General features: G+C 39.5%; 1 long non-coding RNA gene across 1 annotated transcript; it reads right to left on the bottom strand.

The window, feature by feature from the left end:
- Positions 1-31,021: 31,021 nt before the first annotated feature.
- On the bottom strand, positions 31,022-41,346 carry LOC125325696. Its single transcript, XR_007203492.1, has 3 exons — positions 41,282-41,346; positions 32,807-32,970; positions 31,022-31,139 (listed from the first exon to the last, which is right to left on the bottom strand). It is a non-coding gene; the product is annotated as an uncharacterized LOC125325696 (long non-coding RNA).
- Positions 41,347-72,089: the final 30,743 nt, after the last annotated feature.

Genomic DNA, 72,089 nt, shown 5'->3' with positions numbered 1-72,089 from the left:
AAGATTTACTGTTAGCTGAAGAAGGGTAAAAAAAGAATGGTCTGTTGATTACAGCAAGGAGTGACCCAGGATAAACGATTGTGTTTGAAGCACTGTGAAAGAAAGGATGGGTTTCTGGGACCATGCAGGGAAAGAACAGGTTGGGTTGGTTCACCTGTTGCTCTGTGTACAGAACCAGCATTTCCTACACTAAGATGGAACCTACAAATTCGCTATTCAAAGACAGAAAAGGACATTGATCTTGACATTCAGGCTACTTATAAATATGCAAATTTTGATGCCTAATTTTCTATGCTCCTTTAATTGTATGGGATAAGGTTATAGACAATGCTCCCATACTGAGACAGAGCTCTGACTGTAAGTAGGAATATGAAAACTCTTGGCTAAATGTTCAGGAAAAGTGGAAGGTAAACTGGGGGCACACAGGAATAGGATCTTTTCAGGGGCACTAAATCCAATGCAACAGCTATAGTTTACATGGTCCTGAATTTCCCATCTATCATTAATGCTGACAGTCTTTTAATAACAGAGCCAGGTACACTGTAGCTCTGTAAACAGGTAAAAGTGGTATGAAGAGCAGATACAGAGTACAGTCTACCATGTAATGCCCAGCAGGAACTAAATTGTGAGGGGGACAAGTTGAAAAACAATTATCTTCAAATACCATGCACAAACCCACTCTGTTGTCACTTATCAGCAACAAGTCCACTTAAATAACAACATCTCAAAGCACAAAAGTAAAGTAAAGCCTCATGAAAGTCTCTTTTAGGGCAGACTGCATCACCCCAATCCTTTTGCTTTGCCTGTTCAAGGAACTCTTTTTCCCTGATGTGGAGATGAAGAATTAATCATCCTGTTACATAAAATGCATACTCCACGGGGAAGATGTATAAAGCACGTGAGAGAAGGATGGATTTTTTTGTAGAGTAAGGTCACCCTCAGGGGGTGAGAGCACAGGGAAAAGTGCTCACTGAGTAATTACTATTTCAGGTTCCTCTGGAGAATTTCAGGCTTGATACCATCTGAAAGAGCCCATGATTTTCAATTAACTCTTTGCTCTTGTAGATCGGTAATTACCTTGGTATATGTTGGGGTGTTGGTTTGCACTAACCTCAGCAGGGAGCAGAGGAATTGGAAATGGTTTCGCTTGCCTGGTGGTCAATGTCTGCCACAGGTGTGAAGCCCAGGCAGGGCTCTCCTGAACTGGTTGTAAAGAGCAGGGGATTCTCAGATTTTGAGGAAGACCTCTACTGCAAGGTTGGGATGAGAGACAAATAGAAAGCAAGCTTCAAGCTTATTGTCTTATCTGTTTCTAGCTAGGTCTGAAAACACCTAGCAGTGTCCTGCTGACCAGGTGATGCTGGCAGGCTGAAATCAGTGCTGGATCGCACAGTGCACTGAGACTTAGGGGACAGAAGCAAATGTTATGTAAATTCAGTACATGCTGAGGCAGCAGGTACCATCAATGAAACTAAGATATGATGAGCAAGATAAAAGATGAGAAGATTTTTGAGTTAAAAAAGGAATGGAAAAGAGGATATTTTAAGGTGTATCAGGTTATAAAGGCTTCACTGTGTTTTAATTACTGCAAACTAAATCTTGCACATTCTATAGTTTTAATTGAGTAATTAGGAAGTTTGATGAAGAATAGAAGGATTTTAGAATTTAAAGTATTCTGGAGAGTGTATAGGCAGGGGACTCTTTTTTTCTCAGGTGTCTCCATATTATATAATGATTAACCTTGAGTCAAATGTTACAGGAAGAACTGAAAGCTTTTATTCATGAGCCACAAGCATAAAACCTGACCCAAAAGTTCTTTGAAAAAACTCTGCAAGGAGAGAACTTTGTCGTCATGAAGCCTGTAGCACTTAGGTCAAAATGTGCACTCAGGTATCAGGCAAGGTGTAGCAGAACAACATTTCTCTCTTAAAAGGACAGATTTAATGAGCAATATCCATAGAAATAAGAACTTCCGTCTTACAATGTGTTGTATTTAGGTTATGTGTGACATAAAGTTTCAGATTTCTCACTGAAAGGTCTTGAAAGACATGAAAATATAGTATGAGAAAATGAATACAGCTGTCCTCATAGCTGTCACTTCGCCCATCATTCACTGTGTAAACGTATGGCCTTCTGAGTATGTCATGAGATTTTCATAGAAAGGACAAATACAACCCTATGGGAAAGATATATCATGCTCACTTTCTCTTGAGACGGCAACTGGCTTTGTTATGGAGATGGGAAACCCAAGGTTTCCAGGTTAGCACCAGTGCAGAATGTGCCCCTAGAAGTCTTAAGTCTTAACATGAGAGCTGTTAACATCGTTCAGTTGGGAGAGTACTTCAGCTTTTTGAGGTATAAAGAGTAATTCCATCCTAAATAACATAAACTACCTAAAATCTCTTCAAAAGCGTATCTACTCAAACATATGAATACTGAATAACCAATAGAAACTCTGTGCTGGTAGCATGCATTTGGTAGCAATCAGGTTTGTTGTTAATGAATCAGTATATTTTGATCAGTGGGGCACAAAGACACATTTAATCTTGAAATATCATTAGTGTTGTGTTATTTTGTGGCACATTTCACCTCAAAGATTACTGCATTCACTTCATCTTGAGTAGAATGTCTAATCCATCAGTTAGTGCCATCTCATTACAGTTCCATCAGAGTCGCCTAATGACTATGGATACCTAATACGAGTTTGTAGGTGATTTCAAAATGTGGCTCAATGCACTTGGGAGGCAGCTCTCTTACATCTGAAAAAACTAAGAAAGGGAGAAAGAAAGAGAAGCTAAAAAAAAGGAAACAATTAGAAAGAATAACTCTATGGCTGCTGGAAATGAGTATTTTAAAATGACAACATAAGTAAATCCTTCCATAATTAAATACTTAGATATTCCTCTATGAATGAATGTATTTTTTTTGTTACAAGTATGACACTGCATAGCAATTATAATTATGTCTATTTATAGCTATCTCTATATTACTAATTTTATCTACAGATCCATGTTTATATACACTATATATACAAACACATGGATTTAAATGTGTGCATTCTTAGAATGTATAAATACATAAGAATTGCATTTTTTCATCACTAAATACAGCCAGTTCTATGCTGAAATTAATTTTCCATTACAGCTGCACAAAAAGTATTCAGAAAAAGAGGAATTGAGTGTTGAGTAAAGGAAAAGGCAGACTGTTATACTGAAATAAGATAGACTGCTGTGGTCCAAGTACTGCAGAAATGTCAATGCAGTTACAAATAGCCTGACACAGTCCAGTTTCTTACTTTCATTGGAGATTACAATTCTGTGAGAGTAAAATTTATCTCCGTAGTGCAGATTTTGCTCGTTGGTCTAGGCTGGATCTTAAATCAAAATAAAACAAGCAGAACTGCTGGGAGGGTAGCGATCACCTTTGTTTTGTACTTAGAAGTGATCCCCACTATCCAGCTGGTTTGTGGGGATGGGCTGGTTGGCTGTTTATTTATTCTTCCTGGTTGCAGTCTCCTGACAACATGAACCATCTAAGTGTCTCCATCTAAATTTAGGAAATGATTATCACTTCTCTATCACAGTATAAATATGTCTGACTTCTGCTACAAACTCTGTAATTTAAGACCAGAGTAAATTACCCAGAAAACCTATGGAGCCTCCATCTGTGGAAATTTGCAAGCTTGCTCAGCTAAGAAAGGGCACAACCAGCCTGCCCTCGGGGTGATAAGAGCCTGCTCAGAGCAGAAAAATGGTCTTGAGACACACAGAGGGGTCTCTTACAAGCACAGTTTCTATGACTCTATAAATATGTTTGACTTGTGCTACAAACACTCCAAGTACTGGGAAAAAAACACTCCAAACTTGTTAAAATATTATAATAATTTCAGCCGAGGAATTCTGAATGCTTTCAATTTCTTGTTAATTTATTCCTGAGCTCTGAAGTGTTTGAAAACCCTGAAAATAAATGTCTGACTCACAGAAGATATTTTCTATGAAAAACTACCAAATTTACAAATTATTTCTTTGGAACTAGGAATTTTAGACCAAAATGAAAGTAAAGGCTGTCATAATTTAGAATGAATGCCAGTACTATGCCAGATTGCACCACAAGTGAATAAACACGGGATGATGGCAACAGAGCAACAGTATAATTGACTCAGTTTAGCATTTGCTGGGTTTTGCATCAGTAGCTCTAGCAGGAAACAGACAGCTCCACTTTTTGGCCACATCAGTTATGCAACCAGCACTGAAGAGATCAGCAATAACCAGTGAGCTGAAAAAAGTAGTTTCCCATGCACACATCTGCTAACCTGAGGCAGACGGTATTTGGCTTCATACCTCTGGAGTTTGGTGTGAGGTCCTGGTAGCTTTCGGTGGAGAACAGCCTCCCTTCTCATCACCTTTGTTCTGCAGCATTAACCTGCAGCAATTGTTCAGAAAATGGATGTGAATATCTTAGTCTTGGGAAGAGCTAAAAGAACACTGATCTGAGGCTTTATTCAAGCCTTTGGATATGCAACACTTCTTCTCAGTAAGAATGTCCTGGAAACAGAGCTAAGGACATTTCCAAAGATTGCTTTTATATGATCCAAGCAATGACTTTGTTACAAACTCACGCACAGCCTAGAGCAGCAATGTTAATGTTTGAGGTTTTTCTTTAGCAAAGAAGCCTATTCTAAAACAGGTGGGAAAATAAATTTGTAAGTGGAATTTCAAACCGCTTTATTGCGTCCTGTAAGTGTTAGAATCTTTACTGTTTGGTAAATATATTTAAAAAAAAAAAAAGCACATTGAGGTTAATGGGATGTTTCCCCAAGTAGAAAGTCAGAATGGGTGATGCAGGACACCTGAGAGCTTTATCTCTAAAAGCGTTGGCGTAACTGAGGGTCCTCAGGATAGGATTTCAGATGCCTTAACTGACAAGATGTGTGGTAATACTCATGTGCTCTTCCACAAGAAATTTAGCTTTGTAACTATGACTACTTACTGCTAGAGAACTGGAGGAAGAAAGAATCCATTTGCATGCAAAAGTGGAAAAATGTGGTTTATTTTCATGAATTTGAAGTAACTAGAGAACTGACCCAGCTTGCCGTAGCCTCTGTAGTGTACCATGTTCATAATGCACTTTATCAGAGCAAATTAGCTCATAACTCAGTCAAATCTCAGCTCAGTATTACTTGTCTGACCACACTTCATTTGCAGCAAAATCCTTCTATTTGTTTTGGTGGGTTTTTTTAAGAAATGGAACTTTGAATGATGCTTTGTTGGCAGATATATTTTTCTCCCAGGGCCATGAGTTGCATGGGTGTAAGCAAGGGCAGAGCTCGGCTCTAAATGACTAAAATGTTATGCTCTCCTGGCTGTGAGATGCCGAGGCAGTATATAAAAATAACTCAGAGCATGAAAGCTTCATAAGTAGCAGAAAGAAGGGTCTGAGCGACCTAGTGTGCCTCCTGCTTCCCAGGGGCCTGCAGAAAGGGTTGTGTGCCTTCAGCTAGTGTTGCTGAGCTGGAGTACACAGAGGAGCTCCAAGGTGGGGGTGCAGGGCTGGGGAGGTGCCACACCCAGAAACCAGCAGCAGTGCCCTCGCTGACCAAACAGGCTGTGCTGACGCTTTGCATGGAAAAGGGTGGGATGGACCACGAGTGTGGGTGCAGGGCTGCTGGTGGTGGTGGGTCCCGGTCATTGCTCACCACCATTCCAGTGTTGTGTCCATGCTGACTGCAGTTTTCCTGCAATGTGACAAGCAAACGAACCTTCTACATTTTGAATGAGTTACAGCTTCTATGGCATATTGTCATAGTAGCAATGTGATAACCTGCCTGGACAGTTCAGTCTGTACAACCGTACACACTGTGTCATAGAGCATTTCTGCTTTCATTCATTATACCTATTGAATGTTTCAGAACGTGTGATTTTTAGGTAAACTGAAAATGGAAAAAAAGTACAAGTTAGGTTCAATAGAGAAGAGAGGCAGTTTAATGAGAGAGAAAAGCTAACACTGCAGTTCTTAAAGCACAGGGGAAATTTAAGCATAGAGTACCAGAAATGGGATTTCAGCCTTTGTTCTTAATACGTGTTGCATCTAACAACTCCATTTGTTCCACTGTTCTTCAGTGCCAGAACTAAGCAAATAGTTTGCAATAAATAATTTAGCCTTTGAATTTAACCTTCATTCCTGCTCATGGAGTCCCACTGTGCTGGTTGCAGTGTTTCAAACTTATTTGCAGTTCAAGATCATGCAACTTTTAGGGATGAAGGGAAGTTGGAGATATTTATTATTGTGATGTGCCGGTGTGATATGACACTCCCAATTGATCACAAGGTGCTGCTTGTCTTCCCTGATCTGATGGTTGCAGTGGGACAGTGAGGAGGGAAAGTGAAAGCTGTCATTTTGAGATGACAACATTTTGAGATGAAACATGAATTTCTCCTTTTGAAAAGATTAACATCTTGATACTTTTTGAGTGGGAAGGTTGACATGGAGTTACTACAAGAAACAGAAAAGACTATTTCTGACTGAGGGAGTAATTCTAGATACTCAGTCTAGGGTTGCATCTAAAGGGGACACTTTAAAACAGGGCACCCTAAAACCACTTCCAAAATAAATTTCACCTATTGCATTGCATTGTGAAATGGACTTCTATGTCAATGAGGAAAGTAAAGGATTCCTTGATGGTTCCACTACAAAACAGAGGCCAAAACCAGGTCACTTTGGGTCGTATTTTTTATCAGTCTTCCATTCCTAGCTCTGGTCAAACATATGGCTATGATTCCAACCTGAGAGATTGTTGGCTTTGCCTCAGACCGGGCCATTTTCTTACAATAAGGAGCTACAAAAATTCGGCTAGGAAAATGCCACAAAAGAGTTTCTCATACTGCAGCTCAAAGCATGCAGAATAAGCTGTGAGGATTACTGCCAGCTGCTTTTCCAATGAGAGAGAGGGAAGAGCAAGTTATACATATTTGACATCACAAAATACTTCTATGGCAACAACTCACTGTTTATCTGCTTAACATCCATTTTTAAGCAAAAAAAGGGTACAAATATGAGAAACCAAATTATATTTTATCTGCTGTTCTTTTGGTGGGTAATTTTATGTCTCAAATAAATATGCAAGTTTTCAGAATTAAAAGGGAAAGCTTCAGCATTGCCGAAGTATCAGTCTTTCTCTGAGTGATTACATTGCAAAAAATAAAGCCTTGCAAGTGACCTTGCTAGAAGACTACAAGGTTTTGAAAGATCTCAATAGTGGAGAGAAATCTCATGTATCTTCCTTTCAGTTTGGAGATGGGAATCAACAATATTTAGAATGGGTTTGGCACAGTTCATGAGAGAAAAAAAAATTAAATTCTATATGCAAATGAGAAAAAAGACTAGAGTAAAACTAATAAATTGGCATCAATCTGAAAAATGAGAGGGCTAACACAGAATTTAATTGATCTCTCAGTTTGTAAAAAACATGTAAGTTTTTTTTATAAATAAGCATTAATTGCTTAAGAATTCTGATAGGTTTCTTACAGGCATCCATAAGCAATTTCCCTTTAGCCTCAGTGACAGATAAGTATCACAATTTTCTGGACAGGGAGGATTGAAATCACATAAACAGGTCTTAATAGCCTTTTATTTTTAGAAATCTGAACTCAGCTGACAAGAAGTGTTAAAAATTCCACTGTTTTTAAAAAAGAGAGGAAGTACCTAGACCCTAAAAAAGGATTAAATACTTTTTTAAAGGTATGAAAATGCTACTTAAACAACAAAAATATTTTCCTGCTTTTCTATCTTTATGTCCTTTACTATTTTCCTTTTGAAAAGAGATGAGATCTCTTTTATTACTTGCTATCTTCAGTTTTCTCTCTTCCTTCATTTCCATCCTTGACAACAATATGCAATTCATTTTTTAGCAAAATTGGACAATAAGAAAAAGTAGAATGAAAAACATCCTCACATTTTAATGCAGAGATACTGGCATATGCAGAAGTAAATGCCAGGCGCTATGCACAATCCAAGGATAATCCTTTTGTGTACTACATGAACTTGTGAAATCATTATCCCAACAATTAACCAGCATGATTAATGAGACAGGGGAAAAAAAAGAATAATTGCTGCTGCTATTCAGTTGGTGCAGAATCTAAATGTCCCTTGACTTCATCTATTTTACTGTACCTCTTGCTGGAGTATCTTCAATCTTTTAGAAAGAGAGGCTGCCATGAGTCTTGGCCCAGCTATTTTTGACTGTAGCAAACATTACATTGATGCTGTCACACTGTCCCAGCTACCATTCTCTTTTTCTTTCCAATGAATGCACCAGGGTCTTATTAAATAAATCAAAATTAAAAAAAAAAAAAAGGGGGAGAAGGGAGGGAGAGCGAGCAAGGCACAAATCAAATGAAGCCGAGTGGGCTCTGTTTGCAGGCTGTGGCCTTGCTCCCACTGGGCCCACGCAGCACGTGCCCTTTTATCTTACTGCCTTTAAGCTATGGTGGTCTGTTCAACCTTCTGGGGCTACATATGTCTCTGCACCAGGATAATTGTTCTCAACAGCATGAGCTTAACTCTATCATCCCTCCTGCCTCTTGACTTACTGTAAATTAAACAGTGGCTCTATGAAAAAAATTGAAGCCGGGAAGTTTCAGCAGTTCTTTAAGACTACCTTTTTAAAAAGAGAACTTATTTTATGTGAACTGTGGAACATTTTTCTGGTTTCCATGTGATGACATGGAAATAATTTTAAATCTGTCCTTTGCTTTTTTCTGGCTTTTTTTTTTTTTTTTAAGACCTCTGAAGCAAAGAACAATCAGAAAGAAATTAGATTAATGGGGAAAGAAGACTAGACATGGACAGACAATATATGCATGGAAAACATGCAGGAAGCCAAATTCCCATTCAGAGTTTGCCAAATTACCCACAACTTCTCTTTCAAAGCCCTGCTAATAATGCTCCATTGTATGCAGAGCCTATAAGAATAGAGTTAATAACAGTGTATGAGTATCAATTACACATTATAGATGTAAATCTTACAAGCCCCCCTCTACTCAGTAGGGAAGGGGCTATCTTTGTGCCATGCAGAGTCGAGAACACTCTGTTAGCACTGAGCAAATAATAAAAAATAGTAATAACAGGCAGAAAGCCTCTTCAGTTCAAGTCACATTTTAACTCCTTAGGATAAAACTCAAGCAATGCAAAGTTTTCACAGATGTTGTCACCCTAATCTGTACTGAAAATGTTCTTTAACTCCTTAGAATCCCTTGGATGTCTTGTTCTTTTTACATGTATTTTTCTTTTCAAAAAGAACAATCAGGAAATTTTAAACTTCCTTTGTCTTCATCCTAATGCCCTTCCCAGCACCTGTTTCAATTTAAATGAAAAATTTTTAACAGAGACTTATGTTTAGTTAGATGACATTTTACCAGCACCTTTTATGTTGGCATCCTTATTCTTCTGTCTCTGGAAATACCTGCGTTGAATGACTGATTTTATTTTTGGAAAACACCAAAAGAAATTTATCTTTTTTTCAAAAGAATGCGAAGAATGGAAATCATTGAGTCATAATTTTTATGTTCTTTATTGGAATCTGTCCAAACTGGGATTTAAGTCAAAGCAGATAGCATCATGTGAGGATTTAACTCTGTCAGCTGCACAACTGCAATTTTCAGTGTATACATTAGTGTAAAGCTGTATGCAGGGGCAACAGTGTTGATACTGCTCAAGATTTTAGGTGTTCCTTGCAGAACAACCATGATCTCTCATAAAGACTTTGTGTCTTCTGTAATTCTAATAATTGTTTCCCTTAATCTGCAACAAAAAATTACTTAGTGTGAAGGAACACAAGTTTACTTCTTCTTCAGATGGTGTATTAAGATGCACAGTTATACTGCAGCATAGCAGGATTCTTCACTGAACTACTCTCCATGTGGAATTTAGACGATGTGTAAGTGGTGTCTCTGTGTGTTTCTTTGAACTCAGGACTGTCAGAAAGTCGTCGTGTCCCTTTCAGGCTTTTTACACCAGCGATTTGAGGTTAAGCTCCAAAGGGAGCTTTACCAACAAATCTTGAAGGCTGTATGAGATTCTTGCTCAGACTGAAAAGTCCTCAAGGCCAATTCACAATTTGAAACATTTTTATGCATCCAGGTTTTAAAAAGGGCTGTGTTGGCCTAAGTATCTTCCTTAAACAGGTCTTAAACAGTGTTGCATAAAACCTAAAATAGTTCCAGTCACAGAGTGAAAAGGTCTTCTGGAGATGAAGTTTCTAATTTTAAGCAGTGGTTACTGACGCTCTCAGTCAAGTTATAATTTCTTTACTAGCAAACAAAGACTAAAAGTTCATTATTAACTTTTCCACACCCTTGCTATGCTGGTGTCTGTAAAGACAGCATGTTTCATTACCTGGTTTGTAGCAGAGGCAGTAAAAACTCTGGTTCACTGATTCACAGCTATCATAATGGCATTCCCTTCTGCTGTAGATGTTTATGGAAACACGTATTTACTAGAAGTATATACATACATATATGTACGTGTGTAACAGTACATCCACACTTAGTGCAAAACAAACTCATGGTAAAATGTCCAAGCCTACAATGACTTCTGCACACCTACAAGCTGAACAAGTTGTGGACACCCATGATCCCAAAGCTGTGCAGACCTTCCTTTCCCAACACCTCAGCATTTGAAGCCCCACAATACATGTCTGAGAGTGACATGTATGACCCCTCTGTGAGACCTTCAAAAGTGGGTGGCAGGACATGCTCCTAAGGAATTTTTAGAGGAGCTGTTAAACCCTTCAGAAAAAACAGAAAAAGAAATGTCACATTCCTTTGGGCCTACAGCAGGAAGGTAAAACTGGACTTGGCCTCCCCGGTTGTCACAGTCATAGTTCAATGCTTGTACTATCTGTGTGCCTGGACATGCAGTCTGAGCTGGCAGATGCTCCTTGCTCCTCTTTATCACAACATCAGGGATCATTCAAGGCTAACAGGAAGGCACACAGTGTCTCACATGTTAGCTGAAAGACCAGTCTTTGGCCACTATCTTAACACTGTCTCGTTCCTAATCAGTGCAGATGAGCTCAGAGATCTGCAATTAGACAGCTGTAGGTTTCCTCTGCGCTAGTCAACCAAAATATTCATGCCTAGCATGTAAGACAGGCCAGATTTAAGCTACATATTTTATACAGATTTTTTTCTGAGAAAACATTTGGCCTCTTATATTTGCACATTGCTGTATGTGTGGAATTTGGCGATATCTCCTGCATGTAGCCTCTTTAGGTCCTCTCAGTTGGCTTTGTTTAAGTATCTGATTCATCGAACAGCTTTGTACAATTTGGGCCTGGTTCAAAGCCAGTTTAAGTCAATGCTAAAGCAAACCAGGTCTTTATATACTCTGCTACAGGCCTTCTTTTCCCATGTCTCAGTTTCTTGGTCCTTCAGACTTTTTTGAGGTACAAAGTTTCATGAAAAGGCTATCTGGTCCTATTCAGAGCCTAGTTTTCAAGGACTCCTTTATCACTTATTTTCCCAAGACAGAGGCAGACAAAATGCTGTGGTTGGTGCATTTGGACTATAAAGTTAAGTGGGCAGAGGTCACCTACAGAAGTGACCACCACAGCCTGTGAGCAACTGGAGGGAAAGAGAGCAACTCACAGCTTGATCTCTCCACAATGAAAGCAATCCCAGAAGACCACAGCAAGTTGATTTAAAGGTTTCAGAGTGTGCAGAGAGGGTCCAGCAGTCTGTTTTGTTCCCAGTGTCTGGGTGCACTGGGGGCTCCTTCTCCTTGCTTGACTACCAGCTCCTGTCACCCTGGCTCAGACTGAGCACCCTGCCCTGCAAGGGAGCCTGAAGGGCACTCAGGCAACAGAGGGGCCCAAAGCAGCAACAGCCTTCATGTGCTATGCAGAGACAGGTTTTTTCAATAATGCAAAACTCTTCAGGGTGCTCTGCAGATATACTTACACCTTGAGGGACTGTTTTATCTTTAGGCACTGCAATATGGCAAATATTTTTTAAAAAATCTGTTGTTCTACAAAGCATGGTACAGGAATAATGAATTTCTAAGGCTTGAAATGCTGTATTTGTGTTCTGTCACAGGTATTTGGTGTAAGTTGAGGCAACTCACTCTGGTGTAGTTCAAGGGAGTTTATATGCTTGCTCCTATGGACAAGACTGGATTGCAACCTTTGTCTTCAGGGGAAGTTTTCTTCCTCTGAATCAGTCTCTTTATGGGGAGGGGGGCTCAGTATGGATTTATTCATGATGTTTTAGGCATTAACATTAAACAGCTCTAGCCCAAATCCTTGTAAATAATAATAGTTGTTTAGAGTATAAATGAAGTAGTAAAACTTACCTTTTAAGAGCTACTTGGGATGTAGCCAAAGTACTAAATAAACAAACCTTACACATTTAACTGTTGACCATACTGAGCTTACTGGGAGGCTAAAAACAAAGGAAAACTTCCCCAACAAACAAAAATCCATGCTAGGCTAGACAGAGAAAAAGAGACTGCAAAGTTGCAACAGGGTGAAATAAAGTAGAGACTCAGAAGATAGTTAAAATGCTACTCTTGTCTCTAGCAAGAAACCTGACTACAGAGCAGTAAGAATGTCTTTTTATTTCCAGAGCTTGCTAAGCCTGTGATAGATGTATATCTGGAATATATTTCTTCTTGTGTGAACAGACTACATATCGCTATCATTAACCGTAACTCAGCATGTTTATCACAATGCATTTCAAGGAGGCAGGAAAACACACAGGTTACTGTTCTAATGCTGCAATAAGTCATGGAACTATCAACTTACTCATTGTTTTTAGTGTAAATTTCATATTTCACAAGGTTTTTTTCTCCTTAGAAATGGCTTATGCAAAACATAGTAGAAATATATTGGAATGCCATGCCTGAGTCTTGGTAGCATTTCTGCAGATCAGTTCAAAGCAAAGAGTATTTCTTCACTCGAATGTGTTGTGTTGACTGAATAATGTGTTAGTGCAGTCAAGAATACAGTATTTGTCATCCCTGACACTTTGAGAAGATATTTGCTCAAATAGAGTTCAGCCTAGTTCTGCAAAATATTTGTTGCTAGGCTCAGATTCACTATTTGTGGGTAAGGTTGGATGCTTCTATTCCTTTTAAATTTGTTCCCTCTAAGACACTGTTCAGGAGTCTCACTGTTTTCAGCATCCAGATTTCATATCAGTAAGAAGTAATTACCTCCCTGAGAAAATCCCCTTTCGTCCTGATTGAGGCCATGTCACTGCAGCAGAAATGTTATTCAGCAGCCACTGGGCATCCTTGGTGGTGACATCTGTTTGGTTGTCTGGTGAGGGATTGAGGTATAATCAGTCATATAGGTGTTGAATAGTATTGGCTTCCTGACAGACCATCAGAATGGCCATAGAAGCAGTTTTAAAATCAGCCTTTTTGTTTCTGCCACCCAGTGAAACACTGTGATGTCTGGAGAGCAGTTTTATGTACAGTATTGCACAAAACAGGACAAGAAATTACTTCCAAGACAGAAAAATAATACACTAACAGGGGAAAAAAGAAGAAATTGCTTTGCCTATCAGTTTTTTCTTCACTGATATGTGAATGACCAGCTGACTAACTCATCCATGGCATCAGAAACAAAGAGTTAAACCATCCATCTTCTCTAGAATTTCTAAATGAATTACGTATTATTGCCTAAGATTTAGATGAAGGTAAGGCAGAGCTTACAGTTCTATTGTTAACAGTTAGTGAATAAAAGATGAAGATTAGCATGATTAAAGAGAAGTGAAACAGGGGTTCAGCAGTATTAACTCAAGAGAGTAATTCTCCTGGACACTACTGGGACTGTGTCCATGACCGAGGACAGAAGAATTATGCTCTAAGGTAAGTAAAAAGCAGACCCTGTCTAACCAATCCCCTAGGGGAATGGGAATTATTACAGGGCATGCTGTTTTCTCTTGTTTTACGGGCATAGGCAGCCACCTGGAAAACATGTGAGGAAACCAAAGCAACTGGCATCAAATCTAATGTAACTGAGTCCAGACTAGCATGTGAAGATTATGGGTTATTTTTTGCAGAGCTAAGAGTGAAAGCAGGGACATAGCTGCTGAGGTTTTGTGTCTCAGAACAAGACTCACAGTAAAGAAGAGTTGATACACTTAATTTTCACTCAGGGAAGAGTATATGGATAAAGGAAACTGAAGTAGAGATTTGGTGGGTATAGCCGTGGCACGAAAGCAAGGAAGAGAAATTTGGGGGATTCATTTCACATAACTGTAGGCACTACACTACAGATAGCTATATTAGAGCAAGTCACCCACACTCCCTTTAAAGTCAGTAGAAATAAATAGTTGCTTTTAGAGTGTAATTCATTTTAACCTCAAGTAAACAACTAAAATGTCAGCGATTGTGCCCCAGAAGTGTCTTTCTCTGCTTTAACCATGCAGCATTGCTCAGATGAGACTGTGCACACCACAGATGGAGGTATGGATCATCCCATGAGGTTTCAGAGGGACAGCAGGAACAACAGACTGACAGGGTGCTGCACACAGAAGGGGGGTGCTCCCCCATTCAGCTCTCCACAGGCAGATGTGGAGGAAATCTGCAACTAACCCAATATTTCTCCACAAACTTTAATTTTCATCTTTGCTATCATTTGCCCAGTACCTCCACCTCTGCAAGCTGTACATAGAGGAAAACAAAACAATAGAAAAACATATCATTCTTTCTTGATTGTTATATAATTTAAAAGTATTAAAATATAAAGACAGCTTCTAAGTATAACAGCATTTCAGTACCCACCTTCCAAAGTTAACGGCATTTATTTACATGTAGACCTAGGTAAGCAACAGCCTTGGCTGTTATAAAAGAGACTGGATTCAAGCCACAACTCAGAAATAAATGCTTTTGCACTCAGTTCCAATGGTTTCATTGCAAGCTTTGCCTAATGAGTTCTCCAGACTTACTGCAGGCACCACACTCAGCTGGGTTGGTGTCCAGACTTTATAGCTGCTGGACTTGAAAAAGTGCAATAAGATCTTAAAGCAGGGAAACTCAACCTACATCAGATAGCTAGCAGGACATATTTATTGCACAAGTACTCTTAGGATCCATTAGGGCCTCCATTAAGACCAGTATATTGAAAAGACTAAAGAAATGGCAGAGAAACTGTTACTTACTTGATGTTATGAACAGCATAGGCAGTACCATAAACTTCCAGAAATAGAAACATAAATCATAAGAAAGTTATTGTTCTTTTGGTAACAGGAAGCTAAGAAAATGTTTTTCTCACACTTTTTCTGAAGGTATTTCTGGCTATGCAACTATAAAAACCAAGATATTACAAGGTCCTTGAAGTAAAACTACCTGATGATACCATTAAGGAAGATATTTCTTTGCTGACCTTTTCTCTGGCACTGGAGTTTGGATTTAGCTGCTGTATAATACCAGAACATTTTGAGCTATACAATTCAGATGTGTTTTCTGTGACTGATACAAAGCTTCTGTGAGTTATAAAAAACTGGTGAAGCTACATGAGAAGAAAGAAAACTCTTACGTGATATTTTCAGAAAGCTGTACTTCAATGAACTGTGAATGTTACTTTTCCTTCAGTGTTTGTTTAAAAAAACTAAGGAAGCTGTGATTCTTTGGGCCTTGTTTCATTAGATATTTAGCAAGAACTTAAGAACCAAAAGGACCATTCACTCCTCTGTTCTGCAAGAGGCAGTAATGTAAGACAATTTCAGCCTGAAACAGTGCTAAAGAACCAGATACTTAGTTTTTCTGACTTAAAAGGAACAAGAATATTTTAATATTCATTCTTTTCAGAAAGAGAAAGAAAATGCATCATAATGCTTTTTATTGTGCACATGCCAGAAAGGAAAATATCACCTCTGAATATTCCAGTCTTAAAAGTCATACTAGAAATGATCCTCTCCAGCCTTGCCTTCCTGCTTCCCAGCAGTCAGCTGAGGCCTTAGAGCTCACACTCATACTGCTACATGTAAAAGCCAGTCTAATCCCTCACCAATTTATATTTTCAGCTTTCAGAACTTCCTGTGGCCATGAGTTTTACAATTTATGTGCTGTTTGAAAAAGCATTTCCTTTTGTTAAGTTTAAGTCTAGTGCCTAATAACATTTTGTATGACCTGTTGTCAATGTGTTGCCTGTGCAACTTCAGACTGGCAAAACCTGATTTTATAGACTATTATATTTTCCCTTACTCATTGCTTGAAGAGTCATACTTTATTTAGTCTCTCTTCCCACAAAAAGCCATTCAATAATCTGATTTTTATTGCCCTTTTCTGTACTTTTCCATCTCTACTCTATAATTTTTGTAATAGTGGGACCAAAAATGCACATAGAATCCAAGAAATGAGTGTGCCATTGATTTCTACAGTGACATAGTAATTTCTATTCTGCTTTGCTCTTTATCTTATTCTGACAATACAGATGATGCTTTTTGCTCTTGTAACTATCAGTAGGCACTGAGCTGACATTTTCCAAGAGCATTCACAATGAGTCTAAAATCTCTTTCCTGAGGCTTATTAGGTAATTTAGAAGCTCTTGAAGTATACATCCAGTTAAAATTGTTTTTCTCACATGCACTGAACTTAGCAGCACTGAATTTAATCTAATGTTTAACCACTTGGATGGTTGATATTGTGAGATGTAGCTGCAACTTCTCACAATCCACTTAGGGCTGACTTTGCCATCTCACTATCCACCTCACTTTTTACTGCCCCATCTGTAAAACCTATCAAACTCTGTCTAATTTACCAGCACAGTTAATTTTTTTATTAGCATGGCTTATCTGAAGTCTTGGCACAAATTGCTTCAGGGATTCCTTTAATGTACCTTGTTTTATATTGTAACTTTTTCATCATTGTGTATGCTTAGTCTTCTGAGACAAGAAGACCTGTTTGAACATTTTTTTTGTTCTGTAATTTTTCTTCCTTTTTATTTTTCTTTTCTTTGCCCTCTTTTATTTTAAAACTTGAGTTTCTATTTTATGAGATAGCACCATGAAATATAAAATAATAATATGGGTCTAAAATCCATTAATTTGTGACAGGGATTCAGCATTTAATAAAGAGGAAAGTGAATTAAATAACAATAGACTGCCTGTCAGAAAGCAACTAAAAGATGACACCAGAGTGTATTCCACATAATACTTCTTCTACCAAAGCTGTAGAAGTGAAAATAGGCTGCAGCCTACCTCCTAGAAACAATCTCCACTCACTCCAGAAAAAAATTACTCAGAAGCTGTGCCACTGTACAGCTTGCATTCTCTTCATTCTTCACAAGCACAAATGGCTGCTTGAATTATGACTTTAAAATTTTAAATATGTCCAAATTCTCTAGGAATATGATATTTCGAGTCAAAAACCTTCCTGATGCACTAGGACTTATCTGGAGCCTGCATTTCATTACAAATCAAAATTTGCAGGAGTTTTTCAAAATTGAAATGTTCCTTGTTTGCTGTTCTCACTGTTCTTCTCTCCTTGTCAGCTCTGGAGAAATTTTGAAAACTTCTATCTCCTTGATTCTGATGTAGATTATAGAGTGGGAGGTTTTGGTACTACAAAAACAAAGTCATTCGTTGCCTACACTATAATGAAAGCTACTGCATGAAACATGACTATCATAAGTGATGATGGCATTATCTAAAGCATTTGGGTTTATATTTGATTTTAGTGATTGTGCTGATTATAAAATAAAGAGTTCAATTCTAATGATATGTATGGATTCACTGGGGAAAAAGCTTTATTCACTGCCACTGCTCCTTTCTGCACTGACATTTCTGAATCAAATAATAGCTATGAATTGTTGGGCCTGATACTCGTCTGCCTGGGCAAATTAAGAAAATCTCCAGAAAAATCTATGAAACTGATATAATCATAATTTTTCTCTCTGTCTATTCATGCATATTCCCCTTTCTGTTGTTTTCTGCTTCCTTTCTCCTCACTACAGTTTGACTTGGGGCAATTCTGTACACCTATAACTAACAAAAATAAATTATCTCAAGTATTTCAAGGGAAAAAATATGTAACACTACATCAAGAAGAAAGAGCAGTCTCATATGGAGGTAAAGCAGATCTATGTTTCATTCTGGCCCAGACGGCCTTCCTCTACAAATGGCATCATCCAGTTGGGACTGAGCTTTTACACAACATAGATTCTATCCCATCTACCCCGTTCTGTAGTGAGTGACTATTTTTTTCAACATTGATGATAAAGTTTTTGCAGCTCCAGTTCCTGTGTTACATGGCTATAGGAAGATATCATCTCTGTGTAAATGAAAAACAAACAAAATTTTTTATCTGTCATACCTACAAAGAAGAGATGGAAACACAATGCAGGTGCATCTTAAAATATTACAACTCACAACTCTTTTTGAAAGTCAGCAGGTTTTGGAAACATAATTATAAAGCAAATTTCATAATTTCAAGAAGAGGGCGAAGATAGTGAAAGAGGTCCTTGGACCTGATTATAAACTTACCAACCGCACTGTCAACCATCAAGTGTTTTACTTCCTTCCCTAAAGGGAGTCTAATGCCAAACCTGCTGGTTTCTAAGCAGGGATGAGTACAGGGTAATTCTGAGCTTTAACCCATAATTTTATTACAAGATTCTAAATGTTAAGCTTCCTAATGGAGCTCTCACAGTACTGTATGATGTGCTCTTTTTTTTGTTTTATCCTTCTACTTTAGAGCACAAAAACTTTTTTTTTAGAAGACAAGAAACACAGAGGACATTTTTCATCAGATCAAAAGGACTGAAATACTTTCTGCTGTCACTTCTCTGTCTGTTGAAGTTTGTCTGTGGCACTTCAGAGTCTTTTATAGGGGCTTTTTCTTTATTCTGTCATGGGATAGCTTCCCAAAATGTCCTTCCAGTTTTCCATTTAAGAGATGTGAGGGATGAGTAGATTTCGTAGCTGCTAAAGCTATTTATTGTTTTCCTGGATGTGGATTATATTTTGTTGCCTATAAGAAGGCAGTCATGGAAAGAGATAATATCATCACTTAATATTTATGAATGGATAGTTTTATTTTAATGGTGAAATCGATACTTGTCCCTAGAACAGTTTGTTTATTTCTAGAACAGAACAATGAGCAGGATCATCAGATAGCTTTTAAGATTCCATAAATGAAAAATATCTGCTTATTAGCTCTTTTTTTTTTATCTAGCTTTTTGGATCTTGTTCTTGAGCCAGTCACAGAGTGTTCAAGAGAGATTATTCCATAAGCCTCTAGTTTTATCATATTCTCCTCGGTTGTGCAATTCATTTAAAGAGCTATTCCATATTTCACTGAAGGTTATACACATAGATGTGGTTATGGATATGTGCATCTGTGTGTGTTTATTTATGGAATTGTCAGCCTGCAGAGAATTGCCTGTGACGTACACAGATTTATTTATCTGGTTATTTGGAGCATAGTTTCAAAATAATTGCCAGGTGAGATTGAGATTTTATTGCTTAGTCCTCTCTATTTCACAGCTTTGCTGAAGTGGTTTAATTATCAGCTATTAGAGGTGATAATTCATGCACCAAATCTGAAGGGAGCTTTAAAAAAAACCAACAAAACCCTCAGTGTGCCTTCAATGCTAGAGAGAAGAGTTCTGCTTGCTATTTATACCCCTCAAACTTGCTTTTGCCATAGCAAATAAGCCATGGTGTAGTGCTGCCTCTTTGGGATTTTTTTTTTTTTTTTTTTGTCATTTTGTCATTTTGTCCTTCAAGCTGTGCTCGTTGGCTGGGATTTTGTCAAGGGGCTGGTGGGCTGTGTGACACCACAAATGGTGCTGCAGTGGAGACACAGGCTCACTGCTGATGTCTCACACTCCCCCAGCCATCTGGCCTCGGGGCAGAGCTTGCTGCTGCTGGTACCTAGCAGAACACCGGCCGTGCCCTACTAAGGGGGTACACAGGGGATGCCTCCTGATGCTTGGGCTCAGGACTGATGAATACATACAAAGTGCTGACCCTCAAACTCTCCTTCAAAGATAAAGTACTTGAGCAAGGCGTTTAGCTGAAGCTGTTGGATATGGGGATAAAACAGGGGAAATGGCACCCCCATAGCAAAACTGCCATGAGGAATATATGAAAGAGCAGAAATATATCTGTACTTTGAACTATTCTAAAATCATGATACCAGTATCTATGCATCCTCCTTGGAACCATGTTACTCTGATGTTTATGAAGTTAATGCCATAATCTTACAGACATCATCTGTGTCTGATGTGAGGTTTTGGTAACATCTAGTACACTGATAGGGTAATACGTGTGAATAACTGCATTTTTTTTTTCCTTTTTTGGTTTTTTTTTCCCAAAGCAAGCTGAATGTCTTTGAATCCAAGGCTCCTCCAGCCAGGGTGTCTCAGGCATCTTGGTTTTCTTTTGTTTGTTTTATAAAGCTGTATGTACCCTGAAGATGCACTCTCTTCTTTCCTCTCTTATTTCTGTCTTGTATTCTTTCTCAGCTTTTCTGTATTTACAAAACAAATAGAAAATCTGTTTTGAGACCTAAGGAGCAGGGTGAAGGTCTTTGTAGATTACAATTACTTCAATTAAAATTCTTTCTGTGTTAAAATAGTAATGCTTTGCATTAGAAAGTGTCTTATCTGGAGAAAAGTTGGCATTCTTTTTTCTGTCATAAGCATTTTGATGTAACCTTATACAAGCATATGAAGTAATAAAATTATCCCCATGGTTAATATCTTAAAATTCCTAATTAATTTTAAATGAAATGCCTTCCATTCTAAGCTTCCATTAGAAAAAAATTAAATCTCAGACATCATTCCCTTGTTTTTGTTGAAGTTTGAAACATCCAAAAAAATGTACTGAATTAAGAGAGAAAGAACACTAAAACAAGACCAAGAAGTAGAAAATCAGAAGTCGTTTATACTTATAGAATAAAATATTTTAATTAGTAAAAAAAAGATAAAAACTAAAATAGAAGGAATAGAATAAAAAAAGATACATAAAAATGAATATAAGCTAAATGTATTATTTATGAAAAAAAGGAAAGTAATTAAAATAAGAAAGCCAGGAAAGTCACATGACTTCAGTTTTAAATTTATTGATATTACATGTCAAGAAGGTTTTTTTTAATTATACATATTTCAAAATCTCAATTTCCTCCTGGTTTTCTTTGCTTTTTTCCATCCTAAAATGAAATGACATCTCCCCAGTCAATCTTTTCTTCTATTATATTTCAAACTATGGTTTAAAATAATATTCCCTATTTCTCAGTTTTTGCAGTCACAGTCAGTGGAATTGTGTGCTACCATTTATTTGTTCTTCTGACTAGCATTTGAGAGAAAGAGGCTGCACTGAAAGCCCTAATACAGCTTCAGTGACACCAAGGACTCCATCATCCTGAAGTGGCCATTGAGGGATCTATTGACAGACCAGAAGAAAAAAAACACAACTGACACATTTCTTCAGTATTATTGAAGACAAAGGGCAAATTATGCCCTTGACATGAAACATAAATTATGCGCTCTGGATTTTGTTCATATGGATTTGGCTAAAAACCTTGTCCATATTGGATGATACTAGCCTGAGTGTGTTTTAAAGAGGTAGGGAAAAGGGAAGCAGAGGAAAACTGGAGAATTTTTGGGGTTCTTCTACAGATAAAAATACATTTTTATTGACTCATTTTACCTCAGATGAATATGTTGGGAGGATTTTTAGTTTAGCTTCTTACTGCAGCAGATGGGGATCCCAGCTGCTTGTTTCTTTCCATCCTGACAATCTGGTTATATCAGTTTTTCTAGCAGCTTGCATGTCGAAGGCTTAATCACAAAGAAAGAGGCTAGAAATATCCTTTCTTTAGAAAACAGAACTGAAGCTAGAAATCAATTTCCACCTTTTCTTCTGACTGAGTCACTGGTAGTGGTGATACCCACTAAGGACATAGGTTAGATTTGTTAATAGAAGGGTGACCAGGGTATGCCATGGACACCTCGCTTCTCCTTAAGCAGCCTACAGTCCCCTTCTCCTACAAAATATAGGTGACATCAGTCCAAGAGCTTTCTCATCAGACTGGGACAGGGCAGTCTTTGCACCTCTAAGCTGAACCTTGAAAACTTGCTGTTTTATAAAATTTGAGGATTTTATTTAATACCAAGTTAAGGTAATTGGACAATATGAATTGTATGGCTCAGCCTCTTAACCCTAAAGCTGTAATGACAATTTATTTAAAGGGAGACCTGATATTAAATTGCAGCACTGATGGCTGTGACTCCCTAACCAGTTGTCTTGAGAGACTTTAGTTTTGCTCTTAAATGAAGAGGGATTGTTCCTAACCTAATGTGGCAGAGTCTAGATGGTATTGAATCAGGGAGAAAGACAACATGAATTATTGAAGGATTTTGAAGAGTGAAAGAAGAAAGGGACAATGAAAAATTTTGAAAAGCTAGATAGTCGCATTGAGAGTATCTTCTCTGTCTGGAAAAGGAGACACATAAGAAGAAAAAAACCCAGACAACTGCAAGACTATTTTCATGAAGATTTGTAGAGCAGAATTTCAAAGTATTATAGGTAAGGTCTTGAACCCTTCTTCAGCTTCACATTTAAAATATCGTGAATAGTCTAAGGACTGAAATCTAAAAAGTTTGTTTAATGAAATGTTTTCCATAGGGCCTTTGCAGAAATGGGAGGAAAAAAAGCATCAACTATAGTAAGAGGAAAGATTTGCAATTAAGTCATTTATCTAATAATACAAAGAAATCTCTGTCTCTCTCTTCCATTACATTCTCTTTTCATGCTAAGCAAGACATTCAAACCAAACCTTTTACAGCAGCTCATGAATTTAAAAAAAATTTTTTTTTCCCCTTTTTGAAACAATTAGCTAGGATAAAGCATTTGAGGTCTGCTTTTTGAAAGTCCTGTGGATTCATTGTCACGAGTTAAATTGACAAAATTTGTTTCTTTTATGTGGAAAATTCTATATAGCAATGCGTCTTCTGAAAATATCAGGTGATAGCTATCTTAGAATGGGCACTCAAGACTAGTGGAGATTTTGACCTTTATACCTCTGTGCTGCTGCTGCAGTGTGTTCAGCTCCCCAGTACTGAGCACTGGCTGGAACCGCAGGCAGAAAGGAGCAGTCCTCTCTCCAGAAAGTGTTTGAATAGTGTGGAGCATGGGGCCACATATTAAACAACTCTCCATCTCCGTAACACTCTGCTTCATCTTCTCTGAGAGGTATATTGGGCTTTAACTGGATGAATGTTGCTGCTACGAGTGCAGAGCGAGTGCTAATTCCTGAGGGGGCTGTTGGTAGCCTCTTTAGAGCTGTAGTAAATAATGACTAAGTCCATGAATTACACAGAGTTAATGCACTGAGGCTTGTGTTCTCTATATGCTTTGTCTTGCATTGTAGCTGGTCTGCTATTTACTGTACTACTCTGCAGTTTCAAAAACTGTTTAGGCAATCTTTGACCATGAAGAATCTCACAAGTGTTCTGCTCTGTTTGCTGAACCCCAAAGTGTGGACTGTTGCCCAAAATTTGACGGAACTATTCAACATCCTTTACTTTTTCAGCCTGGGAAAAAACCCCACGGGAGCTGCTTTGCAGCAGAGCCAAGGTTGATTTTCTTGTTCTATTTCACCACTTCCAGTTCTAACCTGAAGTGGAAAACATGTTGGTGCATGAAAATTTGAAGATGATTTCCAAACACTTTCTCACTAGCAAAAAGGTGCAGTCTGAGCTCAGATTAGATTCCAATTGCTCTACTTATTTGTCTCAGTGAAAGATTTGTCTCTTCTTCTAGTGTGATAAATCCCAACGAAGGCCAGCATAGTCTCCAAAACCAGAATATACCTACTTGTGGAGTGGGAATCACCTTACCTAACTTTATCAGTTATCTTCTCCAAGTTGTCTATGTTCCATCTGCAGGCAAAGGAGAGAGAAGAGCATTTCGAAAAGCTGATTCATCCCATCCTGACCGATTAATGCAGGCTAGTAAATTGCCATCTGGATGTGCCTGCCACTTGCTTTTTCTCCCTGCACAAGCTCAAGAGGGAACCTAGGTAATCAGTTTAGACCAGACAATTTTTAGATGAATGAAGATAAGTGTGATGACTCCTATCCTCAGGTGTGCATCTGTGTGAGAGAAAAAGCATGGGTGGTGGGAGAGATAAAAGATGGGCACAGTTTAAACACAGTGTGAGAGTTATCTTACAGTGTTTCTGTATGTGTTTGCTTATCTAGTGTCTGTGTGTGGTTTTGTTTGTGTGATTTTCTTTTGCTCCAGGATAACGACAAAAGGGGGTTGCAGAGCAAATGATTTTTCCGATCAGCAACAGGTAACCCTGCCAGCCGTTGGATGCTGCTGAATATCCACCCAGAGGATCACCAGCATCTTGGAAGTCTCATGAGCAATACTTCAAAGCACAGACTGGCATTATGTTGCATGGCACCTTAAGGGTTCCAATGGTTTGCAAGTGAAATTGCTTTTCTGGTTTCTGTGATTTGCATGTGAAATTGATTTTATTGGATTTATTTGATCAGGAGGCACAAGCGTTTCCCAGAGGAGTATAAATAGACATGTTACTAGAAACTGAGTAGATGTGATGAACCATAAATTTGGGAAGCAGTGGCTGAATGTTAGCAAATTTTACATAACTGCAGTTATTTTACAAGATTTTGATTTCCTGTATCAATTCATGCTAGAGAAAGACAAAACACTCTGAAAAGACAAATTGAATGAAACTCTGGTGGATGCCAAACCCCATCATTTTCAGAAGTACATTCCTGGCTTTGAAATCTATTAATATTTTGTGCTTGAAACCTAGAGACATTGCTTCCTCTGACTGATTAATAATTTTCTTTGAAATGTTAACATATATTATTTATCACTGATCCCTATTTAAAAGCCCATTTTTCTCCTTCAGTTATGACAGTGGAAAGCTCAAATCTATTACAGAGAAGCCTGTAGTCCTCAGTAGCTTTAATTGCTTGGTTGTGGCCTGCAACCCCCCTTGCAATGCAGTGTCTCTGTACAGACAAAATGAAGCAGTACGAGCTTCTGATGCACCATTTTTGAAAGAGTAGACTACTTGTCTGCTGGAAATGGTTGTGAAGAACAGGGTCCATGATTCTGCTTTTTCACACTCCTGTGACTATCTGCCTAAAGCCATGTGGTCTTTCATCTTAAACTTCATTTCTAAGCTTTTGAGGGTCTTTGCCATATCCATCACAAAAAGTTCTGATCCCTGACTAGAATTTTGAGACACCATGGATGTGAATAATAAATGTCCTTTATCTTTACAGAAAGTGACTAATCTTATGGTGGTCTTTGCTCGCCTTCATTGCCTCATCCATCAAACTCTTACCTACCCTCATGTTTAAAAGCAAAACCCACAGAAAACGAATCATCAGCAAAACTCTCTCTGAGAAACAGAATTACATGAGCCTCAGAGAGCCATTGGAAAACAAGCCTGTTGCATTTGCTGAGTTTCATCTATACTTAGCATTTTTGCCATGACTAATCCATTCTTTCACTCTAAATTTGCCATGGCAAAACGACACGCCTGGATCTTTATACTGAACACCAAGCACAGCTAAACCCTTCACACATGCTATCAGGGAGCTGCTTGCTTTCACCACCAGAAAGGTCATGCCAGAATGGTCAGAATACAGAACAGCCTGGGATAGAAGGAAGTGACATATTGTTATGCAGAAATCACCCTTTTCACTTGTGTTTGAAATTACAATGTCTATATGCATCACTCTCTAAAATAAGACCAAACCATATGGAGAGATTTTAACCTCCATCCCTTAGCAAAATTGCATTATACCATTGCAATTCTCACCTTCTTTTAACTCTTGCAGTTACTGCAGTTATGTGCACAAACACTCTGCGGTGTTTTTTTTCCTATTGCTTAGCTGAGTTTTCAGTCTCACACACAACTCTATGAGAATAATATCACATCAAACTCCTTAAAGTTGAACCAGCAAACAACAGAAGGAAGATAATGCTTAACCTCTTACACACCCATGATAGAAAATCAGAAAAAATGAATATATGTGGTTATTTGGCCTTCCATCTGTTCTGTTTTTCCAGAAAAATGAAAACCATGATCCTGGACACTGCTGTGGTTGCTTGATTTGACATATGTTCCAAGTTTTTGTGAGAGAAGGGAAAATACAAATGAAGTTCATTAGACTCTCTCCTTTGAACAGTCCATTTCTGCTCAGACTATGGAGAAAAGAAGCTCTATTCCTAATATGTAGCAGAATACCCAAGCCAGATTTTTGAAATGAGTAGAAGTTTGGACTTTCTTTATGACCTTGCTCTTGATTAAGCTTCTGTGATGATAATGAGAGAATAAATCACCTCTGTTAATTATGAAGTACGAGCTCAAGTGCTTAGTTCATACAACAGAACAGAACAAGAGCACAGCCTAATGTTTCCTGTGCATTGGAGATACTGTCAGCTTCCACCAGGACTGTGTGTCTTGGCAACAAACCCCTAGGGGATGTGCTGTGCTCCTACTCGAGGAGCCCGCCTTTCCCTACTTGCTGCTGGGGGTTGCACTCATATCTTGCGATAGCTTGGAAAATGTACAGCACCTTCAATATGTGCTGTCACAGATGGTTCATTGGACAAGTCTCATGCCCTGGCTCACAAGCAGAGGAGAAATTTATGTTTCCTACATTTTTCCTATAGCTGCTCAGCAGAGGTTAGGACAGAGCCCCAGGCATATTCTAAAGCTTCACTAATGTTTTCCATATCTGCAGAAATAGGGCCAAGTCCGAGTCCCTTAGCAGTCTATGGTGAAACTCACTTTGAAAATTGGGACAGATACTTGGCCTATGTTCCTTAGTTTGTGTTATTTTATCTGGTAGTCCCTTGTGCTTGAGGAATAAACCATTAAGGCTGGATTTATATATCCCATAAGAAAGATTGAGAAGTAACTCAGAAAACAGAGAAAAAAGAGGGAAAAAGAAACCAAGCTCCAAAACACTTTATCATGGTACTGACATCCTACAGAGGAGAGAAATGAGGTAGCTGTGCTGTGCTCTCAGTCCTGGAGGAGCTGGTGAGGGAATCTGAGCATAAGGCTTGGCAGGGCTGCTCTGCATTGCTTCGAGGCAGGGTGGATCATCCTGCACTGGGTCACACGGTGAGCAGGACAAACTTGTAAACTCTTCCTCCTTCAGAACATACCAAACCAGTGAAAGCATGCATAGCCTTAAGCTCAACTGTACATGGCAGTGAGATACTGTCTGTGACGGCTTGCTTTGCTTTCTTCACTTTTATTTCCTTTCCTGATGGTAAGTTTCAACTTAACAAAAATTATTACCTTTATTTAGATTGCATAATATGCAATTTTATCAATCTTCCTTCTCAAGGGTGTAGGAGAATTGATAAGGTCCAACTTAACTGGCCTGCTGCTGTAAGATATTGAAACTGGGGTCATTCTTGTGGGACTAGGAGGGACTTTGAGGCTGCCAGGTGTCCCCCTCCCTATTGTCTTCCCTGAAAGCTACAAAGTGTGGTCACTATTTTCCATAAAGGACCCTACATTCCTTGACATCTTGATTAAAGTACTGCACATTGGGGTAAGGGGTATCTGTGGGGTTGTGGTTTAGCTTTTGTTTTTTGCTTGCATAGATCTATCTTCTGCTTGGAGCTGCATGAGCTCACTCAGAGCAAATCCTATTCTAAAAGGCGGTTGCCAGCAATACAGTACAGGATACCTGTTACTCCTAGAATTGTTACCTTCATTTGCCCACCTAGTCAATCCTATCATCCAAGTCAATGATGATGCAGAGGAAACTAGGAAAATAATTTTTAGGAGTTTTAGAATGTGATCAAGCTATCATAAGCCTCAAGACAACTGGTTCCTCCAAAAGCACCATTTTTTGGCCTTGACTTGTAGCTCTGTCCTGGCTCAGGAACGGAAGTCTGTCCAATGCATCAGGGCTTCTCAGGGCAGAAGTTATCTCCAGCCACCTGGGAAGGTGTCCAAGGGTGCCAGTTGTGTAACCATGGGTACATGGAGCACTGCTCCACCCTGAACTGCAACTCCGCCGTATTCCCTAAGTTTCTATCACCATTACTGTCAGACCATCCAAGTATTTCAGTTAGATCTATGTGGGCTGAAAAGTATGTGATTCTTTTTTTTCCCCTCTTTCTTTAAGTGTGCATGTTATTTTGTGTTCCTGTTAGAGAAGGCAGATGGAAAGATTTACGCCTTGCACTTGAAGCTGAATGTGTTGACGTTTACTGTAGAGCTTAGAGACTTTATGTGTCTTGACTGTCTCAGACTAAGCTTCCAGGAAGTCCTTGCCCAGACAATCTTTGTCTCCTCAGAGAAAGTTCCGCTCCATTAGAACAATGGAGCTGGTGCCAGATTGGAGTTGTCTTTTTCTCTGAAGTTTGTACCAAGCAAACACCACAAATGAAGTCAGTATGCCCAGAATCAACCCTGCATATCCCATTTAACAGAATCATAGAAACATAAATTTGTTTGGGTTGGAAGGAACCTTAAAGATCATCTGGTTTCAACACCCTTCCATGGACAACATTCAATAGAACAGGTTGCTCAAAGCTCCATCTATCCTGGCCTTGAACACTTCCAGGGATGGAGCAACAAAATGTCTCTGTTCCAGTGTTTCATCACCCTCACAGTAATTTTTTTTTTTTTTTATATCTAATGTAAACCTACCCTTGTTCAATTTAAAGTCATTCCTCCTCGTCCTATCACTGCATACGCTTGTATAAAGTCCCTCTCCAGTTCTCTTATACTCTCCTTTTAGGTATTGGAAGCTGCTATATGGTCTCCCTGGAGCCCTCTCTTCTCCAGACTGAACAGCCCAGGTCTCTCAGCCTGCCCTCATTGGAGAGGTGTTCCAGTGATCATCTTCATGGCCCTCCTCTGGACTCACTCCAACAGGTCAGTGTACCTCCTGTACTGAAGACTTCAGACCTGGATGCAGCACTCCAGGCTGGGTCTCAGCAGAGCAGAGTAGAGGGGCAGAATCATCTCCCCCAACCTGCTGGTCACTCTGATGCAGCCCAGGATATGGCTGGCTTTCTGGGCCAAGAGTGCACATCGCTGAGTCATGTCCAACCCCTCATCCACCCATATCTACCCCATATCTCAGAGCTTCCCTCAATCCATTCTCTCCCCAGCCTGATTTTGGGTTTGGGATTACCCTGACCCAGGTGCAGCATCTTGCACTTGGTATCGTTGAGCTTCATGAGGTTCACATGGGGCTGCTTACTGGGAGGCTGGTAATAGAGATTCATTCTCTCTCTGCTGGTGTGCGGCATCCCAGCAATGTCATTTTTACTGTGGTTGGTATTTGCATGAAACCAGCAGATTTCATTGAACTAGGTACCTCTGCTATGAGTTGAAAGCAGGCAGGGGTATCAGTTGTGAAGATTTTCCTATCACATTTGTGATTTTATTTTGCAATATATGTTTCTCCAAACAAGCAGAGAGATTAATTTTAATATGTGAAACGATTTACTACCTGCAATATTGTATTGAAGTAGTAATATTTTTTGACCACTCTTGGAGTGAAATGTTTTAGTTCATATTTTTAAAGACTGTGAGAAAGTCAGAAATCATGGCAATAAAATAAAGCTGTTTGTTAGTCAGAGCAGAATGTTATTAATAGGAATACATTACATATAAGGGTATACTTCAGCCACTGTACTAACTAAATATGCCTCTGTCAAGGGCAGGACTAAGGTGAGGTATTTTTTTTTTATTTCATGTTGGTTGTGAACCTGTACATAACAATGTTGAAACAGGAGTGTATTGCCTGTGAAGACAGACATGGAAACAGACACAGGGATGAGAATTGATATCACGTTATGCAGCCATGCTGCAGGCTTTTCAAGAAGGGCTGCTTTTATAGTATTAAATAAAGTCAGCCACAGCTTATCCTCTGCTCCTTATGGCAAAGAGCTTGACATAGTTTGTCTGCATGGTTGGCACTTTGGCCATCACAAAATATGGTGGCCACTGAGTACCTTTCCTGGGCCTCAGGTTTCCCAGTGGCCTCCCCTTGTCTCCGGAATTGACTGGGCCAAATCCTAGGTCAGTGTAGCACCGGCCCCAGAGAGCCATGGGCAGCTTGTGGCAACCTCATGCCTGGACCCTTGGCCCTCTTCCCTGTGCTGATATAATTATTTTTGAACTTTCCATAGTAGTGGATATTGATTTCTGCATTTGTTTGCTATTTTTTTAAAAAAAAGGCCACTGAATATGTGCTTCATTTGCATCCTCTTCTGCATCATTGGTGTCAATCTATATATTTTATCTTGACATTCAACATGTAGATTCTTATGTAATGTAGGTTAATTTATGTACTGGAATTTCCTTTCAGCCACAGATCTATGATATGTACTTACAAGAGGCACTTTTCTAAGTTTAAGTGTCTTCCTGTAATGTGTACAGTGAAAGGGAGACGGACACAAAGAGTCCTTAGGGATAAGTAAAAATAAGAAAAACTGGGATTTCGCTCTAGAATAATGGTCTGGATGAGCTTATCCTTCCCTATCAACATAACAGAGAGTATAGGAAGATTGACCTGGTTAGCTGAGGTTAACCACACGTGTCCTGGGATGCTGAACATCCCTTATTGTTGCTTTCTGTGAGATGAGATTCACAGTTAGAATAATTGCTGTTAGTCACATTCTATGTATCATATTTCACATTACTGTTATTTTGCACTTATTGGGTCACATTGCCAAAATTAATAAACCACAGTTCACAGCCTGTAATCTCATGTGCAGCTTCAGCTGGACTGCTCTCTTCTGACACTTGCCTTTGGAATGTGTAGTGTCCCAGTGTAAACAAATGAAGTTACTTATGTGAAAAAAATGTTCCCCAAAGGGAAGAAAAGGTACACAGTCAGACTTTTAGTTTATTGTACATGTTAAGATCTGATTATTAGAGATACTTCTACCCAAATTAAGGTGCAAATGAGACCATATGCTGAAGTCAATAGAATGGATTTTATTTAACAGTAATGTGAGATAGAGATAGAAAGAAATAGAAAAGAGGAGAGACGGGGGGAAAAGAGAGTGAGACAGATTAAGTAGAAAATAGTCACTGCCGCAAGGATCCAGACAGAGTACCATTGGTCCTCTTCGCCCTGGCTTCTTGGGGTCCTGCAAAACAGAGTCCAATGGGTTAATATACCCTCAGGTACAGTGGGAACACCAAAGCACCTCCCCTGGAGGGGAGAGGTTTACACTGTCTTTTGCAACACTGTGGATCTTGCACAGTCCTCTGGTGGAAGGCCTCAGAAATCAGTCTGGGGAAACTTTGGGGGTCTTTGATGGTTTGTGACACCTTCTAAGACATGACATGTCAGTGTAGTTGAGCCAGTTATGCCCCATCAGGAGGGCGGAATACCCTCAAGCCTACCTGTTAATGTCCCTTGTGAATTTAGCCTTCTGGGATGGCGGGAATGAGAGGAGGAGTTTTACAACTGAGACAGTTGTATGAGGGGAGACTACTGCCATAATTGGCATGGTAAAAAGCACCATCCTGCCTCTGCAGGCTTTGCTTCTTATCTGGCTCAAAACCCAGCTTGTAACTTCTGGGAGTTGGATATGTGGACCAGAGACTTCACCACCATGCACTCAAAAACTCTCCTCCTTCCTCTCAGATGGGCAGGGGGAGAGTGTGCAAACCTGGCCTTCTCAAATGGCTGATTGTTTTGATTCATTAACCATTAACATTTCAGTCTCTCATAGTCCAAATTCCTGGAATCCAGCAGGCAGATTTTGGGGGGGTGTGGGCCTTGGTGGTTGTCACTGAGCAGTTAGTTGATCCTTTGCACAGTTTGCTTTGCAGGCAAAGTCCTTTGGTGATCTTAACAGTGTTTGAGGCAATTGTGATCTTTAAGTCTCTAACAACATGCTTGGAGCTAAGTACATCACTGAAGAGAAAGCATCTTTTTTTCTTTTCCTGTAAAGTTTCTAATTGTAAGATGTTTAATTTTATAGCCTTTAGGCCATTTATGCATGCAGCAAAATTATTTAGGAAAAATTTGTAAATCTGAATGACCCATAAAGCAAAACAATAACAGTGATTCTGACAGCAGGAAAAGTATTTCAAAAGGTGTTTCACACACTTCATACAATGAATGCTCTTTTAACTACATTTGATTAGCTGGATTAGATCTCCTCTTTCACTAAGAAGAGAGGCGTGACATGATACATAGGGGGGACACAGTTCCTTCAACATGACAGCTCAGCCCATAGGTGAGGGAGAGGATATCGTTCAAGTCAACGTTAGATATGAAGCTGCATCGCTAAACTGCATCGCTAAAATTTCCCATGGTGGTATCACAGAGAAGATAACCAGCTTAATAAGACTGCATAACCTTCTCAATCATATCACCTTTGACCTTACTGGCATAACTGGATGTCAGCCACAGAGTTGATTCTTTAAGTTTCTCTGCATACATGCACATGGGATTCTTGTGTCTTTTTTTACTGAATGCTACTAGCATTCTGAGTCTTATGAAATCCTGTGGCTTCCAAAGTACTGCAGCTAATAGGATTAATAAAGACTGCCACGAAATTGACATTTTTTACTGACTCAAAACCAGTTTTATAGATTTCCACTTTATTTTTATGTCTGACACTTTCCACGGAATGATGGATTATGTTACAGTGACAGTAAATAGAGTTGACAGTAGAAAGACTCCTCATGGAAGCAAGATTTTTTGTTAATGGCTCATCTGTTGAATATCTCTGCAGGACTGACTCCAGGTTGTAAACATTTTCATGCTGTAACCAGAGGGTCATGTGGACTGTGATTTTACCTTGCAGGTTTAGCCAACACAGAATCACAAGGCTTGTGCAAAAGTGATGTTTATTGCTGTCCTCTGAAGAATTTTCACTACATTCTGACTTTGTGGGGCTTTTGACTTCAAACCTGCTTTCCAACAGTTATCCGTAATGGTTGCAGGTGTTTCATTTGAGTCAGCTGCAAACCAAAAAAAGAAGTCATCTGCAGAGAATAAAGAGATTCTGATATTGAGCCATAAAATAATAATAAAAACCGAATCATATGGTAGAGGCTGCCCAACTTAATTGATTTTACAGAAAGACTTTGCAATAACCAGCCACATTATAATGTATTGTCTGTATCCAGGTGTTCGGGCACCACAGGAATGAATGCGAAAACGCAGAAAATTCATATTAATTAGCAGTACAAATAGATGATTGGAAAAAACTCTCAAGAACATCTTTTCAGTAATCCCATTCCTTCTGAGCTGCTGTGGGGCTGCCTGGACCAGTCTATATGGGAGATTGTAACTGCCACTACCATGGAGAACTAAGGCTTAAAATTTGCAGAATGATAAAATAGAATAAATATTAATAGATTAAAATTTGCAGAATGATAGATTGCAGATAAACTTGAGAAAGTGCTTATTTGTTCCTTATGGAATGATGGCTTAGCCAAAATGTCCTGGGAATAAATGTCTATACTCCTCTTTTTTACAGCTGATTTTGTCTCAGCAGACGGTGCCACCTGATGTTATCCCAAGGCTTGTATGAAAACAGTCAAGGGAAACTCAGTGTATTCATATGCAAAAATGATTAGCCAACAGTATGATGAGTCACCACACTGGATCTGCTGTGTTTTACAAAGTTCAGCTTGTGACCTTTTCAATGTAAATATGATGTTGTGGAAATGTGCAAGACATCTACATTAAACCTTGGATTCAGTCATTTTACCTTCAGCTGGAGGTTTGATGAATTTTATGAAAATTGCAGTGCTCAAGAAACATGCACATGGCTTGACAGTGCTGTGCTCCTCATGAAGGTACAGATTGCCAAAGTGTTCCCTTTCCTAAGATCCCAGCAGAGCTTCTAGGATCCACATCTTGGTGCAAATCCCCAAATGAGCTTGAAATACTACAAACTGGCTTTTCAGAGGCATTCTTTTTGCATAAATTCATACTTTTCTTTACCTGGCTACAAATAACCATACTTACTAGAGTTAATGTAAAACAAAGACCAAAGAGGTGTGAATGTAGAAACCCAGGCAGGTAACGAGGTGAATATATTCCTTTTCTCAGGGGGAATTTCTTTGTGATTTTCTCTAACCTGCACACCTGCTTAAATAATTAATCTTAAAAGTTTTTCTGGGTTTATTTGTTCTTTTCATTGGCACTTCTACTTATTGCCAAATAATATTTGGCATTTGAGAAGGACTTCAATTTAATGAAAATTTCTGGGCAAAATTCTAAAGTTACACACACTGCTGCACAGCTGAATTATCTCAATTTATGCTTTGTATATCCTCATATTACATAGATCAAAATGTCATTTATTCCTGCTCAGCTATGATCCTGACTTCTTCTTTTGTGCAGATTAATGAAAGTTTTTCCAAAGAGTGTAGGGAGATAGTTTTAAGCCGATATATATATATATATATATATACACATATATATATATATATATAACATTCAAAAAGATCTTCTAAAGTGGCATTATTCTGATAGTAAAGGTATCCTTTTCCATGAACCATCACAATTTGCAGTTACAGGCACAGAAGGTTCAGCATTTGTTATATATCCAGCAGATATTTATAACTTGATCCCAACTATGAAGTCATTTTGCATCATTTTCCCCTTGATATTACTTCTGGTAGAGTGTCATTTTCAGTAAGACCTCAGGAAGTGCCAGATTATACACACTCATGAATTTAAACTGTCCCTACATATTAATTAATTAATTATTCAAATTTTGTTTCTGTTCCTCTTTATCACTGTGGCATTTTTAAAGAAACAAAACAATGAAATACAAGTAGCAGCAGTTCACAAGTCATTGACAGTTGTTAGACTCACAAAAGTTTTATCTAAATACAAGGAAGAGGCAATTATTTAATTGGATTTGGAATCAGTGGGACTGAAAGGAAAAGGTTAATGTAATCCAATGATCAAAAATCTCTTGGATTGCCATTTATGACAAATCTCCATACATATTTTTCTCTTTAATGCTAGCTACTGAGTTGCTAAATCAGTTTTGAAACATGTGAGATTTGATTTTCCTGTAGCTGATCACATTCTGATAAACACTTGTTTTTGAAAATTACAAGAATGACATAAGAAGCAGAGGCATGCAAGAGCTGAGAGGAGTTCCCAACAGCACCAGAGCTGGTGCGAATTTTTCTCAGGTGAAATGGCTTATGAGATGATAGTGTAGACTAAAGGTTTTTCATCTGTGAGTGGGATTTTGAAGAGTTGGGAAGGGGGGGTCAGGGGTTTTCTTTGGGATGATGCTTGTCAGCCTTTGGCTGGTCACAGAACATAGCTGCAGCCAATTAAAGTGGGAGTGAAGGCACACTGGGGGCTTATTTGGTGCTGGGACTTGATGAGTAGGGTAAAATGAAGAGCTGTGTTGTCATACTGGGAACAAACAGTCCTGTATCTGAAGGGAAGTTTGCCTGATTGTTTCTAGAAATGTTCTGTGGTGTCTTGAGGGCTGAAAAGCCTAAATACTTTGTGTTTGGGTTTTTTGCTAATTTGCACACTTATTCATTTGTCTTGTGGATAGCATGGAGATCTTTTATTTATCTGATGCAAATACCTGAGCTTCTAAACTTTCTCTTCCCTAATTTCTTGTGTTGGCACTTGAGACAAACAGGTGACCTAGAGAACAGTAGGATAGGCCTACATGCTCCTGCCCTCTCTATCCACAGTTTTCAGGAGTTACTAGTTTGGAGTCTTTCTGAAGCAGATCTGGCTTCTCTGAGGGCTCCACAATCCAGCACCCAGGGAATGAAGATCTACTCTTTTGTATTAACTTCAGCTTCTCTTTGCTTCTGAACATTTGCAGTGGAATAAAGAATACACTTCTCAAACACTCATCCTAGTAATGACTGTACACATTTTTTTAGTCTACAGGCTGAATACCCCTAGTCTATTTAGATATTCTTTAGACAGAAGTGGCTTTCCATTATGTTCCTCATGGCGTATTTCTTGGGTTGGTTGTTTTTTTCTACTTTTTAAGAACTGAGAGCAAGTATAAAGCATAATACCTGAGACACGGGCAAACCATGGATTTATTCAGCAAGACTGTGTATATACTCTTCTTCTTGTCTACTCCTCTCCTAATGAGTCCTACTATTTAGATGACTTGCTTGATTGTTATTAATCAGTGAGGTGATAGATCCATGAAATTGCCTATTATAACCCCATGATCCTATTACTAATTAGCATCAGTCAGAGAAGTGGTGTTGGACCAGATTTTATGTGTGTTTGGTTAGGTTTTCTCCATGCGCATTAACTTACATTTTTCTACACTGGTCAATAAAATGACTGATGAAAGTCACTCAGTCCTGTAAAGGAATGCAACTCTTCAGAGGGGACCTCAGCTCTGCTTTTGTGAATATTTTAGAAGACTTCTAATCTTTTCAGATCCCTCCAATCTTATTTTCTGTGACCTATGTGAGTAGGGAGACAAGAATATTATTATTGCACTAGTAGCTGTTAGAAATAAAAAATCTAATTAAGTCTGTCTTCTAAGTGTGTATTCTGTCTTGGGGAGGTAGATGTCAAGATGAAGAATAGTTAAAGTGAAAATAACAGTGGTTTTGTCTGGTTCAGCAGCATTCCTAAAACAAACAGAGCCCTTATGTCCTTGCGGCTGCAGATACCATCTCCAGAAGCTGCTGCGCAATGCCAGCCTAGCAGCAGGATGACACTGCAGGGTCAGCGGTGAGGGATGCCAGGGAACATGGGTGAGTTGCAGCCCACCAGCCACAGAAGGGGAAAGCTGTAAACAGCCACCATGCGTGTCGGGTTTTTCCAAGAACTGCAGTTCATCTCTGCACTTTTGGGGTAGGCTTTTGCCATGTTTCTCTAAGGTGTAGGGCCTGCAAAGCTAGTGGGCTACTGGGGCTTTCTCTTTGGTTGGTATTTGTATACAAAGCATGCGCAAAGGGCTGGATATAGGATGTGACTTCTTGCTGTTCAGTTAGATTCAGAATATTGGTTACAGGCAGCTCAAACCTCAATTTCTTGCACATCATCTCAAGCCAGAGGAAAGAGCTATTCAGGACACTTCTGTCAAGGGTTCCTCTGAAATTCTCTTCCACCACTTCAAATGAAATATGATTCATTAAGACTTTTTAAATCAATATCTATGAAACACAGTTTGAAAACATGAAAAATGAAATTAAAACATTTCATTTAAAACATTTAAAATTAAATTTAACTGCTTCACCAATTTTGGGACAACGTTTTGATTTGGTTTTTTATTTTATCTAAAGGAGACATTTCTGATTAAACTTATTTTGTCTATATATTAAAGATGTTCAGAAACTTGAAAACTAGAATGCAGTGTTAGTGTTCTGGAAAAAAAAATACCCTAATCAGACTATCATAACTTTCTGATATCTTTTTTTTTTTTCTTAAATCAGGTAACATTGAAATGTTTGTTTCTATTCCAAAAATGGGAAGAAAGAGAAAATCAAAATGGCAAAATTGTCTTAGCTCATTTCTATATGTGGAAATTCCTAGCATAGTCCCTGAGCTCCTGCTGAGCCTACAGTCAGCACCTTGAGGTTTACATGGTACAAAAATACTGTCAAGGTTTTAAGGACATTAAATAAAGCAGTTCATCACATTTCTTCTCCTTACAAATGATTCAGATATTTGACAGTAAAATGCTGGTGTGTTTAAAAAATAATAATAATAAAAAGGCATCATGTAATCTTAGTGTCACCAAGGGGAAAAAATCACTTCTGGAAGACCTCAGTCACCAAAGAGATCTGATTTAAGCTCTGAGATTAGTTATGCTGTAGCCGCTCTTTGGCACCTTGTTCTTCCAACTACTGTGACCGAACTATTTCAAACAATGAAATCTGTATCTTTCTGTGGACCTCAATTTAAGAACAACCTTTCTGGACTCTGAAAGTTTGAAATAACTTCAAAACTAAGCTAACAGTGCAGCGACATAGCCCTGAGCTTTGGGACTGATGAACAGCATCCAGCAGGAAGAGATGTGCTTGCTGGGGTGCCAGGTGGATGAAGTAACCTTGGGCTGGTTCACTGCTCTTAATAGCTTTGTGCCTTCACCACTCCTGCTGTCATCCCACTAGTCCAACATTGCAGGTGATGCTAGACAGACAACTTCTGGTATGCTCTCTGTGTCCCCTGCCAATTTCTTGCAATTAAAACCCCCAAAACTTTAATAGGAAGGTGTTTCAGGATGTTGTAATTAATCAGGAAAACTATTTATGAAGGCTGAAATGCTGAAATACATGCACAGGAGACAGTATGAAGATGACAAAAGAGGGGTCCTTCCATTCTCTGATGGTGCCTTAAAAAAAAAAAGAAATTACTGCAAAATGGCTCATCTCCAACAATGTCAGTTAATGTGAAAGAAAAAATTCTTACTGTGTTTTTTTTCCCCTGTGTTAGGATACTATAATGGTATTGCAACTATATTGGAAGTTCTACTTTAACTATAAAAGTGCTTCATGAAGAGGCAGGTGAAGAGCCAATTAGTTTTAATTTTTATGAGTCATACTGTTTAGCTGTAAGCTCTGTCATACACTCCAGTGTTGAAATAATGCAAACTTTGCTCTGAGAAGACTGTTTATCAAAAGAATGTGCATAACAATTCTGATTAGAAAAAAAATCTGGAACTTTTTAAACTTCTAATGGAGAGTTATATGATGTGATTGCCTGTAATAGTAAATAGTAGAACCTGATGCCTCAGGTAATTTCTTGAAATGTAGTCAGGTCTCCCATGTCCCTAAATTTATCTTGTACTTGACACTGAATTTGTCTTTTAAGTGCTGCCTTGTGATTTATTTTAAAGTCCTTCTTAAATCTGTCAAGCTCTTTTGTTGTCTGGACATCTGGACAAAGTGTTGTTACCTGCAAATACTGATATGTCTGTTTAGTTCTTTTCCAAACAGCCTTATTAACTGCAGTTTCCAAAACAGCTCAGCAATTTTTCACTATAAGTTTCTAATTTGGGAGTAAGTTACATACTTCTATCTGCTGCCGTTTTGTCAATCACTTTCTGAACTACAGCAGAGTATTCCATTTCCTTTCATGATTACTTTTTTTTCCTAATTGGTTCCTGGGGAAATACTTTTTCAATTAAATACATTGTCTTTCAAGTGAACTTACTTATGAAATGATCTTCATCATCCATTGTTTTACACTCTTGATGCATTACAACAGACTAGAGAAGTACAATTTTCCTTACTAGAAGCTCTGTCAGCTTGGCCTCACAGCATTCTCATTTTGGTGATTTTCTACTTTTGTCTGAATTATTGTTCCAAAAACTTTTTTGAAGATTCATAACATAACTCTGAGAATTCCCTGGTTTCCCTTTTGGGAAGGAAAGAGCAATGTTTGCTACCCTGCCATTCTGTGTTTTTTAATGAGCTATTCTGTATTCTTTGTTAGAAACAGCAGCTATGCTTCTAAGAGATCTCCTGGAGGGTTGCCATCAGTCAGGTGACATGCTGCTCTTTAATTTATCAGTTTAATTTTCCTACTCTTCTTATTTTGACAGATCAGCCTGACATAGTGTGCTCTTTATTTCCTGATAAGGATAGAGCTTGGATAGGTATCTTGGCTGTATTTTCTATGGTGAAGACTGATATTGAATCTGTGGTGTACTGTAATGCTGTTCCTAATATCTAAACTCAACTTCTTTCAGTCTGTCTTTCTCTATGGCTTATAGTTGGGTTCTGTGTTATTCTGTCAAATTCTGATTTGGCCATAGGTTTCTGAAAAATCTATCACATCATGACCCTATACACTGTCAGGCAATGCAGTTAAGTGGCTTCTGCTTTAAAGCTGCTGTCCTCAGTATATGGACATATAGAGGCTCTTTCCCGATATGGGCAATGCACCTGCTCCTGTTTAATTCCCTTTCCCAACAGTGGCTATGACCTGTCCCTTTCCATTTCACACCAGCTACCCTTGCATTTCTGACATCTCTTGCAGGTATTTGCCTGACTGAAGCTGTCCCTGGCTCTTGTCAATATTTCTCTTGTTCCATATCAAAGGGAAGTCTGAGAACTTGGAGAGACAAAGAGCAGTCTGCTTGCACTTTGGTTTAAGGTGGATACTATTTCTATGCCTAGGCTTTTCTTGTGCACCTTCCCTAATGTCAAACAGACTTAAACCCTCCCTGGACACCAACTGTCCAGATGTTCACTGATTCCACATAGGATATGTGGTGTAACTTGTCTGGTTCCTGCTGTGGGCACACTGGGTCAAAGCATTTTCCCCATCAGTCTGAACCTAACTTAAATGACCATATCTCACTTTTCCTGGTATATTACAGTAACATGATGTAACCTCTCTGAAACATTTTTTAAATGCTTACTGCCTCTATTTGAAATACGGTCATATTGTTTAAAATAAAAGGTTTAAATGAATAATGTGTTAATAAAGAGTGACCTTTCAACTTCCAAAAGTCTAAGTAGAAAACAATTGTACAAAGAACAGCTTTTAATGGGAAAGTCAGTTTTATGCTGATGGCCTATGTGAAAAGAAAATGGCATTATTACCTGCAAAACCTATTACTATATAGGGAGATTGTCATTTATCCCAACACAGACTGTGCAAAGATCAATGTTTACCCTTCTCTGAATCACATATAAAACAAATGATGTGAAGAGAAGATTCACCATCTATTTAAAAACACTGGTTTCTATTTTGGACATAACATGTAAAATTTCTGTTTAGCAATTTCAGTTAATTGTTAGATTAACATTTTTGGGAACAGATTGCAAACTTCAAAATGGAAAAGATCATTTTAGGGAGGGAACCAAGGCAGCTGTCAGTGAGCAAAAATTAACATAAATTTGCATAACAGATGTACAGTAAGGTGTCTATGACAGACAATCGCTGAATATTAATGATACAGACCACGACATCATTTGCGTAAATGCTGTCTGCTGGGTATTGAAGCTGCTGCGCTATTTGCAGAAGACAAAGGAGCGCAGAGCTGAACAGATGCACCAAATACATCGATGCATCTTAATTTATGACATCCTCATGAAAGACCTTGTGGTGCGATTTCAGGTTTTATTACAAATAATTCGGAGATAAAGGAACTAAGTAATTATCTTTTCCACTACAGTCAGTTCTTTCAGAGGGGAGGGAAGCTTACTTGTGACAACCATTGTGATGATTTTTTTTGTGGAAAGCCTCTTTAAAAAAAATACCCCCATTACAAAGAGTCAAATATTCATCATCATTAAAAGATTAGCGCATATTAGCATGCTTCATGGGACTTGCCACCTAACGTACCGTCACCACCACAACTGGAGTCCTCCAACAGACAATGCATTTCAACGACTCTGCAAGGAGAAAAACTGGAGAGAAAGACAGGGATGATACAGGCTGTTCAAAAAAAAATTACTGATGTAATGATGTTTTAGATGACTGTTAATTAGACTTCACCCTCAATCTCTCCTGCCCTTAGTCCTTGTTATAAGCTCCAGGTACAACTGGAACCACCCAAAGATTTAAAGGTACCTATAGATATACAAAATATTCTTACTATGTTATTCCTGCAGCTGGAGAAACTGATGTAAGTTATGCGCTGATAACAGAAAAAAAAGAAAAAATTTGGGTCCCTATCACTATATAATGCAGTAAAATTAATGAATGAGGAAGAGATAAATATAAAAAAAAAAAATAACAACACCAAACTAGACTTGTAAGCCATGTGTATAGAAAGCCAGGCAAGACAGGGGATACTTCTCTTCTGTGCTATTAATTTATTTGGGCCTTAATGGATTTCTCTCCAAGCCCATGCTACCATAAGAAAATGAATTGCTGACATGATGGATCTGTTGGTTGCACATATACAGTTTTATGTGCATAGTGTTCAATTTCATTCTTGTCAGCTAATCAGCAGCAGCCAGACTTTTTATTTCAAGGGATTTCCTCTTCCCATTTGAACAGAGAATATAGCCCAGTAATCACTCTGCAGAGCCACTCTGTGAGCTGTTATTTCCACCTGCTTTTTCCTCAGAATCTCTATCAAAGCCCTAATCCAGTAACCTGATAAAATCCTTTCAAAGTCCTGTAGGGTCCATTGTGAAACTGTTCATCTGAAAGGATCGTGAAATAACAGGAAACCTACCATGTCCCCAAAAGAGCCATATGGTAATTATTTTAATGGAAGCTTACTGTATGGCCAGAAGGCAGTTAACATGTTATTTCACATTTTGTGTGAAAGAATGGAAAAACTGCAGTCTGACACTCTTCTGTCCAATTTTGCTCCCAATGTCTTTAACAGAAATGCAGCTTTATTCTGTGTTTCAGTACATTAACAGCAGGTGATAGGCTGATGCCCAGATATGCTAACAAGAGTTAATAGTAACAATCTCTTTCCTTTTAGACTTTGTCTGTATTTCCATTCTAACTTCTCCTGGGGAAAGAGATGGAGTGCTAAGTGGGGAAGGAGCATGTCCAAGGTGTACAAAATGAGATGAACAATGGAACTGGAAACTTTCTTTGATGTGATGGAGATCACTGCGCTTTATTGTCTCAATAACAGGAAAGCTCTTGCTGACTGCGAGTGGCTCAGCATTTAGGTGCTGTAAGGTTTTACACAAGTGTAGGTAAGCAAGTTGTTGACATATCCTCCAATAACTTCTGAGCCTTGTTGACCAACTTCAGTCAACACTGGCAGAGGAGATGAGCCTCAAAGACAGCTGAGGCTGCACTGAAGAAGTCTGTTTCCCTCCTATGACAACTACTTTAGGACTCCTCCTCCTAGTCTGCCTCGTTGGACCACAATTTTCTTTTCATTTTGTGAGTAACCATCTGGCAGAGTTCCTTGGGCAGCAACTTGGCCATATGTAGCTTGCAATGAACTTCGTCTCACCCGGCTGTGGGGGTATGTGTCATATGAAATCAGAAGAGTCAGGGAAAAACAAGGTTATTACAATGTGGATGTTGTAGGAAACCTGCAAAGATAGCATTTGTACATGTTACAGCTGTTTGAATGCCTCAAGGTGAAATTCAGACTCAGTCCTCCCCTCTCCATACCAATTACAGCAATTTGGTCTCAATCATGCTCATACTTATTTCCAGTCTGGTTGTTCTCTTGTTCTTTTGCATGGTGCAAAACCAAAAGTGAACATCTCTGTGCTTGAGTCTTTTAGGACACTAAAAGGAGAAGAGGTGAAACCAAATTCTCCAGCTGATGGGTTTGATTTAAAGTGGGCACTTACACCTCCTGCAGCTGTATTAGAAGAAAGTGGCAGTCATTGTTCTATTTAACCAGGAACAGAGTCCTACCTCTGCATTAGGTCCTAATGAGGAATAAACTATGTGGTGGTTTGACCTTGGCTGGACACCAGGTGCCCACCAAATCTTCTCTGTAACTCCACTCCTCAACTTAGAAGGGGAGAGAAAATATAACAAAAGGCTTATGGGTTGGGATAAGGATAGGGAGAACTCATCAGCTACCGTGATGGGCAAAACCAGACTCAACTTGGGACAATTAATATTACCAATGAAATCAGAATATGCTAATGAGAAATAAAACCAAGTCTTAAAAAAACTTTTCCCCCAACCCTTCCCTTCTTCCTAGACACAACTTTACTCATAATCTTCTCTATCTCTTCCCACCCAGTGTGGGAGAGACAAGGAATGGGTCCTGCAGTCAGTTCATCATATGTCTCTGCCATTTCTACCTCCTCAGGGGAGGACTCCTCACACTCTTCCTCTGCTCCAGCATGGGGTCCCTTCCACAGGAGACAGTACTCCACAAAATTCTCCAGTGTGAGTCCTTTCCACCGGCTACAGCAGTTCTTCATGAACTGCTCCAGCTTGAGTCCCTGTCATGGGGTGCAGTCCTTCAGGAACAGACAGCTCCAGCACGGACCCCCCACAGGTTCCCAAGTCCAGCCAGAAAAACCCGCTCCAGCCTGTGCTTCTCTCTCCACAGGAACATAGGTTCTTCCCGGAGCCTGCTTCAGTGTGGGCTTCCCATAAGGTCACAGCCTCCTTCAAGCACTCACCTGTTCCAGTGTGTGGGGTCCTTTACAGGCTTCTGGTGGATTTCTGCTCCACCATGGCCTTCCATGTGATGCAGGGGGGCAGACTTCACCACGGGCTTTACCATGGGCTGCAGGGGCATCTCTGCTCCAGTGCCTGGAGCATCTTCCCCTCTTTCTGCACTGACCTTGGTGTCTGCAGGGCTGTTCCTCTCACATAGTCTCACTCTTTTCTCGGGCAGCAATTGCTCCTATGCAGTAACATTTCCCCCTCCCCTTAACCCAAAGGCACTGCCACTGTTACTAATGGACTCAGCCTTAGCCACTGTTGAGTCCATCTTTAAGCCAGCTGGCATTGGCTTTTCCCATTGACATGGGAGTAGCTTCTGGCAACTTCTCACAGAAGCCACTCCTGTAAGCTCACCCTGCTACCAAGACCTTCCTATGCAAACCCAATACAATGACTACTCTTCCACAGAAGCCTCCAGGCAGCTCTGCCAATGTGCTGGCATCTCACTGCAGCTGGCAGCCACGGCTTTTTGACCCCTGGAGGGGGGTGGTTCAGTGGTGGCAGCACCCTCATGTGGAGTGACAATCTGGAGAGCACTTTCAATCTTGAAAACTGAGATTGCGGAGCCCATCATTTCAAGAATTTGCATTTACAGAGCTCAAGGTCATTTTTTGATCTGCCCCTTGATTCATTAAGCCTAAATGAAATTAATTATGATAAATGACTCAATATTCTTTCAGCAAACATAGGTTGTTAATAAATAATGTAAGTAATTTAATGCAAGGTTGAAGGATTATCTCCAAAAGGAGATTATTTGTTCTGACTGAATAAAGGAACCATGATCCTGTGCACTCTGGAAATGTGTAGAGTTTGAGCCCATATTTGAAGGAAGGAGAAAAAGTAGGTGACAGTTGTTTGCAGTTTCTGTTTAATGTTCTTCCTTCATGTTTGAGGTTTAGTGGAAAAAAAAGTCAACTGCCACCTCAAGGAAGCATTCAGGATGCATTTTTCCTTACAATGTAGCAGGTATGCATGTGAGGACAACAAACCAGTGAGAGGAGCTGCTATGCTTCTGGCTAGGAAGTACAGTTCTGGTAGCATTTGCAAATGGCTGCATTGTCATGGGGTATAATAGGGCTTCTTTGGTGCCTGCCAAAGGGCTCCCGAAACCTGTACATCCTGTCACTGTCCATTTTCCAGCATAACATGAAAACACTTGGCAAATAAAACATGAAAAGCTTGAGCTCAATTTGTTTGCTTTTACACTATTATAAAACCATTGATTTCATTGAATTTACTCTGAATTTATCCTGATATAACTGAGAGGAAAAGAATGGTTCTGTAGAGGTAATATATATTATTTTATTCATTTGGTTTTTCTCTAAAACAATTTAAAAGCCTTGGCAAAAGAAGCCCTAGGTTGATGCATAATATACCAAGCTGAGCAGTAACTAAAATAGATCTTTTTTCCACTGCTCTAATTCTCCCTGGGTCACTTTTTGAAAACTGCTACAACATATTTCAATAAACAAATACTTTTTGTATTCATTTGGATTCAGATTTCACAATGAGGTCACCTTTGGAGTGGTATCCTGCAGCTCAGGCACTCTCAGCAAGATGTGCTTGAGGAATGGGCTGCAGAATTCCATCATCTATTTTGGACAAACAAATATCATATTTGTTCTAAATGTCATGTGAGATCTCCTTCCATTTCTGAACAGATAGAAGATATAGAGTAGTGATACCTTTTTTTCTTTCTCCTTTTTTAGGTGATACAGCAAGTTCCTCTGCTTTCTGGTTACCTTTTAAACAAACATTTATTGTTAGCAATGATTAAGTTACAGTTAAGCTACTTTATTACTTTGCTACTTTTATTGTGAGCTCTCAGACTACTTATTGGCCCATGTTCCACCCAGTATGTAAAAGTCCTCTGGTGAGAAACTCAGGGATCAGCCTGGCTAAGCATGGGGAGCGTATACTCTGGGAGCAGTGATCCATTTGATAAGCATGGTCCCTTTGAGAGGAAGCAAAAGAGAGCAAGATTTTTGATGAGAGACAGGAAGGATGCCTTAAAGCTAAGCTGTAGATGTTATCAAAAATGCCTTTTCAGTACTTTGGAACCCACTGTCCTGATCATATCTACAAACTCAATAAAATAGTTTTGGGAAAGAAAAGACTAAGATGACGAGTATCACACTAGAGTGAACAAAGGCAGGCAAGGATCTCATTGCTGTGGTTACTCAAATTGGTCATGCAAAGGGTAGTAGTTCTGGGGTTTGGAGGAAGTGAGGATGATGTCAGTAGATATGCATCTGGAGGTATTAGGAGGGAATCATAAGGATGAGCAGAAATGTAGAAAAGGTAGAGCCAAGAAAACTCCACAGAGGATACAGAGATGGAGACGGACAGGGGACACATCAGAAGCCAGTATAGAAGTTCAACTAGGAAAAGCATTCAGTGAAACAGGAAAGGCAAATGGTATCAAAGAATTATGTCTAGTGGATGAATAAAAACAAAATGGTGACATAAAGTGAGAGAAGGTGAGTGAAAGGTGAGAATGATTGGAGTATAAGCTTAGTGTTCAGAGAACTTAAAATGGGAAGGTGCAAAAGAGAAAAAAACAATAAATTTCAGATAAGCTGTGAAGGTGTAAAGAGGAAGAACTTTTTGGTGTGAAACTCATTAAATGTTAAAGAAAATGTTTGGTCTCTATTTTCCATTTAAGATTAAACCCTAGTGAAACATGCCAACCCCACAGCATCAGCAGAAGTAAATTCCAAAACTGGTAAACTTAATTTAAAGTATCTTACCCCAGAGCACAGTAGCCACAGTTTATGGGAAAAGTTTAGAGCAGCCCAAAAGCTTGATGCATGCAGTAGATAACCAAAAATAAGAATGGGAAATTCCAGTAAGATAGGCCACGGAAAAGACTTCTGCGAGAATGTTACTAATAAAAATATGAATAATGAGAATGGTAAGGAAGTGAAAAAACCTTCTAAAGTAGAAAACCTGTATTAGTATATGCATTAGTACCTTTATTGTAATCTTGAACCTTCCATCCAAATCAAAGAACAGATTGCAGCATAAAATGTTATCCCAGTTTTGAGAGGCTGATAAAATAATAAAATGGAATCTATTCAGTCTGAAACAAAGTGCGTGAAAATGTACTAAACACTACCTACCTACCTCAAGCCTGAATTGACCCATGTTACTGCTATTAACTAGTGGAATGTTCTCGGGAAGCCCAGCCAGGAATAAGAAATGTAGCCATGAGACTAGGGCATATGTGTCAGGAAAACAGCTGTGTAAATAGTGAATCTTTTGTTTTGCTGGTATTTCTGAAAGTAAAGAAAAAATAGTTTTGGTTTAGTGCGCAAAGGAAACATTTTTAAGGTAAATTAAATTTCTTTGGCCAGATTATTTGCAAAATGCATTGCTGAAATGTTTGGGGGGTTTTTGTTTGTTTGGGTTATTTTTAGTTTAAAAATAAGTTTGTTCAAAATCTTCTAAATGGCAAACAATTGTGAAAAAAAAAAAGCACACAGTTTTCTTTAAATATCAAACTTATTGGGGGGGGGAGGAGGACTACTTTAAGCTTATTGTGTCTCAAACTATTCAGTAAATTCAGTGTGACCAGTTGTTATATTTTGCTGTTCATTGAGTAATTTCTTCCAGAGATACTTTAGCTAAAAACTTTCACAGAAATTTAGTCTAAGTTAAGCCATAAATCTGTTTTTCACAATAGCAGAAGACATGAATGTTCTCATAGAAACAGATAGTAAAACTAAAAAAAAAAAACCAAAAAAACCCTAAAACCAAAAACGTAGTTTACAGGTATCCAACAAAAGAAAATCACTGGATCTAGAAAACTGCTGGTGCTTCTTCACTCTCTGGCTTTCATGGGAAATTGATGCTGATTTTTTAACCCCATTTGAAAGGGGCCAAAATGTCAGCTGGGAGCCTTGCCAAGAGAGGCTGGAGGATGGATGGGTGGGAGTTCCCCCCAGGAAAGGTGAGCAAGGTCTGTGTGCTGGAGGAGGAGTCTTGGGGAAGAGGTGGGACACAGACAAGACAGTTACCAGTTCTGGGATCTAGTGGAGGCAAGGAGAGAAGGAATAGGCTATAGGAGAAAGAATAGGCTATAAAAAGCAAAGTTTATAGTATTTCTCATGGTTAGAAATTTAGAAAAAGCTCTATGCCTGGAAACATGAAGATTCAAACAACCCAGGGCAGTTTTCCAGCTAAAAGCAGTAAATGTCTTCCAAATAGCACCTTCTCAACTTCTTTCTCAAAACCTTTTTTTCAGAAGAACTGTAGGATGCCCTATTTAAGATATATAAAGTTTTCTTTTCTGACAACTTTTATGTTTTCTCATTCTCTTTCCCAAAAAAAAAATCCACCCAGGCCAGATCTCTTTGCAGAAAGCACCCAGACTCCTCAGAAAGGCCATGCTTTGATGGAAGCCACTGTGAATACATGGAGTGCAGTGAAATGTTTGGAAGACCTGGAATCTGGAGTCTCATGGTTGCTTTCCATCCTGTGCTGCCACTGCCTTCTTGCTCTGCCATGCCTGTCTGCAGTTTGCACTTGTGATCCAGTGCATGAATTCCAGGCAAACCACAGCTTTGTGAGTTTAGAAACCAAAGGAAAGAGTTAATAAATGAATTATTCAAAACAATGTAAGTGTTAAACTGAGTTTGAGAACATTTAAACTGTGGGCTTTATTTCTACCTATAAAGAATTTAGGAAATTTGTGAAATACAGCTTTCCAACCAAATTTCAGTCATGTTAGGAATTATATCATGCTTCTAATTGAGAATTTGATTGTGTACTCTTAAATGAGAAATTAAAAGGTGTTTTCAATTTTTGTTTCACAAATTTTTAGTTCTTGGTTGGATCTCCTTTTTTTTCACAGCTTATTCTGTTAATATTTGAGTGTTTAACCTTGGTTTTTGTTCTCACTCCATAATACTAGAAGATCTCCAGGTGACACATATTCCTTGAGCTATTCTCTGATATGCAGGTGGTACATGTTCAAGGTCATGGTCCTTGTTGAAAGGCAGGAGAAAGGTGAAACACAAAAAATTATCTGGGTAATTTTCTGCTTCTTTTGCTTTTATTGAAACTGAAGCTTACACTGAATAAGGACCTTCTGCTTCTTTTCATAATAGTATGAAGACAGAGTATTTGTTTTGGTATTACCAGGACTAATTTTCAGTTTTCAAAGTACAACAAAGAGAAATATGTATATTTTGAATCACAGGGAGGATAGTACATGTCTAGTTGATGTCCTCATTGAAACATATGTACAGCAATTTACTGTCTTAATGTGTTTGCAGAACTGAAAAGGCGGGGAGAGAAAGGGCACAGGAATGGGGATGAATTAATATTTATACTTGTGATGGTCTGGGCTGGGATAGGGTTAATTTTCTTTGTGGTATTGGGAATATGTTTTGGATTTGCACCGAAAACAGTGCTGATAACTCAGGGATGTTTTAGCTATTGCTGAGCAGCGCTTACTCAGAGCCAGGGCCTTTTCTACTCATCACCCCACCCCACCCCACCAGTGAGGAGGCTGGGGGTGCACAAGGAGCTGGGAGGGGACACATGCAGGACAGCTGACCCCAACTGACCACAGCGATATTCCGGATCATATGGCTTTGTGCTGAGCATATAAAGCTGCGGAAGAAGGAAGTGAGATATGTTTGGAGTGATGGTGCTTTTCACCATGGGGTGTGATGGAGCCCATCCTTCCTGAGAATGGCTGAACACTGCCTGCCAATGGTAAGAGGTGAATGAGTTCCTCATATTGTTTTGCATGTGTGTGGCTTTTGCTTTACCTATTAAACTGTCTTTATCTCAACCCACAAGTTTTCTCCTTTTCACTCTTTCAATTCTCTCACCTCAAGCGAGCGTCTGTGTGGGGCTGAGTTTTCAGCTGGGGTAACTGCAGATATTGTCAAGAAAAGTTCATATCTAAGTGAGAAAGCAACACCTTTTTGTGGTTTTTTGGTTTGTTTTTTTTTTTTTAATATAAATACTAAAATTAGACAGTGGAAATAAAAAAAAATAAAAACTTCAGAAAATTAATCCCTAGCTGTTTGTCATATCTGTTAACATTACATTCAGCAATACTTCTTTCATTCTGAGAAAGCGATTTTTCACCAATAAGCAAATTTTGTTGGAAAAAAATTACATGTGCTCAAACATAGATATTTCATTAGTTAAAAATCTGGTGGCTGAGTTACTGAATCTGGAACTTCATAAGGAACAACTAGCAGAGGATGTGAAATATCCAGGACATTCATGCCATAAATGTGTAAACTGTAGAGATGGATAGAGATTATACTTCTGTTTATATGCATTTGTATAGACAAGTATTTTATGTAGCTTTTCCAGGACCAGATAGGTCTTGGTATCCAAACCCACAAATTACTCCCTCATCATGCTTGTAGCACATGTGATGGAGTTTAAGCATAGCCAACTACCACTTCCAGCTCAGGTCTGATCTACTCCTTTGTGTTTCATAGCCCAGTAAGGACAAGCAAGTCTGAACACCTATTTCTGCCACAGAAATGGACCTCTGGTCCCCAGACAGCTCTTTTGGAAGACCTGTAGCTGCAAGGAGCCTAGCACTCTTCATCAGTGATACACGGTAATGTAGATGACCTGAGGCTCAATACTGGAGGTGCATTATTTAATTTTTAATATGAGGTTTTTCTCCATTTTTTTCTTTGCCACCAGAGGAAAGTTTCTTTTGTATTTATATGTCAAAGATCTTGTATTCTAACCTATGTGATCTCGGGAGATGGTTGGTGGCTTTTTATTCAGTTGCGCTGTAAAAATTATTTCCTCCAGAACAACTGCCCTGTCAGCAGTGTAGTCAGCAATATTACACATACATTTTGTTTTTCCTTCACTCCCAATGTTATATTGCAGTACATTTTTGGAGCAATCTCCTTCATAAATCTGCTCTCTTCAGTTCCAGAAAAGCAATTTGCAATGTTGTGCTTTCTTCCCAAACTTCACCAGGTACTGTTGCTTTCTTGTTGCAAAATAAATAACAGGGTGTGATAAAGACATCTATTTCGACAGTACTGATTAACTAGCACAGCTATGTCCCTTCCAAGAAGCAGCTCCTTTTGAGTGAGCAATCCATTTCAAATGGTCTTTGGTCTTGTTGCTCTGCTGTGTAATCTGTTTTTTGTCTCTGTGTGTGGGTGAATGGGCTCTTGAATCATAGCCAGCTCTATTGGTTCCAAGTGATCCTTGGAAGTGTGCCAATGTAGAAGTAGAGAGAGGACAGGAAAATTAGACATTCTTTTTTTTCTTTCACACTAAGTTTTTGTACAAATCAGGACCCTTCTTGGAGGATGCAGGCCCATCACCACAGCCATTAGGAGTTGGTTCAAAAGAATCAAAAGCCTGCAACCAAATCCATTCTGTGTATATATTTTTATAGAACAAGGATTAGTAGTTATCTGTTGTTTTAAGGAAAGCCCAATGAAACAATTGCTTCTAACTGCACCAGCCTTTCGAGTTCTGTTATCCCTTTCTCAGTAACTACCTGAGCTGGCTGTTCCTGCAATGGCAGCTTCCTTTTGCCACCACATTCCTTGTACTTTGTTGAAAACAGAGCCAAAATTGGCCTACAGATTTCCATCCTATAAAACCAGTTACAAAGCATTTGTTTCTAACTGTGGATCCATCTGAAAAGAAGATCTTAGAGTTGTTTAATTACCTGCAGAAAGATCTACTTGGCCATCCCATGATTTCTGCTGTCTTTTGACCATGAGTACTCCAGGATGTCTGCAGAGCTACTACTACCACAGCTATTTCAGGCTTCAGAGATGTGTTTATGAGATGGTGGGTGGGGCTGATAGCAGGCGTCTGGGCAGAACCAAAAACTCCTGTGTAGAGGACTTGTGATAAAATCAAGGCAGAGTATATTAGTGCCAAACAGTGGATGAGACTTCTGGAAAAGAGAGAAATATTTTCTTCACAGCATTAAGGCAGGTGGATTTGCTCTGGCATAAAGCACAGCAGGGCACATAATGTGCTTAGGGCTAAACAGTGGCAGGACTGTGTGCACTCTGGCATGTACTGCGGAAACAATCACTTCTTTACTGAGAAGTTTCTCTGCTTTGGGGAGTTTTTCTAATTATTTGCGTAAAAATTCTGGGAAAGCTGCAATGTTCAGGAGTATAACCTCCTGTCATGGATTTACTTGTAATTTTTTCCTTAGTCGCTGATAATTTTATTCTTTTTCCTTTTTACACCCCACTGTAGCCTATTCTCATTGTCATCCCATTCTGGAGCCTGTTCTTTATTTTTTTATTCTGCAATTTATATGCTGCATATAAAAAAGAGTACTACAACAGTTCTGAGGTCTAATGGGCAAATTCTGCCTCAGCTACTGGCTTTCCTAGGTCTGCCTGTATCATAGATCTTGCAAAATCAGAAGGAGTAGATCTGAGAATGAGGGTACATGACTGAAGTTACACTGACTTCAAAGTTACATTCTTTTCCCAGGTAGAGCAACTACTGCTGCCTTGTCCAGATAATGAGAACAGCACAACTCCATCATCACTCTCAGTCTTGGAAATAGAAGACTTATGAAACTGGAAGATGTCATGTAGGAGTAGGAAAGTCTCCATGACCCATCTAGGATAACTGTTTCACACCCTTGAGAAATTTTTATCAGTCTTGTTTTATACTAGTTGAATTGATTACTGTGGTCTTGTGTGTCTGTCAATAGTCTTGAAACCAGCTTTCTGTGAGCACTGGTTCCAGCTGAAGTTCTCTCAAACTGACTTCCAAGTTCATGGCTAGCTGTGCTGAGGATGTGTTCAGAAGAGAGCTCTGGTTAGACTTAACTAAGCTCCCTTAGCAACCACAAATAATTTCCCCACTGGTTCTCTGTGTTAAAGAAAGAAACTTGGTTTGAAGATTAATTTTGGCTTCTCCTTTTCCCAGGGTGCTAAAGGTCAGTCCCCTGCTGATTCTGGTTATGCAGGTCATTCCTGCATATTCTTATAACTACAAAGCATAGTTTGAGTCCTTGGGAGCAAAGAAAAATGCTGCAATGCAGATCAGCAACATAAGAATATCAACATGAAAAATGACAGCCCCAGAGTAATTTCATTAGTGTTGTTAATACTTGAGAGGGCTGAGGGCAGAATTTGTACCAACCGCATGCATCAGAGTAAGATTAAAACTGAATGTCTCAAGCAACATCCTGTGGTGATGGAGAGGAAGGGGCAGTTCCCCATTATGTGTGTACTTGGTAGGGAAGCCAAAAGGGTTGTTGTCTCTTGTTAGTTCCAATGGGTAATTCTAGCCCCATGGTGTGACAATTATTTCCTCTGACTGAGGAAAATATCCAGCCTGGATCCAGCCATGTTCCTGTATTTTCCTGGATCCCAGGAGATCATATAGTTCCTGTGACTCTTCTCCTCACATCTGCAAACAGTTGAGAGAATAACTTTGGATGTATGTTCAATGACTCTAAACTTTTAGCTTAGTTCTTGCCTGTTACCCCTGTGTGCAAAGAAAAGCAGAAGGAAGGGAGAAAGGAAGCTTAAGAGAGTGAAGAAAAGGTCAGCATAAATGAAAAGCAGTGTAGGACTGTGGGTGGGGCAGCAGATGGAAAGGAGTCATTTTATTTCTCTCGGAGGCTGTCCCAGTCTAACCAGACGACAGCAAGCTGATTGCCTTACCATACATCAGTTTAAGCTTGGAGTTTCTTGGTCCAGATCTTGGGACAATGAGTTTCTTTCTGCAGGCTCCCACTCTTAGCTGGACCACCTACGTGCCACTGTACTACAAATAAATAAATAATTTTTACCAGGGACAACACTTAGATAATGGTGTGCATGGCCTCTATTCTGAGAAGATGGTTTTGCCTATGAGGATTTCACTAACCAGTATGAATATCCCTTCTCCTAGTTTATTCCAAATTGCTCCCACGAACTGCTGGCACTTGAATTATCCATGAAGGACCTAACTGTCATGTAGGTTGTGCCATGGGGAATAAAGTTCATGCATTAGAATGCAGTGGGGTTAAGCAGGGGAGTCTGCAAATGCAGCAACTACTCTTGGGCTGGAGCTTTCCAAGCCTCTCAGCTTTCAGCAGCAGATTAAGTTCTCCGTTGGGCGCAGGCAGAAAAGCAAGTGCGTTACTACTTCAAGCATGAGCTTCTAAAAGAATCATAGAAGCATTTATGTTGGAAAAGACCTTTAAGATTGTGAAGTCCGACTGTTAACCCACCATTCTATGTCCACCTCTAAACCTAGTCCTTATGTGCCACATCTATGCATCATTTAAATACCTCCAGGGGTGGTGAATCCACCACTTCTCTGGGCAGCCTGTTCCAGTGCTTGACCACCCTTTCGGTGAAGACATTTTTCATAACATCCAATCTAAACTTTCTCTGGCACAACCTGAGGCCTTTTCCTCTTGTCCTGCTGTTTGTTCCTTGGGAGAAGAGACCAACACACCTGCCTACAAACTTTTCAGGAGTTGTAGAGAGCAATAAGGTTCCCCATGAGCCTCCTTTTCTCCAGACTAAACACCCCCAGCTCCCTCAGTTGCTCCTCACAGAACCTGTGCTCCAGACCCTTCTCCAGTTCTGTTGCCCTTCTCTGGACACGCTCCAGCATCTCAATGTCTTCCTTGTAGTGAGGGGCCCAGAACTGGACATGGGGTTTGAGGTGTGGCCTCACCAGTGCCCACTACAGGGGGATAATCACTGCCCTGGTCCTGCTGGCCACACTATTGCTGATACAGGCCAGAATGCCTTTGGCCTTCTTGGCCACCTGGGCACACACATTGGCTCATGTTCAGCTGCTCTCAACCAGCACCCCCAGCTCCTTTTCCACTGGGCAGCTTTCTAGCCACTCTGCTCCCAGCCTGTGGCACGGTTCTGTAGAACCTTCCTACCCTTCAGTAGATCAACATTCCCACCCAACTTGGTGTTATCTGAAAACATGCCGAAGGTACAATTGAATCCTTCATCTGGATATATGCCTTCTTATAACTCATTTCCTTATTAAGCTTCGCACACAGCAGGAAAGGCATAGACTAACAATACAAGACTTTACTTGAGAAGCTGTCTTAGCTTTCCTGAAACTGAAGCAGAAAGGTTCCTGTAAAACCCGTTCCCTAAATTCCCATCTTAACTTGAGTAAATTTAAAGGTTGATCCAAAGAGCAGGGAAGTCAATGGAAAACTCTCTTGACTTAAAAAGACATTGAATTAGGCCCAGATGATTAAAGGGCTTTCTACATTGGCTGATCCTGTAAGATTAATTCATGAGAGCAAAGTTGAGTCAAACTTAAGGGTTTTGAAACACTCCCCCCCAAAGTTTTCTATTAAACAGTAAAATGGTATCCCCCTACTTCAGAACAGTTTCTCTCTGAAACAAGGTCAAACCATTTCATTAACTTTGGATCATCAAGTTAAAAACAACAATTTTTTTTTTTTTTTGTGACAGTGCATATGCAGCAAGCCTTGTGAAATGAATTTGTTTCTTTTTCTTTGGGGCAACTTCTGACAATTAGGAAACAATTAGATGTCAAGCTAATTAAAGTAGCTTTTTTTTCTTTATATAAAGCAAACCTTATGTTCTGAAGTGGTTCCAATATATTCAAAGCAATGAAATTGGGTCTGAAAGAAAGGACTCACATCTGCCTCTCAAGGTGTACTCTCCCTATAAACTAATGAATAATCATTGTCAGAAGCTTATCACTGTCAGATTAGTGGCTTAGTATTACATTTTATTTAAACCTGATCCAGATGGCTGCCAAGAGATTTTCAGGCAAATGAACTGTGAGGCAGACTATAATCAAGGAATATTTTACTGTTCATGCCTACAAGTGTGTTCTACGTCTCCAAAGTAACTTACAAAGCTGACAAACTATTTTTTATTTTAGGTTTTTTTTTTACTTTGGCACCTGTGAACTTAATCTTCATCTGCAGTTCATCAATATATTTTTCTGAAGGCAGAGGTATATTGTCAATGACCCATCCTTCATCAGATATTTAATTTACTTGAATTTACCAAGTCATTCAATTAACAAGCTAAAGAATAGAAGCAGGAGCTATGAAGTCATGTGTGGCTTTCTAGACATGCAGTGACTTTGCAAAATTTGACATTCATAAATACTTCCTCAGCATACCAGGAAAACCCATCTGTTTTCTTTCCTGTAGTTTTTGTGTTTCCAATTACTCAATGGATATGCTCACCTGTAGTAAGTCTGCAGTAAAAGAATTTCCCATCATAAGAATATGGAGAGATTTCTTTGGTAGTGACTGACACAAAATTGCACTTCTATTTGCAAGTGTTTGATAGAGGACAGGAAAGCTGAATACACAGCAGCCATTCCAATAGGTTATCACACTATATCTAAACCACCTCCCCGTTGATTTCTGAATGATAGACTATATTTAACTTCTTTTTAAACAGTACATGTGTGAATGTATATGATATGTAAATGTATAAAATAAGTTAATGGTTCACTTTCATTTATGCAATATTTTAATTTTAAGTTGTATTTTAATATGCATTTATGCCTATTTTAATTTTATATTTTATTTCAATATTAAGTGATATCACCAGTTCCAAGTCCACCTCAGGAAATGTTTTGTCTGCAAAGAAATAGTTGTTCCAAGCCTCTTTTTTTAAATTAAATTATTTCATTTGGGGAAAAAAAATCTCTTGAGGAAAGATTTGTTTGTTTCTGTCTTATTTTTTTAAATTTTGTTTTTAAAAAGTAACATTTATTCATTTTTGTTACATGTTTAGATTAATTTTTATCTCAAAAGTCTATTATTTGATTACACTGGAAGTACAAGTGAAATCTTAAGTAGGTGATATCTTAATTCAGAAAAGATGGCCTTTCTATCAAAGGTAGCTAATTAATGTAAAAATTTTCCGGAAGAAAATATTTCAGCTCCTACATCTTCTTATCCCACATCAATAATTGTACTATTCCAGTCTGAGATTGCTATGGTAAAAAATAATGTAAAAAGAGGCTTCTCTGTAAAAAAACCTTAGAAAAATAAATGAACATTCTGCAATGAAACTGTTAATAAACTATATTGTCCACTGTTCCTAACATAAGGAATTTTGAAGACCCTGATTTAATTTTTAATTTGAGGCGGAATAAGTTTCCCATGAAAGCTTCTGTGCTTGATATTTTACTGTGGTAAAGGCCACCACGAATCCCATGTGATTTCTGTGACCTTCAGACTTGAAATTATCTTGTAATTCACGTATTATTTTCTCTCAAAAAATAGATTGAAATTTTTTAAGTGGTGGAGGGGACATAGACACATTAATGGTGACTATGTACCTCAGTCCCCTAGACAGTTTCGAAAATCTCAGCTTCAGATGTCAGATTTGTTATTTTATGATGAACTACTGCAGTAGCATTGCATTTGTACAGATAATGGAGTCATTATCTAATCATCATCGTTCCATGTTTCACACTCTGCTTGAACTCATGTATTAATGATTTTCCACATGATAAGTGCATTTTTTAGATATATTTGAGATAGCATATAAAGTCTGTGGCACATTCTGATGGCTATAGAAATCCCAGGACAGTGTGATTATAAAATCCTTGGTGGTATCCAGCCTCAAATCATAATTTCATCTTACAATATCAAACAGCGAGGCACGAGTCTGTGGGAGTGGAAGATGGCACTTCCTGGTATAGGAAAATAAAATGACAAGACCCCGAAAGAGCAGCATAGTAAATGGCCATGATCTGACCCAACAGCCCTACTGCAGTGTTAGGCAACGCACTGTTTATTAACTCAGGAAGATCTGAGGGTGATGGAGGGACTACAGAGTTACTACAGAGCAGCTGTGACTCTTGGCTCCTTGTATGAAATCAAAAGTTGAAAGTACTGCAACAGGTGTAAATAGGGGGCTTAGACAGCATGGTTTTGGTTGGCCAAGGGGAGAATGTCAGGAGAGTGTGACTTCAAGGAGACAGGCCCAGCAACTTCTAAAAGTCAAACATCTTTTCCATCCCTTAAAGTGACTCACCTTCCCATGAGAGAAGGTGGCAGAGATGGAGAACTTGTCCATTTTTCTTATTGTGGTATAAATTGGAGAGCAACTCGTATTTGTGCCGTGTGCAAGCACCAGTAAAAGGGGGACCATATGATTATCCTTCAGCTCTGGTCACCTCTCAAACCCAAGATTAAGAGTCACAGTATTGCACCTAGAATGGAGACTGTGTTGCCTTCAAAAACTGACTTTACTGTATGGGCTTCTTATTCTTCTGTCACATGCTATGTTATGTTCTGTTTTGTCCTATTATCAATAAAAGGACACAGTACATAAGTTATCAAAGAGTATAATGTAAATTAAACTAGATTTTCACTTGTTTGTGGCTTTCTAAGGATGGTTATGACTTGTGTCACTTAGTATTGTCTATTATTGATCTCACCGTGGGAAAAAATTTCATTCTTGGTGTTATTACAGAAAAGTGCAGGGTCAATTTGAAGTGAAAGGAAAGCATGGCAGCTGTAGAAACAGCAATAGAAAACAACTCTGCTGTGAGTAAATTTAGCCACTCCCCTCCATTCAACTGCAAATAGTACAATGATGTCTCTTCTTCATCATCAATGAAGGCATAAAATTTCTCTACTGTCACTGCCTTTCATCTAGTTCAGTAATTCTGTCCCTGCCTCTGAGATCTTGAATGACTCTGTTCTTCTCTTCACTTCCAGCCTGGCCTCAAATCTTGTGCCCCTCATGGTCATGTTGTTCCACCAACAAGAACATCCTAAATGTCTGCTTTTCCTCATCCTTTTGCCTTTTTATTGCTCTGTAAAGAATAATTTTCATTTCTGCTCTTCTAGATTCAAGCCTTGTAAAGCAAGATTTTTTTTTGCTGTCAGAATTTGAGTTTAATAAATTAAAAATCATATCTTGCCATCTCAGTGAGTCTCATTGCACCCATATGAGTCCATAGTCTCACCAGGGTAGGTTTTGTGGGTGACAAATTTGAGTGCAACTGTGGGTGCTTGGCAAGCAATTGTAAACTATGGTGGTAAATCCATTGTCAAATCTGGTTCTTGGTTTCCAAAAGTGGTAGAATACTTGAAAGGTAGGATGTAGCTTCTGACAGCATTGCTCATTTCTGTAAAAGAGATTTAAATTACAATTTCTGCTGGGCTGCACAGACAGAGGTTGCTGTCCATCCTCATAAGCAGAGCACTGACAGGGCTTGACATTTCCCTTCATCTGGTACAAGGTAGGATGCTCGGTCATTCACTGCTGGGGCTATCTATGAAACTTGTTTCTTTTACAAGTCTCTCCAGATATACACTGCATTGGGAGGGGCAGATTTTTTTTCTGCTCTGGGTTGTGAGGAGAGAGCATCAACAATCTCAGAGCTCTGAAGTACTCTTCAGTCAGAAATAGCTGCAACTTTCATGCTTAGCACCTCTCAGAACTTGAAATGTGCTCCTTAAATGTCAGGAGAGAAATGCTGTGCTAGCAACACGTGCCTCAGCATCAGTATTTGAAGGTGATATCTTTCTTTTCATCACCTCAGCTTTTCATGCCTGCATTCATAGTCTCATTTATGCAATGGGGAATCCCTGCTAAGCACACTTAGTGAAATCCCAGGCAGTGTGTTATCCTTGTGATTAGTTTGAATATCAAACAGCTGTCTCAATGATATGTTGATGTTAGCAAAAGTAATATCTGACATTTACACAGCAACCTGCAACCTTAAATATTTTCTTAGAATTACATAACAGGGAGGAATAGGTTTCTCTTATGAACTCAAGACTATGAAACAAAACCCTGCTACACCAAGACACAGAGACCCAGCAGAGTGGTACTCACCTTGGCTCCATCCTTCAGTTTGGACACAATGCCTGGTTGGAGTTCACCACCTTTTCTATCAGAATCCATGGCTACTCATTCTCTCATTCCTCTGTGTAGCATTCAAAATGGGGAAATCCCAAATGGCTTTTTTGACAAAGCCTTCTTGGTCTTCTTATGAAGGAAATTTACTTTGGAAGAAAAGGCCCTATGGGATTCCTAAGCAAAAACGTATTGATACAGCCTCTGACCAAACAGGTCCTTGAATTTCTGGCTGCCAAGTGTTAAAACTGTATCCTACTGCTACATCTTCTTCCTAGGCATCAGTATTTGGCCCCTGCTGAAGGGGAAAACAGGGATAAATGTTTCATTTGATCCAGTAGAACAGTTCCTCTCTGGAGTTAGCACTGATCCATTCTACCCATTGGTGTTCTCCCCCAAAATTCCAGATGTCTGCTTATAGTGGAGTTATAAGATCAGAAGCAGGTAACAGATTGCTCTATAACTAGTCTTTTTCTCCTCTGAATTTTCTCAGGAAAAGTTTGCTTGCCCAGCCAAAGAATGGTATGTTATCTATAGAAATTCGAGTGGAATTCCACTCAACTAACATTAATTATTTAAGGTTAGGTGTCCAGTTTCGCATCCTCATTTAGACTCTCTTTGTGGTCAGGAAGGATAGACAGACTCCTCCCCTCTACGGGACACCATCCATCTTCTCCACCGACTCATTAAGTAGTCCAGAGTGTAACTCGGGCTAGATGACTTATTTCTGATGAGCTAATAATTGTAGCAGTGCAGGTGGCTGCAGCTACTCTTTGTCTGGAAGAGAACTCAGACAACGAGCTGTGGTGGTTAGCAACCCAAGTTTAGCATGTAACTTGCAGTCATGGTGAGGACCCATGACACCCTTGTTTTGCCTTTTGCATGTTTTCCCCGATTGGTTAATACTTTGTCTTCCTGTGTTACATATAAAGTTATGTATATTCATTTTCCTTCTTTAATATGTATTAGTGCTAGAAAGTTCCTTGTTCCTTGATGCCCCATTGGATCCTTCCCTGAGTCCCTCCTATGTGTTGTTCCCATTGGTTCCCTTCCTGTCAATCCCATCTGCTTGTCTCTATCCCATTGGGTGAGATCCCTTTCCCCACCTATTCTGTACCCAATACAAGATCCCTGGACCCTCGCCCCAGTTGGGCTCTTTGTCCCTGTCTTTTCACGGGAATAAACCTGTGTGGAGCACATATGGAGAGTCCCCTCTCTTTCTTCTTTACCTTTGCCTGCGTGCCTGCTTAACAGCAACAGGAAGATACAGCCCCTTTTGGGTGAGGAGCCCTACCCTGTTTTCATTGTGTGTTGGGCACTGAGTGCCGCCTTCCAGAGGGGTTTCAGTGTTGACCTCCGGGCTTCTTTGTGTCGGCACGTGAGGGGTAAAACCCCCTTCTGCCAGCTCCCAGTGGCTGAAAACCCCTCAAAATAATAGGTTATATTAATTTCCTCCACTCTCTTTTCCCTGCAAAAACACTGTGTTTTTCATGAGAAAGGAGGAAGGAAGTGTATTCTAACCTGGACCCTCATTTTGCTCGTTAGATGGAGATACCTGTCAAATCTCAGCATTTCACCTTTTCCTCCAGTATCATCATCCCAGTCAGGAGATGTGATGGTTACTTATCGTCCCACACAGTTCAGTTTGTACTGCTTGCCTGTGTCCAACCAGTGACAGTAGTTTTCCTCCTGCGGGACAGCCAGGCATGCAGGCACTGATTCTCAGATAGTGCGCTGTTTGGTATGCTGATGCACAGAGAGAAACAGCAGCTCCTCAGGTGCTCTGTCTGTCTTTATTCCCAAACATGAGGCAGCCAACAAGGGGTAAAGGACCTGTCAGCTGAAACAGACGAATTAAATTTGTAACAAAAGAAAATGTCTTCAGGCAGTTGTTTAGACGTATCACTAAGATACCACAGATTCACTTTACCCTCTGCTGCTTTCAGCAGAGGAAATTAGGCAGCTGTATCCTCATTGGTGAGTTTATTACCTAACGCCTGGAAAGTGAATATCAAAGATGCTGGTGTTGCCAAGCAACTGCCTGAGGATGACAGCGGTCAGAGCACACACAAGGACTCTGTTAGAGGAGCACTGTGCAGCAAAGGTTGGCTCCATTCACCATTGTGTGCCACGGTATGTGATTAACAGGGTGGCTGGTCCTGTCCTGGAGATGCACATAGCTCCCTTCTGGTCATGATATGTTTCTCGACAGCCAGTGAAGGTAAACCGGAGAGAAATGGAGTAGCAATCCTCTGACCAGCACAATGAACATAAAAAGGAAGTCTCCTTGCAGTCAAACATGGTTTGACCTTCAAAGTGTTCTAAATGCAGGACTGAGCTCAGAGGCTCTGCAAGTTCTAGTGGAGGTATGAGGAGATTTAACATGCCTAGGGCAAATCGCTGCCTTTGAGCGTGGCTGGCGGGAGATGCCATATGTCTGTACATGTACCTCCCTTCTCCTCTGAAACTGGGTGTTTGCCAGGAAGCAAACGGTTAACTGCAGGTGGCTCCTGATCCATGAATGGTTCCTGGTCTAACGAATCATTGGGGATTCATCAGTGGTTGGGGATCTTTTGTGACACTGCTGGTTGGCCCTGGACAGGTGCACAGCCAGGGCTCTTCAGTTGGTATACGCGACTACTCTCCAGTGCCCAGGAATGCTCCCTGAGACTAATTTGTTAACACTGGATCCAAGGAGGGCCAAGTCCTCTTGTCTCCTTCTCAGATAGCTGTTAGATCCTACACTTTGCCCCTTGGCTGAGCAGTGCCATGATCTTTGGGGCCTCTTTTCTTAATATCTGGTCAAACACAGCAAGAATCTAATACCCCAGCAGAGACCCTGCAAGAGTCCTCATGCACCCCTTTGCTAGACACAAGGCTCTTGCTCTCTCCATACTTTCTCTGGCAATAAGGAATCACATGGCCCGGGGAAAGATATTTAATATCCCATCCCAAATGGATGTCTCATCGGCATGCTTATGGTATTCATTATTTAGCAGATAGTGCTGCTATTTAATCTTTGTATTATAGTAACATCTGGAGGTCTCAGCTGAGAGGCAGTATACAAATACAATGTGAAAGACAATTTCTTTTCAAAGACTTAACGTTGTAAGCAGAAAAGCAGCATTGCAGAGTGATTTGCTCCAGATCCCACAGGGGAGTATTATCAAAACAGTATCTCCCATCTATACTTTTGACTGCTAAAATAACACTGTTGATGGAATCTTTACATATACAAATAATAGAATATGCCAAAGAATAGCGTTTACTTTGTGAGTGAATATTTATTATAGCCCAGAGAAGAAGGGTTAGAGAAAAGTTGTCCAAAGGATATCTAGGTAAAAACATCACTTAAAGCAGGTACATTAATGAGACTTCTATTAATAACCTCTAAATATATTCTTTTAAAGATTACTTCATGAAAACCTGATTTGAGGTGAAACTGATGAAGTAGTTTTTTTATTGGTTATATATACTGGTATTTCTGAATGAAATAGGGTTAAAACTCTTTTCACTGAGAATTGAAGATACTATGAAACCAAACAGTTTTATAAATTTATGTGTGTTTTGACAAAGGCACATGCCAGAAAATGCATTAGAAAACAACATACTTGACCAGGTCAATTTGCAAATTAGACTTCTCAATTTTCCTTTCAAAACTGTTCTTAAGAATGATTTATATAAATTTAAAATGGTCACTTTTTTTTTTCTTTCAGTTAACTGAAATGCAGAGCTAAAAAAGAATTGACTTTTTTTTCAAATTTTTGCTTTCCTGAAAATAATTTGTTGCTGACTCAAAATTGTTACAGCGGGGATTACTGTAACAAGCATATATCAAACCAGGAGTCCCATGGAAAGGAAGTATATGTGGACAGATTCTTGGTAGATGTTTCAGAGATGTTTATTTCTCCAGCCGCATGGCCGGGGCTCTGCTCAGGAACTCCGCAGTCACGGGACCCAAGGGTCCTTGGCATTATCAGGGAACCCAAACCAACCAATGGGGAATGAATCTGAGCAGGGGCAGGGAAACCCCGTGCCTCCCCCCAAGGGCCCCTCTCCCAGGGCTCCATGGCAGGGGGGGAGACCCCAACACAAAATGTACTGCATTTCGACCTCCTTGTACTCTGTAGGATATTCTTTGCAGAATTACTCTTCACATTTTGAAGCAGATTGTCTGTGTCTCACATTCAATGAATGTTTATGGTTGTCTGAGTACTTTACTGTCTTGGTTCATAAAGATATCTCCAGTAAGGAAAGAATATAAGCATGTGTATCAAGTAGGTGCATGTTTTGAAAAGCTTTCCTGAACTGATCTGAGTCCAAGCAATGTATTGTCTTTTTGGATTATATTTAGCATCTCTGATTAAATTCTATTTCACATAGTCACAGAAAATTGCATTTCTCCCCTCTTGTTTTCTCTATATTGTGGCTCGTTCCTTGTGCTCCCAACTGTGGCATATTCCAAGTGAAACCCTGGAGTTTTGTTGGATCCCAAAGAGAATGCTGAGGTTGTTCTGAGCCATCTGAGGTCAAAATGGGAACTTTACATAATCAGGGACATTTGGATCCATCTCTGATGCTTGGACAGCACTGAAGGTGCTCTTTGGCTGATGAAGCTACTCTGTAAGGTTGCAATGAATCTGTTAAGAAAATCACAAAACGTAGTGTGGGAGTAAACTCTTTTACTCCTCTGAATAACAAGTCCTTCGAAGTTTATAACCTGGCAGCAACTCATCTGGCATGTAGCATCTTTGGCAGGAGCCTGGATATGCCCATTAGAGTTAAAAAAACCTCTACCAAAGTCACTCTGCTGGCATGGAATGGGATGGTCATAAAAATTTGCAACTTTGTTGAATTTTAGACGTGGTTTTCTTTATTGGCTTATTAATTTTTCTTTGTTCAGATTACATCAAATTCTACTGACTGCATATAAAAATAAATAAATAGAAATAAACAGTAATGTATGCATTTCACAATCAGGTGGAAGTCCAAGACCCACCCCATTCCAGGAAACACAGGTTTAACTTCAGGTGGTTAAGTTGCCTTTCAGGAAACTACTCAGACTTAGAGAAAACATTTATTTGGGCAAACGTGTGGAAACAGGACAAAGGAATTAATTGCATGACTAGCAATTTACTCGAAGCTGCAGAGAATGCTACCAGCAAAAGCAACAGGCACCAGTTTTGCCTTGCATCTCTTGTTAACGTACTGTCCTTTCATCCAGTTGTCTCCCCTGACTGACAGGTCTTGGTCTGGATACATGATGCCCTATATTAAAAGAAACATGGAGGAAAAAAGAGAAAAGGATTAATCCTCAGACATCTTTTACAAAGATCCTCAGTGTAAGAAAATAGCCAGGGACTCTCAGCATGAAGTTGTCGTAATTTGATGAAACTTCCTCCACGCCATTTAGGACTGTCTGTCCTTACTGCAGTGTTCCATCGCAGTCAATGACAATGAGCATGGTCTGGGAATTAAAGACCTCTTCTGAAAATTTGCTTGAACTGTGACACAACTTGCTCACTTGGTCTTCAATTTAGATTTGTTCTCTGCTGTGAGTCAAGGTCCCTGTGTGCATTCACAGCCAGGGGATGAGCATCAGACTGAGAGTGAAATGGGGTGCACAGCTGGCTGTCCAGCAGAAGTCTCCCAGTCTCCCGTCTGTCTTACCATTGCACAGACCAGTATCTTTATAAGGCTCCCACCAGCTGTTGTTTTGCTGAGATTCACATCATGCAATACTGGATGAAGATACTTCCATCAGTGAATAAAACAGATCCACATCAAGACCTCTTGGCTTCAAGAGGCTGCAAAGCAACCGCAGAACAGTGTCTTTCCACTTTCGGTGCCTGAACTCCTTGATCACCTTTCTTGACTCCTCCACGTGGTCCATTCAGTATCGTTTGGGAAGTATTATTTCAGAGCATAGCTGTTCTTTCTTGTTTTCTTTCTATAAAGCTATAGCAGCTGTGAGCCTATATTATTTAATACTGTAAAGTGTTTTCAGATACAGTTTATATCACTGGCCTTGGACATATGAGGAAATTATAAAAAAAAATCTACTCCATAATATCACCATTTAACCTTACGTAGGATATAGAATAGGGACTTTCAGAGAGGCTAAAAATTACCCATCAAAACTGTTTACAGTAAGGTTATTTCCATATTTTTATACATTTATGGAGGAAAGGATTTCAGAAAGTCATAAATCTCTTCTGAATACTTGCACTTCAAATATCACAGAATCATAAAATTGTTTGGGTTGAAAGGGACCATAAAGATCATCTAGTTCTAACCTTGAATAAAGTCTAAAATTCTTGGGAAATTGTACATATTTCTGCAATTTCATTACCTATGAAAATTCTCTTTTGCCAAGAGCTCCTATGATGGAACACTTATTTGAAAAAGAAATCATGAGGCATCATAGGGGAAGATGGAACATATTGACAAAATGTGAAGTCATGAAAATTACTTCACTCAAGTATTGTGAAGAAAATGACAATATTTCCTTATGAAAATGTCTGAGTTATCTGAGAACATATTTGGGAGTTTCAGGTAATTTCTAAGAGGGCATGTGAATATTTTTTAATCAAGGCATTTAGTTTTTGAACTGGAAAAAAATAATGAAAGTGGATTCACATAGTTTACTTCTGTATTAATAGTGGAAAGATGATCAAATCATCAAGCTCCTGCTGACACAGCTGAACCAATGTTACCACAGCTGGGAATTTTTTCCTGAAATTCCCTAGTGTGAAAAGGCTGCAGACCGACACGCTAACACTGATATCTCAGAATTTAACACTCTCAGGCTTTTGGGAAATGCAATTTAAACGTAAAATTAGATCTATCTGGTGGTTCAAAACTTAGATATGCGTTTTTCAATCTAAACTAAGATCCAATTTAAAACCGTTTTAGATGAGGTAAATTTAAATATAATGAGTAAAATGCATTGCATTATGGGTAAGATAACTTTAAAAGCCACACAAATGAAAAAAGGAAACTTGTGTCAAGAAATTCAATGTTCTCCTAGGCATCTTCCATGTCCACAAATTAACTCAGTTATTCTTATTTTGATTCATTTAAGATTTTTATACCAAATGCTTTCCAGGTTATAACTAGCTTTCACTGTTTATTAAGTTTTCCTCAGCTATCAGAATCTTGATGGACCATGCAATCTACATTGCAGGTACCTCACATCTGGCTTTGCTGAAGTTTGAGCAACACTAGTAAATGCTTGTTTCGTTTAAATCATTTATTTATCTGTGTATCTATCTTCTACCTATTGTAAAATTTCCACTAGGAGTTTGACAAGAAGTATAGCTTTAAAAGTTTTTAGATAAATGCTCTGCAAAAATCACTCAACATAGAAAATTTTTAGAAGAACAAATGAGAGAATGTTTATTTTTGCTACAAAAAATACTGTGATGTGAAAAAGAAAAGTGACTTGTCTTAAATTTAAGATTAAGTTTATCCCCTTAGCTTGAGCCTTTAATCTGTAGAAAAGCCTGAGGATTTGTTGGAGTCCCTCCCCCGCCGTGTAGCCCTGGGAGAGGGGCCCTGAGGGCACAGACACGGGGCTACCCTGTCCCTGCTCAGCCTCGTTCCCATTGGTTGGTTTGTGTCCCCTGCGCGGGCAGAAGGACCCTTGGTCCCGTGACTGGAACAGTTCCTCAGCAGAGCCCCGGCCATGCGGCTGGAGAAATAAACATCTCTGAAACAGCTATCAAGAATCTGTCTGTCCATATATATTTCCTTTCCACGGGACTCCTGGTTTGATATATGCGTGTTGCAGGATCCCCACTGCAACAAATGGTGGAGATTTGTGAGCAGAACGATCCCCGATCCCTAAGCGACTGATTTGTGTGAGTAAACCCTGGAAACTTTGGATTCCTCTTCTTGGTTTTGCTTTGCTATTCCGTATCTAAACTATGGAGGAACCGTGGGAAGACTCTTGGCTCTCAGAGCCGCATATGGACATTTATCTTAAACTTAAAATGATTCTTGAACAACGATTTGTGAATTTTAGCTTGATTCAAGCTCAAAAAGAACTGAAACACTTCCTGGCATGGTTGTTTAAGAACTTTTTCTATGTTTCTTGGGATTTAATTATTACCAAGGGCTTTTGGAAAACCGTTTGGACACAGTTAATACTAGAGTCAAAATATATGCCGATGGAAGAATATTTTCGTGAATATTATTTAGTTACTGAGACTGTTGAGCAATGTCAGCTGTGTCCTGGTGAAGGGAAGCGTGGCGCAGGGACCGTGCGGCCCAGGCCACGTGCACCGAGCGCTCTGAGAGCAGCAGCGAGGCAGTTCCCGCGCGCGGGCGGAGCCACGCGAGCCGCAGTGTCGGTGGCGGAGCGAGGAGCGGCGGGACCCGGCGGTGCCTGCCCGGTCCTGTGCAGCGCGTGGTGGAGCGAGCCCCGTGAACGCCCGGCCGAGAGGGGCGGCACGCGGGCGGTGGCTGGCGGTGATGGCGGTGGAATGGAGCCGCGCCCAGCCGAGACGCGCGCTGGAGCAGGGCGCGGGGGAGTCATCGCTCGGGGGCCCGGCCGAGACGTGGGTGCAGCGCCCGACATCGGCAGCGAAGCTGCGACCAGAGGAGGCGACGCACGGAGAACTGAGCGGCGTGGCCCGGCCCGGCCCGCGCAGCCCCGAACGCGACCCCGGGAAGAGCGCGCAGGCACCAGCAGCCCCGACAATTCCAACACGGGAGCGACCGAAGGAGAGAGCAAAGACGCAGCGAGACAGAAAACAGCAGCCACTCGGAAAAAGGAAAAGATCATAGCAACTAAGACCTTAGGGATAGTAAAATGGTATAATGTTAAGCAAAATTATGGTTTTATAACAAGGTGTGACAACCAGCAAGACATATTCGTGCATAGAACTGCTATTAAAAAGAATAACCCTGAAAAATGCATCCCAAGCTTGGGAGATGGAGAGGTGGTGGAATTTAATATTGTACTAGGGAGAAAAGGGTTACAAGCATCGCAGGTCACTGGGCCTGATGGTGTTCCTGTAAAAGGCAGTATATATGCAAAAAATCGTAGTCATGTTAGACAGTATCTCCATTGTAAGCCCCCCCTACAGTTTCCCTTTCCTAATCCCACCTTTCCCTTTTACCCTATGTCCTATTACCCCCAGTGTATTCCCAATCCGTTTTTTCATCCATGGTTTCCCTCACAAAACCATGCTTTTGCCAATTGTTTCCCCAAAAATCCCTTTCCAATGCCGAGTGGGGGATGAAAAGGGGGAGGGAAGAAGTTAAACCCTCTCCTGCCTCAGTTTCCCCACAAAGCATGCTCAGAGAATTCTGTCTCCCTTCTGTCAGCCCTAAGATGTTCCAGAGAATCTGTTTGGACATTTAAAGACTCAGGAGGGTGGCTTGTTTTGTTTTGAAACTGTTCTTGTTATGTTTATCCAGTTGTTTTCATTCTCCTTTTATTAAAATAAAACGGGTGAGGTGTTGGAGTCCCTCCCCTGCCGTGTAGCCCTGGGAGAGGGGCCCTGAGGGCACAGACACGGGGCTACCCTGTCCCTGCTCAGCCTCGTTCCCATTGGTTGGTTTGTGTCCCCTGCGCGGGCAGAAGGACCCTTGGGCCCGTGACTGGAGCAGTTCCTCAGCAGAGCTCCGGCCATGCGGCTGGAGAAATAAACATCTCTGAAACAGCTATCAAGAATCTGTCTGTCCATATATATTTCCTTTCCACGGGACTCCTGGTTTGGTATATGCGTGTTGCAGGATCCCCACTGCAACAAGGATTTATGAGTGTTAACAGACCTGAATTTTTTATTTCTCCTCCTTTCCTTTTACTTGTTCATTTTCCATCTATGTGTCCCCTAAGAACCTGAGAGCAATGATTGAAAGGAAAGATAGGTGATTTATTTGATACATCTCTATTCTGCCACACAGCCAGCAATACAGTTAAAACCAAGGTGATGGCTGATGGTTTAAACGAACATAAAATTTTGAAATTCAGTGGCACTGAGTTTGCAGGAGATAAAAATACTGGGAAAGGCACAAATTTTTACATGAGCACTATGAGTCAATGATCCTTGTGGGTCCCTTCCAAGTCAGAAGATTCTGTGATTCTGTAAGTAATATTAATCTTATAGAACTGTGTTAATTATATCCTGAGAGGTGAGGCACATCATTTGATGTTCAAAATTTGCAAGGAATTTTCCTGTTGCCAATAAGATTGCTAAAGATAATTGTTCTAAATGTGAACATTTTACACTATATGTTGACATATGCATTTACAATATCTGTGCTGAATATTCTTTATTGAAAAATAAACTATTTTTCTGGTATGTGAATTTTGATTTTAATTTTCTAATGGAGAAAGGAACAAGGTCTTCATGAGACTCATACCCTAACTGTTGCAAAAAGGTCTATTATGTAAAGAATTCTCCTCTAATACCCACATTTAAAGACTATTGAGATTATTTCAAAGTGATTTTTTTCCAAGAGAGGACATGAGGTTCTGCATTCTAAATTAATTGAGGAGTTTGAGCTTCTAAGAAAAGCTGATGTTTCAAATACTTCTGTGCGTAGTGTTTCCTATTAAAACAGCTTCCAATCCAGGAACCTTTTCTTTTTTCAATTACTCTTCTCAAGCAGTGGGCTCATGTAGAGAGTTTATGTCCTAGCATACGGATTCCAAACTGAACGTTTTGCCTAAGATTTATGTTTTGTAACATCTGACCTGTAGCACTCACATTCCTTAATGAACCTGGTCCAAAAGAGGCCATATGGCTTTTTGTTCTTGCAATTTCACTGGAGTAAATAAGAAAGTATTTTACTAAGTTCAATGGAGTCACGGTGGCTGAATAGTGTTTTGATAGTGTTGGATTAAGTTTTTCATCACAATTGCATAACAAGTGCAATTAGCACCTGCTTGCTCTGGGAAAAGCAATTTGATACTAATGAATTATTGGAGAGATATGCTGTAGGAATGTAAATGCACTAGAAACAGATTCCCTCAAAAACAAATGGGAAAACATAAATTAGGGGAGGAAAAAAATAAAAAAAAATATCAGTGTGAAGACAACAATGAAGAAATGTATTTAGAAGTCAAAACCATTTTTTTTTCTGAATTGTATTTTCTGTGAGTATCCAAAAAAAGCCCTTCCTTTATGTCTTGTATTATTTCCTTATTTGGATCATCCTGAACAACTTTAAGCTTCCTCCACTAAAAGCTCACTTGGAAGACCAACTGCAAGCTTCAGTTTGCAACCCAATAGGTGTATGGGAAATGCATGTGGGAAATTCCAAGCTCATAAATTGCAGCAGTAAGGGGGGAAAAAAAAGTGTTTTAATTGCTGATTTTCCCATGTTTTATGGCATATCTGTAGAAGAACAGAAAGTTTGACTGTGGCTTTAGATTAAGCAAGTATGTAGAAAACCAAAGGAAAATTTGAAAAATCAAGTACCCTATGAAATATCAAATGAGGCATTAATTGTTTTCAAACTGAACACATGAAATATACTCCTTTTCTAAAATAAATGCTTCTAATCCTCACCACAAAGTTGCAGAGTAGGCGAAAATGAAGAGGAAGAGGGGTGGGAAAGGGGAAGAAACAAGGAACAGGGAGGGCAGAACATCTTTGCCTAGTTAAAGCAAAACAAAAGCTGAAATGAGCTTTCTTTTACAGCCTCAGTGACACTACTTCTGCAATTCTGTTTGGAAGTGGAAGAGATAATTGCATTTTGAACTTTGAACCTTTGCCATTCATTTCTGTGCTGTGACCTCAATAGTCTGTTTGATTGCCAGCCTGTTGAAGTACCAAGAGCAAAACAGAGGGAAATGACACAGCAGAAATCAAATTGCATGAGTCATTTTTTTTTTAAATTTCCTTTATGTTCCTTATATAATTCTGATGGCAGCAGAGCTAAAGTTAATGAACAGTAGTAAAAGCATCTGCTGAAGCTGTGTCAGTAGATTCACCTCTGTGTTCACAACAGCAGCGCTGCAAAATTTATCCAAGGTCTCTTTGAAACAAGTTTTTAAATGAGGTGAAAAGTACTGGAATTATACAGCTCATGAAGGAACCATATAGTGTTGTGGTACCATAAATAAATGCTGACATTTCCTCACTAGTAACTACAATAGCAGTGGGTAAAAAAAATTGAAATTCAGGGGGTTAGACTACTATAAAATTTTTACAAGGTTAAGCAAAGTGAGCAACTAGAGCAAT

The sequence above is a fragment of the Corvus hawaiiensis genome, chromosome 5, assembly GCF_020740725.1.
Source record: "Corvus hawaiiensis isolate bCorHaw1 chromosome 5, bCorHaw1.pri.cur, whole genome shotgun sequence".
Classification (NCBI taxonomy): domain Eukaryota; kingdom Metazoa; phylum Chordata; class Aves; order Passeriformes; family Corvidae; genus Corvus; species Corvus hawaiiensis.
Note: the sequence above shows the minus strand (reverse complement) of the source record. Positions and strands in the feature narration are given on the sequence as shown.